Genomic DNA, 69,821 nt, shown 5'->3' on the forward strand with positions numbered 1-69,821 from the left:
GACACCTCAGGGACACCTCGGGGACACGCCAGGGACAGCTTGGGGACAGCGCGGGGATCACACCCTGAGGACATCCTGGGGACAGCTCCCAGTGATCACAGCCTGGGGACAGAGCGGGGACATCCCGGGGACACCCAGGGGACACCACGGGGATCACAGCTCGGGGACACCTCAGGGACACCCTGGGGACACCCCGGGGACAGTTCCCAGTGATCCCACCCCGGGGACAGCTCGGGCACAGCCAGGGGACAGCTCCCAGCGATCACAGCCTGGGGACAGAGCGGGGGCTCCTCGGGGACACCGCGGGGACAGCTCGGGGACACCGCAGGGACACCCCGGGGACACCGCGGCGATCACAGCGCTGTCACTTCTCCCCTCGCGGCCGCTCCTGATCAAGCCCCGCTGCCGGCGCTGCCCGCGGCTCCGGCAAAAAACGACAGAAAAGCTCGAAAATCATTAAAAATTAAATAAAGAAAAAAAAACCGGGGAAATCGCGGCCCTGCCGCGCTCCCCGAGCCCCACTTGGGATTGTCCCCAAATCCTTTGTGCCCCCCAATTCCAAATTCTTCCTTTTTTTCCCCCCTTGTCATTATTTTCCTGCCTTAAACCCTCGGGATTTGCTCCTTAATGGCTCCATTAAAAATGACAAAAATACGCTAAAAATTTAAAAATTATTAAAAATAGGAAATCGCCCCCACCCCCCCGATCCTGCTTTGGGATTTTCCCAATCCTTTGCCCCGATCCCAAATTTCTCCTTTTATTCTTCCCGTGTTTTTCTGGGATAAATCCTCGGGATCTGCTCCTTAATGGCTTCGTTGGAAATTAAAAAATACACAAAAAATACATTAAAAATTTAAAATTGTTAAAAAATAGGAAATCGCATGTCCCCAATCCCATTTTGGGATTTTTTTCCCCCAGTCCTTTCCTCCCCCACCCCCGATCCCAAATTTCCCCTTTTTTCCCTGCCCGTGTTTTCCTGGGAATAAACCCTCAGGATCTGCCCCTTAATGGCTTCATTAAAACATAAAAAAGGAATTTAAAAGAATAAAAAAGGGGAAATAACCCCATTTTGGGGTTATTCCCTCCAATTCTTTCTCCCCATCCCCGATCTCAAATCCCCCTTTTTTCCCTGCCCGTGTTTTCCTGGGAATAAACCCTCTGAATCTGCCCCTTAATGGCTTCATTAAAAAAATAATTTCAAAAAATTAAAACCCCCTAAAAATAAAACTTAAAAAAGGGGAAATCGCCCTCCCCCCGATCCCATTTTGGGATTTTTTTCTCCCCAATCCTTTCCTCCCCCACCCCCGATCCCAATTTCTCCCCTTTTTTCCCCGTCCGTGTTTTCCCGGCCTCTCTGGGAATAAATCCTCAGGATCTGCTCTTTAATGGCTTCATTAAAACACGAAAAAAACCATTAAAAATATAAAAATAAAATTTAAAAAGAGAGAAATCACCCTCTTTGATCCCCATTTGGGATCTTTCCCTGCAATCCTTTAACCCTCTCAATCCCAAATTTCCCTTTTTTTCCCCTGCCCGTGTTTTCCTGGGATAAATCCTCGGGATCCGCTCCTTAATGGCTTCATTAAAAAATAAAAAAGCACACTTAAAAAAAACCCCAAAAACCCCAAAAAAAGAGAGAAAATCGCGGCCCCCCGATCCCATTTTGGGATTTTTTTCCTCCCATCCCGATCCCGAATTTCCCCTTTTTCCCTGCCCGCGTTTCGCGGCCTCTCCCGAGCCTCTCCCGATGAATAATTTACAGCAGCACTTAACGATCGCGGGGGCGGATTTTTTCTGCAGCCTCTTCAAACATTTGTTCTCCTCCTCCTCCGAGCCTTCCTCCCCCCTCCCACCCCGCCTTCCCCCCTGACCCGCTGGGATTTGCGGCCCTGAGGGAAAAAAAATAAATAAAAATGATTTTTTTGAGGGGGGTTTAATTTATTTTTTTTTGGGGGGGGGTTTAATGTATTTTTTGGGGGTGTTTAAATTTATTTATTTGTTTAAATTTATTTATTTTTTCCCCTCCTGTCGCCGGTGTTTTGTTCCAGGCACGGCGGTGGATGAAAAGGAAAAGGGAGAGGGGCGAAAAGAGCCGGAAATCGGCCCAAAAATCGGCCCCGGGGAGAGGGATGAGGATGAGGATGAAGAGGAAGATGTGGATGAAGATGAGGATGAAGAGGAGGATGAGGAGGACGATGAAGATGAGGATGAGGGTGAGGATGAAGATGAGAATGAGGATGACGATGAAGGGTGAGGATAAAGATGAAGATGACGATGAAGGATGAGGATGAAGATGAAGAGGAAGATGAGGATGGGGATAAAGATGAAGATGACGATGAAGGATGAGGGTGAAGATGAAGATGATGATGAAGGATGAGGATGAAGATGAAGATGACGATGAAGGATGAGGATAAAGATGAAGAGGAAGATGAGGATGGGGATAAAGATGAAGATGACGATGAAGGATGAGAATAAAGATGAAGATGATGATGAAGGATGAGGATGAAGATGAAGATGACGATGAAGGATGAGGATAAAGATGAAGAGGAAGATGAGGATGGGGATAAAGATGAAGATGACGATGAAGGATGAGGGTGAAGATGAAGAGGAAGATGAGGATGGGGATGAAAATAAAGATGAGGACAGGGATGAAGATGAAGGAGGATGAAGGATGGAACACGGGGAGAAGGCGCGGGAAGGGGAGAGGGAAGAGTGAGGAGGAGGAGGAGGAGAAAGGAGGGAGTGGGGAGAGGGAGGGAGAGGGTGAGGATGAAGATGAGGATGAAGATGAGGAGGATGTGAATGAGGATGGGGATGAAGGTGAAGATGAAGATGAGGATGAAGATGAGGAGGATGTGAATGAGGATGGGGATGAACGTGAGGATGAGGATGGAGATGAAGGTGAGGATGAAGATGAGGATGAAGATGAGGAGGATGTGAATGAGGATGGGGATGAAGGTGAGGATGAAGATGAGGATGAAGAGGAGGAGGATGTGAATGAGGATGGGAATGAAGGTGAGGATGAAGATGAGGATGAAGATGACAATGAAGGATGAGGATGAAAAATGCAGGATGACAATGAAGGATGAGGGTGAAGATGAAGAGGATGGGGATGAAAATGAAGGATGACAATGAAGGATGAGGATGAAGATGAAGAGGAAGAGGATGGGGATGAAAATGAAGGAGGATGAGGATGAAGATGAGGATGAGGGGGGTTGGAGCACAGGGAAAAGGTGAGGGAAGGGGAGAGATTCTCTGAAGGGAGAGGAGAAGAGTGAGGAGGAGAAAGGAGAGAATGGGGGAGAGGGAGGATGAAGGTGAGGATGAAGATGAGGAGGATGAAGATGAGGATGGGGATGAAGGTGAGGATGAAGATGAGGATGAAGATGAGGAGGATGTGAATGAGGATAGGGATGAAGGTGAAGATAAGAATGAGGATGAAGATGAGAATGAAGATGACGATGAAGGATGAGGATAAAGATGAAGAGGAGCATGAGGATGCGGATGGGGATGAGAATGAAGATGAGGATGGGGATGAAGATGAGGATGAGGGGGATGGAGCACGGGGGGAAGCTGCGGGAAAGGGAGAAGGTTCCCTGAAGGGAGAGAGGAAGAGTGAGGAGGAGGATGAGGAGGAGAAAGGAGGGAGCACAGGGAGGGCGAGGGTGAGGAGGAAGATGAAGATGACCATGAAGGGTAAGGATAAAGATGAAGATGATGGGGATGAAAATAAAGGTGAGGATGGGGATGAAGATGAAGGAGGATGAGGATGAAGATGAAGATGAGTGTGAGGGTGAAGATGAGGATGAGGGGGGATGAAGCACGGGGGGAAGGTGCAGGAAGTGGAGAGGTTCCCGAAGGGAGAGGGGACGAGTGAGGAAGAGGACGGGAGAGGAAGGGAGAGGGTGAAGATGAGGAGGATGAAGATGAGGATGTGAATGAGAATGAGCATGAGGATGAAGATGAGGATGAGGATGAGGAGGATGAAGATGAGGATGTGAATGAGGATGAGCATGAGGATGAAGATGAGAATGAGGATGAAGATGAGAATGACGATGACGATGAAGGATGAGATTAAAGACGAAGAGGAAGATGAAGATGATGGGGATGAAGGATGAGGATAAGGACAAAGTTGAGGAGGAGGATGAAGATGAAGGAAGATGAGGGATGGAGCATGGGGAGAAGGTGTGGGAAGGGGAGAGGGTTCTCTGAAGGGAGAGAGGAAGAGTGAGGAGGAGGAGAAAGGAGGGTGAGGATGAGGGTGGGGATGAAGGTGAGGATGAGAATGAGGATGACAATGAAGATGAGGATGAAGATGAGGATGAGGATAAGGTTGAGGATGAAGAGGTCGATGAAGATGAGCATGGGGATGAAGATGAGGATGAGGATGGGATGAGGATGAGACAAAGATGAAGATGAAAGGTGAAGATGAAGATGAACATGAGGATGAAGATGAAGATGGGGATGAGGATGAAGGCTGAAGATGAGGATGGGGATGAAGGTGAGGATGAGGATGGGAATGAAGGATGAGGATGAAGACGAAGACGAAGATGAAGGGTGAAGATGAAGATGAAAGATAAGCACGAAGGTGAGGATGAAGATGAGGGTGAAGATGAGGATGGGAATGAAGGATGAGGATGAAGAGGAAGAGGAAGATGAAGATGAAGGGTGAAGATGAAGATGAAAGATAAGCACGAAGGTGATGATGAAGATGAGGGTGAAGATAAGGATGAGGCTGAGCCTCCAGCGCCATCTCGCGGCCGTGCGCGGCGGGAGCGGGAGCGGCGCTCTGGGGTGGGGATGCAGCCCCGGTTAATTAAAGGCTCCCGTTAATGAGCTGCCGTCACGCGGGGCTCACAGCACACCCCGGACCCACCCGCGGTGTCCCCGCTGTGGGACACCGGGAAATGCGGGGACAAGGCTGGGACAGGGGGACAGCGGGGCTGGGCACGGCCCCGGAGGGATCTGGGGTGACCCAGGAACCCCCATTTGATCCCAGCAGGGATTTGGGGTGATCCTCTCCTTAGGGGCTGTCGCTTTTTTCTCCTTTTTTTCTCCTTTCCTCTCTTTTCCTTTCCTTTCTTTTCTCCTTTCTCCTCCTTTCCTTTTATTTTCTTCTTATTTCCTTTTCCCCTCTTTCCTCTTTTTTCTTTCCTTTTTTCCCCTCTTGTTTTTCCTTCTTTCCTTCCTTTTCCCTTTTTTTTTTCCTTCCCTTTCCCTTCCTTTCCTTTTTTCTTTTCTCCCTTTCCTCTTTTTCCTTTCCCTTCCTTTTTTCCTTCCTTTTTTTCTCTCTCCTTTCCTTCCCTTTTTGTCTCTTTTCCTTTATTCTTTCTCCCCCTTTCCTCTCCTTTCTTTCCTTTTCCCCCCTCTTTTCCCCTTCTTTCCTTTCATTTCCATTTCCTCCCTCCCTTTTTTCTTTCTCCTTTTCTCTGATTTTTTTTTCTCCTTTCTTTTTTCTTTTTTCTTTTTTTTCTTTTTTTCTTTTTTCTTTTTTCTTTTTTCTTTTTTCTTTTTTCTTTTTTCTTTTTTCTTTTTTCTTTTTTCTTTTTTCGTTTTTCCTTTTTCTTTTTCCCTTTTTCCTTTTTCCTTTTTCTTTTTTCCTTTTTCCTTTTTCCTTTTTCCTTTTTCCTTTTTCCTTTTCTCTTTTCTTTTTTCCTTTTTTCCTTTTTTTCTCTTCTCTTTTTCCTTTTTCCTTTTCTCTTTTCTCTTTTCTCTTTTCTCTTTTCTCTTTTCTCTTTTCTCTTTTCCCTATTCCCTTCTTCTGTTCATTTCATCCCTCCTTTTTTTTTCCTTCTTCTTTCATTCCTTCCCTTTTTATTCCCTCCCTTTTTTTTCCCTCTCTCTTTTCCTTCCCTTTTTTCTCCTTTCCTTTAAATTTTTTTCTCCTTCCCTTCCCCTTTTTCCCATTTTCCCTTTCATTTTCCCCGCTTTCTTTGAGGCGAGCTCCTCCCGAGCCTTATCTCGGCCTGGCAGGCGGGACGGGGAGAATTCCAGCGCCTCTCAGATCCCACAAACCTCCGCTATCAGCAGCCCCAGCTCCGGGAACGCTCCCAATTAACCCCCGAGCCAATTAACTCCGGCCTGGAATTGGGATGAGCGAGTTCAGCCCGAGTTCCATCAGATAAACCCCAGGGCTGAGGGGAGAAACTGCAAAAAAATTCAAATTTCTCCCCCGGGGAATTGGGAAAGCGCCGGGATTTCAGGGGAAGGAGGGGAAAACAGCGTTTTCCCCACGGGATTTTGGTTTCCCCCTTGTTTTTCCTGGATTTTTCCCCGCATTTTTCCCCCTTTCCCCATCTTTCCCCTATTCCCACTCATTTTCCCCCTTTTCTCCACATTTCCCCGCTTTCCTCTTCCATTTCCCCTCATTTCCCCACTAATTTATCCTCCATTCCCTCCCCCTCATTTCTCCCACATTCTCCCCCCATTTTCCCGCACTCTTCCCATATTTCCCCCCTCATTTCTCCCATTTTCCCCAGTTCCCCCCATTTCCTCACATTCTCCACCAATTTCCCCCTCATTTCCCCCATTTCCCCCCATTCCTCCCCCATTTACCCCCAGATTTCTCCCCATTTTCTCTGCATTTTCCCCACATTCTCCCACATTTCTCCCCATTTCCCCCATTTTTCGCCTCATTTTCCCCCTAATTTCCCCCTCTCATTCCGTCCCTTTTTTCCCACTTTTTTCCCCCATTTTCCCCTCAGTTTTCCCCAGATTTCCCCCTTAATTCCCCCCCACACGTTCTCCCCCAATTTTCCCCACATTTCCCTCCTCATTTCCTTCTCATTCCTTCCCCATATTCCCCACATTTTTCCCAATTTCCCCTTCATTTTTCCTCATTTCCACCGCCAATTTTTCCCAGATTCCCCCCACCTCCATTTTCCCCTGAATTTCCCCACATTTCCCCCCTATTTTTCCCACATTTCCCGCCCGTTTTCCCAGATTTTTTCCGGATTTTCCCCACATTCCCCCTCCATTTTTTCCCACATTCCTCCCTATTTCCCCCTTAATTTTCCCCCCATTTCCTCCCCATTTTCCCCACATTTCCCCCTCAATTTTCCCCAGATTTTCTCCTTAATTTTCCCCCCACACATTTTCCCAGATTTTCCACCCATTTTCTCCAAATTCCCCCCCACACACTTTTTCCCACATTTTCCCAGATCTCCCTCCCATTTCCCTCTACATTTTCCCAGGATTTTCCCCATTTCCCCCCCCAATTTTCCCCAGATCTCCCTCCCATTTCCCTCTACATTTTCCCAGGATTTTCCCCATTTTCCCCCCCAATTTTCCCCAAATCCTCCCCCCCCCAGTTTTCCCAGATTTCTCACCCATTTCCCTCGGATTTTCCCCCCATTTTTATTCCCCATTTTTTCCCCCATTCCTGCCTTGCTTGGAATTCCTCTCTCCAGGGATCCCCGCCCCAAATCCCCGCTGGGATTTCCTGGCTCAGCGGGATAATCCCGGGATAATTCCGGGATAATCCCACGGGGGGAGTGGCGGCCCTAATTCCCCAATTGTTGGGAAGATGGGATAAACTTCCATTTACATATCTGAGGAAAAAAGGGGGGAAATGAGGATTAAAAGAGATCAGAGAAGGGGAAAAAAATCCATTTTTTTCCCTTTTATTTTCGCCTGTCACAGCTCGTGAGGCCCTGGGGAATTTGGGATGTCTTCATTTGCTCAGATATTCCCGTGGGATGGAGGGTGGATTCAAGGGGAAATAGGGAAAAAAATCTGGGAAAAAATGGGGGGAAAATCCGGGGAAAATGAGGGGAAAGTAGGGGGAAATGGAGGAGGAAAATGGGGGGAATATGCAGGGGGAATCTGGGAAAAATAGGGGGAAAATGTGGCAAAAATGGAGGAGGAAAATGGGGGGAAAATCAGGGGGAAAAGGGGGGGAATAAAGAGGGAATATGGGAAAAAATAGGGACAAAATGTGGGAAAATGGGGGGGAATTTGTGGGAAAATGTATGAGTAAATGGGGAAAAATGGGGGGAAATGTGGCAAAAGTGGGGGGGGGGAGAATGTGGGGAAAATGTGTGGAAAAATGTGGGGGGAAATGGGGGAAAAATGTGGGGAAAATGTCTGGGAAATGTGGGGGGAAAATAAGGAGGAAATGTAGAACAATGTGGGGGAAATGTGGGAAAAATAGGTGGAAAATGTGGAGAAAATCTGGGAAAAACAGGAGGGAAATGTGGGAAAATGGGGCAAAATTGGGCAAAAGTATGGGGAAGAAGTGGGGAAAATAGGAGGAAATCCAGGAAAAATGTGAGGGGAAATGGGAGGAAATCTGGAAAAATGGGGGAGATGTGGCAAAAATGAGGGAGGAGATGAATGTCAGGAAAAACATGGAGAAAATCCTGAAAAACAGGGGAAATGTGGGAAAAGTATGGGAAAAATGGGAGGGAAATGGGGGGAAATCTGGGAAAAAATGTGGAAAATGGGAAAATACTGCTTTCCCCCCTCTATCCCTAAAATACCCCCAAATCTTCCGGTTTTGGGGGCACTTTGGGGCCTTCTGGGGTGGTTTTGAGGTCGATTTCCCATCCCGCCTGCAGAGGGATCCACGGAAACCCCACGGAGCGATTTGTTAAACAAATATTAGGAAAAAAAAAACCTAAATAAAAAAAAAATAAACATTCGGGATGAGCAAATGTGGAAAGGAGCGGGAATGGATGAAAGGACCCCAGAGCTTCAGAGGCTCGGGAAAGATCAGGGAAAAAAAAGGAATAAATATTCAAAAGTGGAATTTCAAAGCGGCGTTCCCGGCCTTTCATCCCGGCCTCCCGCAGGAGGCGGCGGCGCCGAGAGATCCGAGGGGAATTCGGGGGAAAGATGGAGCGGAAAATGCCTGGAAAATCCCAAAAACTGCGGGGAAATCAACCCCAAAGCGGGCTGGGATGGGGAGGGATCGGGGTGGGGCTGGAATTTATCCTTGTAGGATATGGGGTCACCTGGAATTCATCTAGGTGGGGTTTGGGGTCACTTGGAATTTGTCCAGGTGGGTTTGGGGTCACCTGGAATTTATCCAGGTGGGATTTGGGGTCACTTGGAATTTATCCAGGTGGGTTTGGGGTCACTTGGAATTTGTCCAGTTGGGTTTGGGGGTCACCGGGAATTTATCCAGGTGGGTTTGGGGTCACCTGGAATTTATCCAGGTGGGGTTTGGGGTCGCTTGGAATTTGTCCTTGTGTTTTGGGGTCACTTTGATTTTATCCAGGTGGGGTTTGGGGTCACCTGGAATTTATCCAGGTGGGGTTTGGGGTCACCTGGAATTTATCCAGGTGGGTTTGGGGTGACTTGGAATTTATCCAGGTGGTTTTGGGGGTCACTTGGAGTTTATCCAGGTGAGTTTGGGGTCACCTGGAATTTGTCCAGGTGGGGTTTCGGATCATGGGGAATTTATCCAGTTGGGGTTTGGGGTCACTTGGAATTTACCCAGGTGGGTTTGGGGTCACCTGGAATTTATCCAGGTGGATTTGGGGTCACTTGGAATTTATCCAAGTGGGGTTAGGGGTCTCTTGGAATTTATCCAGGTGGGGTTTACAGTCACCTGGAATTTATCCAGGTGGGTTTGGGGTCACCTGCAATTTATCCAGGTGGGGTAAGGGTCACCTGGAATTTATCCAGGTGGGTTTGGGGTCACTTGGAATTTATCCAGGTGGGTTTGGGGTCACTTGGAATTTATCCAGGTGGATTTGGGGTCACTTGGAATTTATCCAGGTGGGATTTGGGGTCACTTGGAATTTGTCCAGGTGGGGTTTGGGGTCACTTGGAATTTATCCAGGTGTGTTTGGGGTCACTTGGAATTTGTCCTTGTGGGATTTGGCGTCACCTGGAATTTATCCAGGTGGGTTTGGGGTCACTTGGAATTTATCCAGGTGGGATTTGGGGTGACCTGGAATTTATCCAGGTGGGTTTGGGGTCACTTGGAATTTATCCAGGTGGGTTTGGGGGTCACCGGGAATTTGTCCAGGTGGGTTTGGGGTCACTTGGAATTTATCCAGGTGGGTTTGGGGGTCACTTGGAATTTATTCAGGTGGGATTTGGGGTCACTTGGAGTTTATCCAGGTGGGGTTTGGGGTCACTTGGAATTTGTCCAGGTGGGTTTCAGGTCACCTGGAATTTATCCAGTTGGGGTTTGGGATCATTGGGAATTTATCCAGGTGGGTTTAGAGTCACTTGGAATTTATCCAGGTGGGATTTGGGGTCACCTGGAATTTATCCAGGTGGGTTTGGGGTCACTTGGAATTTGTCCAGGTGGGGTTAGGGTCACCTGGAATATATCCAGGTGGGATTGGGGTCGCTTGGAATTTGTCCTTGTGGAATTTGGGGTCACTTGGAATTTATCCAGGTGGGATTTGGGGTCACTTGGAATTTATCCAGGTGGGGTTTAGGGGCACTTGGAATTTTTCCAGGTGGGATTTGGGGTGACCTGGAATTTATCCAGGTGGGGTTTAGGGTCACCTGGAATTTATCCAGGTGGTTTTGTGGTCACCTGGAATTTGTCCAGGTGGGTTCGGGGTCACTTGGAATTTATCCAGGTGGGTTTGGGGGTCACCTGGAATTTATCCAGGTGGGGTTTGGGGTCACTTGGAATTTGTCCAGGTGGGGTTTGGGGTCACCTGGAATTTATCCAGGTGGGTTTGGGGTCACTTGGAATTTTTCTAGGTGGGATTTGGGGTGACCTGGAATTTATCCAGGTGGTTTTGTGGTCACCTGGAATTTATCCAGGTGGGTTTGGGATCACTTGGAATTTATCCAGGTGGGGTTTGGGGTCACCTGGAATTTATCCAGGTGGGTTTGGGATCATTGGGAATTTGTCCTTGTGGGATTTGGGGTTACCTGGAATTTATCCAGGTGGGTTTGGGGGTCACCTGGAATTTATCCAGGTGGGGTTTGGGGTCACCTGGAATTTGTCCTTGTGGGATTTGGGGTAACTTGGAATTTATCCAGGTGGGGTTTGGGGTCACCTGGAATTTGTCCTTGTGGGATTTGGGGTAACTTGGAATTTATCCAGGTGGGTTTGGGGTCACTTGGAATTTGTCCAGGTGGGGTTTGGGGTCACCTGGAATTTATCCAGGTGGGTGTGGGGTCACTTGGAATTTTTCTAGGTGGGGTTTGGGGTCACCTGGAATTTATCCAGGTGTGGTTTAGGGTCACCTGGATTTTATCCAGGTGGGATTTGGGGTCACTTGGAATTTATCCAGGTGGATTTGGGGTCACTTGGAATTTGTCCTTGTGGAATTTGGGGTAACTTGGAATTTATCCAGGTGGGGTTTGGGGGGCACTTGGAATTTATCCAGGTGGGTTTGGGGTCACTTGGAATTTGTCCAGGTGGGTTTGGTGTCACTTGGAATTTGTCCAGGTGGGGTTTGGGGTCACTTGGAATTTATCCAGGTGGGATTTGGGGTGACCTGGAATTTTTGCAGGTGGGATTTGGGGTGACCTGGAATTTATCAAGGTGGGTTTGGGGTCACTTGGAATTTGTCCTTGTAGAATTTGGGGTCACCTGGAATTTATCCAGGTGGGTTTGGGGTCACTTGGAATTTGTCCAGGTGGGGTTTGGGGTCACTTGGAATTTATCCAGGTGGGGTTTGGGGTCACCTGGAAATTGTCCTTGTGGGATTTGGGGTCACTTGGAATTTATCCAGGTGGGTTTGAGGTTTCTTGGAATTTATCCAGGTGGGTTTGGGGTCACTTGGAATTTGTCCATGTGGGGTTTGGGGTCACTTGGAATTTATCCAGGTGGGTTTGGGGGTCACTTGGAGTTTATCCAGGTGGGGTTTGGGGTCACCTGGAATTTATCCAGGTGGGTTTGGGGTCACCTGGAATTCATCCAGGTGGGATTTGGGGTCACCTGGAATTTATCCAGGTGGGGTTTAGGGGCACCTGGAATTTATCCAGGTGGGTTTGGGGTCACTTGGAATTTGTCCAGGTGGGTTTGGGGGTCACCTGGAATTTATCCAGGTGGGTTTGGGGTCACCTGGAATTTGTCCTTGTGGGGTTTGGGTCACTTGGAATTTATCCAGGTGGGACTTGGTGTCACTTGGAATTTATCCAGGTGGGTTTGGGGTCGCTTGGAATTTGTCCTTGTGGAATTTGGGGTCACTTGGAATTTATCCAGGTGGGGTTTGGGGGGCACCTGGAATTTATCCAGGTGGGTTTGGGGTCACTTGGAATTTGTCCAGGTGGGGTTTGGGGTCACCTGGAATTTATCCAGGTGGGTTTGGGGTCACTTGGAATTTGTCCATGTGGGGTTTGGGGTCACTTGGAATTTATCCAGGTGGGGTTTAGTGGCACCTGGAATTTTTCCAGGTGGGATTTGGGGTCACCTGGAATTTATCCAGGTGGTTTTGGGGGTCACTTGGAGTTTATCCAGGTGGGTTTGGGGTCACCTGGAATTTGTCCAGGTGGGGTTTCGGATCATGGGGAATTTATCCAGTTGGGGTTTGGGGTCACTTGGAATTTATCCAGGTGGGTTTGGGGTCACCTGGAATTTATCCAGGTGGATTTGGGGTCACTTGGAATTTATCCAAGTGGGGTTAGGGGTCTCTTGGAATTTATCCAGGTGGGGTTTACAGTCACCTGGAATTTATCCAGGTGGGTTTGGGGTCACCTGCAATTTATCCAGGTGGGTTTGGGGTCACTTGGAATTTATCCAGGTGGGTTTGGGGTCACTTGGAATTTACCCAGGTGGGGTTTGGGGTCACCTGGAATTTATCCAGGTGAGATTGGGGTCAGTTGGAATTTGTCCTTGTGGAATTTGGGGTCACTTGGAATTTATCCAGGTGGGATTTGTGGTCACTTGGAATTTATCCAGGTGGGTTTGGGGTAACTTGGAATTTGTCCAGGTGGGTTTGGGGTCACTTGGAATTTATCCAGGTGGGGTTTAGGGGCACCGGGAATTTTTCCAGGTGGGATTTGGGGTGACCTGGAATTTATCCAGGTGGGGTTTAGGGTCACCTGGAATTTATCCAGGTGGTTTTGTGGTCACCTGGAATTTATCCAGGTGGGTTTGGGATCACTTGGAATTTGTCCTTGTGGTTTTGGGGTCACCTGGAATTTATCCAGGTGGGTTTGGGGTCACTTGGAATTTGTCCAGGTGGGGTTTGGGGTCACCTGGAATTTATCCAGGTGGGTGTGGGGTCACTTGGAATTTTTCTAGGTGGGATTTGGGGTGACCTGGAATTTATCCAGGTGGTTTTGTGGTCACCTGGAATTTATCCAGGTGGGGTTTGGGGTCACCTGGAATTTATCCAGGTGAGATTGGGGTCAGTTGGAATATATCCAGGTGGGATTGGGGTCGCTTGGAATTTGTCCTTGTGGAATTTGGGGTCACTTGGAATTTATCCAGGTGGGATTTGTGGTCACTTGGAATTTATCCAGGTGGGTTTGGGGTAACTTGGAATTTGTCCAGGTGGGTTTGGGGTCACTTGGAATTTGTCCTTGTGGTTTTGGGGTCACTTGGAATTTATCCAGGTGGGTTTGGGGTCACTTGGAATTTTTCTAGGTGGGATTTGGGTTGACCTGGAATTTATCAAGGTGGGTTTTGGGTCACTTAGAATTTTTTCAGGTGGGGTTTGGGGTCACCTGGAATTTATCCAAGTGGGTTTGGGGTCACCTGGAATATATCAAGGTGGGTTTGGGATCATTGGGAATTTATCCAGGTGGGGTTTGGGGTCACCTGGAATTTATCCAGGTGGGTTTGGGATCATTGGGAATTTGTCCTTGTGGGATTTGGGGTGACCTGGAATTTATCCAGGTGGGTTTGGGGGTCACCTGGAATTTATCCAGGTGGGGTTTGGGGTCACCTGGAATTTATCCAGGTGGGTGTGGGGTCACTTGGAATTTTTCTAGGTGGGATTTGGGGTGACCTGGAATTTATCCAGGTGGTTTTGTGGTCACCTGGAATTTATCCAGGTGGGTTTGGGATCACTTGGAATTTGTCCTTGTGGTTTTGGGGTCACCTGGAATTTATCCAGGTGGGTTTGGGGTCACTTGGAATTTGTCCAGGTGGGGTTAGGGTCACCTGGAATATATCCAGGTGGGATTGGGGTCGCTTGGAATTTGTCCTTGTGGAATTTGGGGTCACTTGGAATTTATCCAGGTGGGATTTGGGGTCACTTGGAATTTATCCAGGTGGGGTTTAGGGGCACTTGGAATTTTTCCAGGTGGGATTTGGGGTGACCTGGAATTTATCCAGGTGGGGTTTAGGGTCACCTGGAATTTATCCAGGTGGTTTTGTGGTCACCTGGAATTTGTCCAGGTGGGTTCGGGGTCACTTGGAATTTATCCAGGTGGGTTTGGGGGTCACCTGGAATTTATCCAGGTGGGGTTTGGGGTCACTTGGAATTTGTCCAGGTGGGGTTTGGGGTCACCTGGAATTTATCCAGGTGGGTTTGGGGTCACTTGGAATTTTTCTAGGTGGGATTTGGGGTGACCTGGAATTTATCCAGGTGGTTTTGTGGTCACCTGGAATTTATCCAGGTGGGTTTGGGATCACTTGGAATTTATCCAGGTGGGGTTTGGGGTCACCTGGAATTTATCCAGGTGGGTTTGGGATCATTGGGAATTTGTCCTTGTGGGATTTGGGGTTACCTGGAATTTATCCAGGTGGGTTTGGGGGTCACCTGGAATTTATCCAGGTGGGGTTTGGGGTCACCTGGAATTTGTCCTTGTGGGATTTGGGGTAACTTGGAATTTATCCAGGTGGGGTTTGGGGTCACCTGGAATTTGTCCTTGTGGGATTTGGGGTAACTTGGAATTTATCCAGGTGGGTTTGGGGTCACTTGGAATTTGTCCAGGTGGGGTTTGGGGTCACCTGGAATTTATCCAGGTGGGTGTGGGGTCACTTGGAATTTTTCTAGGTGGGGTTTGGGGTCACCTGGAATTTATCCAGGTGTGGTTTAGGGTCACCTGGATTTTATCCAGGTGGGATTTGGGGTCACTTGGAATTTATCCAGGTGGATTTGGGGTCACTTGGAATTTGTCCTTGTGGAATTTGGGGTAACTTGGAATTTATCCAGGTGGGGTTTGGGGGGCACTTGGAATTTATCCAGGTGGGTTTGGGGTCACTTGGAATTTGTCCAGGTGGGTTTGGTGTCACTTGGAATTTGTCCAGGTGGGGTTTGGGGTCACTTGGAATTTATCCAGGTGGGATTTGGGGTGACCTGGAATTTTTGCAGGTGGGATTTGGGGTGACCTGGAATTTATCAAGGTGGGTTTGGGGTCACTTGGAATTTGTCCTTGTAGAATTTGGGGTCACCTGGAATTTATCCAGGTGGGTTTGGGGTCACTTGGAATTTGTCCAGGTGGGGTTTGGGGTCACTTGGAATTTATCCAGGTGGGGTTTGGGGTCACCTGGAAATTGTCCTTGTGGGATTTGGGGTCACTTGGAATTTATCCAGGTGGGTTTGAGGTTTCTTGGAATTTATCCAGGTGGGTTTGGGGTCACTTGGAATTTGTCCATGTGGGGTTTGGGGTCACTTGGAATTTATCCAGGTGGGTTTGGGGGTCACTTGGAGTTTATCCAGGTGGGGTTTGGGGTCACCTGGAATTTATCCAGGTGGGTTTGGGGTCACCTGGAATTCATCCAGGTGGGATTTGGGGTCACCTGGAATTTATCCAGGTGGGGTTTAGGGGCACCTGGAATTTATCCAGGTGGGTTTGGGGTCACTTGGAATTTGTCCAGGTGGGTTTGGGGGTCACCTGGAATTTATCCAGGTGGGTTTGGGGTCACCTGGAATTTGTCCTTGTGGGGTTTGGGTCACTTGGAATTTATCCAGGTGGGACTTGGTGTCACTTGGAATTTATCCAGGTGGGTTTGGGGTCGCTTGGAATTTGTCCTTGTGGAATTTGGGGTCACTTGGAATTTATCCAGGTGGGGTTTGGGGGGCACCTGGAATTTATCCAGGTGGGTTTGGGGTCACTTGGAATTTGTCCAGGTGGGGTTTGGGGTCACCTGGAATTTATCCAGGTGGGTTTGGGGTCACTTGGAATTTGTCCATGTGGGGTTTGGGGTCACTTGGAATTTATCCAGGTGGGGTTTAGTGGCACCTGGAATTTTTCCAGGTGGGATTTGGGGTCACCTGGAATTTATCCAGGTGGTTTTGGGGGTCACTTGGAGTTTATCCAGGTGGGTTTGGGGTCACCTGGAATTTGTCCAGGTGGGGTTTCGGATCATGGGGAATTTATCCAGTTGGGGTTTGGGGTCACTTGGAATTTATCCAGGTGGGTTTGGGGTCACCTGGAATTTATCCAGGTGGATTTGGGGTCACTTGGAATTTATCCAAGTGGGGTTAGGGGTCTCTTGGAATTTATCCAGGTGGGGTTTACAGTCACCTGGAATTTATCCAGGTGGGTTTGGGGTCACCTGCAATTTATCCAGGTGGGTTTGGGGTCACTTGGAATTTATCCAGGTGGGTTTGGGGTCACTTGGAATTTACCCAGGTGGGGTTTGGGGTCACCTGGAATTTATCCAGGTGAGATTGGGGTCAGTTGGAATTTGTCCTTGTGGAATTTGGGGTCACTTGGAATTTATCCAGGTGGGATTTGTGGTCACTTGGAATTTATCCAGGTGGGTTTGGGGTAACTTGGAATTTGTCCAGGTGGGTTTGGGGTCACTTGGAATTTATCCAGGTGGGGTTTAGGGGCACCGGGAATTTTTCCAGGTGGGATTTGGGGTGACCTGGAATTTATCCAGGTGGGGTTTAGGGTCACCTGGAATTTATCCAGGTGGTTTTGTGGTCACCTGGAATTTATCCAGGTGGGTTTGGGATCACTTGGAATTTGTCCTTGTGGTTTTGGGGTCACCTGGAATTTATCCAGGTGGGTTTGGGGTCACTTGGAATTTGTCCAGGTGGGGTTTGGGGTCACCTGGAATTTATCCAGGTGGGTGTGGGGTCACTTGGAATTTTTCTAGGTGGGATTTGGGGTGACCTGGAATTTATCCAGGTGGTTTTGTGGTCACCTGGAATTTATCCAGGTGGGGTTTGGGGTCACCTGGAATTTATCCAGGTGAGATTGGGGTCAGTTGGAATATATCCAGGTGGGATTGGGGTCGCTTGGAATTTGTCCTTGTGGAATTTGGGTCACTTGGAATTTATCCAGGTGGGATTTGTGGTCACTTGGAATTTATCCAGGTGGGTTTGGGGTAACTTGGAATTTGTCCAGGTGGGTTTGGGGTCACTTGGAATTTGTCCTTGTGGTTTTGGGGTCACTTGGAATTTATCCAGGTGGGTTTGGGGTCACTTGGAATTTTTCTAGGTGGGATTTGGGTTGACCTGGAATTTATCAAGGTGGGTTTTGGGTCACTTAGAATTTTTTCAGGTGGGGTTTGGGGTCACCTGGAATTTATCCAAGTGGGTTTGGGGTCACCTGGAATATATCAAGGTGGGTTTGGGATCATTGGGAATTTATCCAGGTGGGGTTTGGGGTCACCTGGAATTTATCCAGGTGGGTTTGGGATCATTGGGAATTTGTCCTTGTGGGATTTGGGGTGACCTGGAATTTATCCAGGTGGGTTTGGGGGTCACCTGGAATTTATCCAGGTGGGTTTGGGGTCACCTGGAATTTATCCAGGTGGGTGTGGGGTCACTTGGAATTTTTCTAGGTGGGATTTGGGGTGACCTGGAATTTATCCAGGTGGTTTTGTGGTCACCTGGAATTTATCCAGGTGGGTTTGGGATCACTTGGAATTTGTCCTTGTGGTTTTGGGGTCACCTGGAATTTATCCAGGTGGGTTTGGGGTCACTTGGAATTTATCAAGGTGGGTTTGGGGTCACTTGGAATTTTTCCAGGTGGGGTTTGGGGTCACCTGGAATTTATCCAAGTGGGTTTGGGGTCACCTGGAATATATCAAGGTGGGTTTTGGATCATTGGGAATTTATCCAGGTGGGGTTTGGGGTCACCTGGAATTTATCCAGGTGGGTTTGGGATCATTGGGAATTTGTCCTTGTGGGATTTGGGGTGACCTGGAATTTATCCAGGTGGGTTTGGGGGTCACCTGGAATTTATCCAGGTGGGGTTTGGGGTCACCTGGAATTTGTCCTTGTGGGATTTGGGGTAACTTGGAATTTATCCAGGTGGGGTTTGGGGTCACCTGGAAATTGTCCTTGTGGGATTTGGGGTCACTTAGAATTTATCCAGGTGGGTTTGAGGTTTCTTGGAATTTATCCAGGTGGGTTTGGGGTCACTTGGAATTTGTCCATGTGGGGTTTGGGGTCACTTGGAATTTATCCAGGTGGGTTTGGGGGTCACTTGGAGTTTATCCAGGTGGGGTTTGGGGTCGCTTGGAATTGGAATTTATCCAGGTGGGTTTGGGGTCACTGGAATTCATCCAGGTGGGATTTGGGGTCACTGGAATTTATCCAGGTGGAATTTGGGGTAACTTGAAATTTTTCCAGGTGGCATTTGGGGTCACCTGGGAATTTATCCAGGTGGGTTTGGGGTCACTTGGAATTTGTCCATGTGGGGTTTGGGGTCACTTGGAATTTATCCAGGTGGGTTTGGGGTCACTTGGAATTTATCCAGGTGGGGTTTAGGGGCACCTGGAATTTTTCCAGGTGGGTTTGGGGGTCACCTGGAATTTATCCAAATGGGTTTGGGGTCACCTGGAATTTGTCCTTGTGGGATTTGGGGTCACTTTGAATTTATCCAGGTGGGACTTGGGGTCACTTGGAATTTATCCAGGTGGGTGTGGGGTCACTTGGAATTTATCCAGGTGGGTTTGGGGTCACTTGGAATTTATCCAGGTGGGTTTTGGGGTCACTTGGAATTTATCCAGGTGGATTTGGGGTCACTTGGAATTTATCCAGGTGGGTTTTGGGGTCACTTGGAATTTATCCAGGTGGGGTTTAGGGGCACCGGGAATTTTTCAGGTGGGATTTGGGGTGACCTGGAATTTATCCAGGTGGGGTTTAGGGTCACCTGGAATTTATCCAGGTGGTTTTGTGGTCACCTGGAATTTATCCAGGTGGGTTTGGGATCACTTGGAATTTGTCCTTGTGGTTTTGGGGTCACCTGGAATTTATCAGGTGGGTTTGGGGTCACTTGGAATTTATCCAGGTGGGTTTGGGGGTCACCTGGAATTTATCCAGGTGGGTTTGGGGTCACTTGGAATTTGTCCAGGTGGGGTTTGGGGTCACTGGAATTTATCCAGGTGGGTGTGGGGTCACTTGGAATTTTTCTAGGTGGGGTTTGGGGTCACCTGGAATTTATCCAGGTGTGGTTTAGGGTCACCTGGATTTTATCCAGGTGGGATTTGGGGTCACTTGGAATTTATCCAGGTGGGGTTTGGGGTCACCTGGAATTTGTCCTTGTGGAATTGGGGGTAAATTGGAATTTATCCAGGTGGGATTTGGGGTAACTTGAATTTATCCAGGTGGGTTTGGTGTCACTTGGAATTTATCCAGGTGGGTTTGGGGGTCACTTGGAATTTATCCAGGTGGGTTTGGGGTCGCTTGGAATTTATCCAGGTGGGATTTGGGGTCACCTGGAATTCATCCAGGTGGGATTTGGGGTCACCTGGAATTTATCCAGGTGGGGTTTAGGGGCACTGGAATTTTTCCAGGTGGGGTTTGGGGTTCCTGGAATTTATCCAGGTGGGGTTTGGGGTCACCTGGAATTTGTCCTTGTGGGGTTTGGGTCACTTGGAATTTATCCAGGGTGGGACTTGGTGTCACTTGGAATTTATCCAGGTGGGTTTAGGGTCACTTGGAATTTATCCAGGTGGGTTTGGTGTCACTTGGAATTTGTCCAGATGGGGTTTGGGGTCACTTCGAATTTATCCAGGTGGAATTTGGGGTAACTTGGAATTTATCCAGGTGGGTTTGGAGTCACTGGAATTTATCCAGGTGGGGTTTAGGGTCACCTGGACTTTATCCAGGTTGGGTTTGGGATCATTGGGAATTTATCCAGGTTGGGTTTGGGACATTGGGAATTTATCGAGGTGGGTTTGGGGTCACTTGGAATTTATCCAGGTGGGTTTAGGGGCACCTGGAATTTTTTGCAGGTGGAATTTGGTGTCACTGGAATTTATCCAGGTGGGATTTGGGGTCACCAGGAATTTATCCAGGTGGGTTTGGGGTCACTTGGAATTTGTCCTTGTGGAATTTGGGGTAACTTGGAATTTATCCAGGTGGGTTTGGGGGTCACCTGGAATTTGTCCTTGTGGTATTTGGGGTCACTTGGAATTTATCCAGGTGGGACTTGGGGTCACTTGGAATTTATCCAGGTGGGTTTGGGGGTCACCTGGAATTTATCCAGGTGGGTTTGGGGTCACCTGGAATTTGTCCAGGTGGGTTTGGGTCACTTGGAATTTATCCAGGTGGGTTTGGGGTCACTTGGAATTTGTCCTTGTGGAATTTGGGGTCACCTGGAATTTATCCAGGTGGGGTTTGGGGTCACCTGGAATTTATCCAGGTGGGGTTTGGGGTCACCTGGAATTTGTCCCGGTGGGTTTGGCGTCACCTGGAATTTATCCTTGTGGGATTTTGGTGTCACCTGGAATTTGTCCTTGTGGAATTTGGGGTCACTTGGAATTTATCCAGGTGGGTTTGGGGTCACTTGGAATTTATCGAGGTGGGTTTGGGGTCACCTGGAATTTATCCAGGTGGGTTTGGGTGTCACCTGGAATTTGTCCAGGTGGATTTGGTGTCACTTGGAATTTATCCAGGTGGGTTTGGGGTTACTTGGAATTTTTCCAGGTGGGATTTGGGGTCACTTGGAATTTATCCAGGTGGGATTTGGGGTCACTTGGAATTTATCCAGGTGGGTTTGGGGTTACTTGGAATTTATCCAGGTGGGTTTAGGGGCACCTGGAATTTTTCCAGGTGGGATTTGGGGTGACCTGGAATTTATCCAGGTGGGTTTGGGGTTACTTGGAATTTATCCAGGTGGGTTTGGGGGTCACCTGGAATTTATCCAGGTGGGGTTTAGGGTCCCTTGGAATTTGTCCTTGTGGTTTTGGGGTCACCTGGGATTTATCCAGGTGAGTTTGGGGTCACTTGGTATTTGTCCTTGTGGGGTTTGGGGTCACTTGGAATTTATCCAGGTGGGTTTGGGGTCGCTTGGAATTTATCCAGGTGGGTTTGGGGTCACTTGGAATTTATCCAGGTGGGATTTGGGGTCACCTGGAATTCATCCAGGTGGGATTTGGGGTTACCTGGAATTTATCCAGGTGGGTTTGGGGTCACTTGGAATTTGTCCAGGTGGGTTTGGGGGTCACCTGGAATTTATCCAGGTGGGGTTTGGGGTCCCTTGGAATTTGTCCTTGTGGTTTTGGGGTCACCTGGGATTTATCCAGGTGAGTTTGGGGTCACTTGGAATTTATCCAGGTGGGATTTGGGGTCACCTGGAATTCATCCAGGTGGGATTTGGGGTCACCTGGAATTTATCCAGGTGGGGTTTAGGGGCACCTGGAATTTTTCCAGGTGGGGTTTGGGGTCACCTGGAATTTGTCCAGGTGGGGTTTACAGTCACCTGGAATTTATCCAGGTGGGTTTGGGGTCACCTGGAATTTGTCCAGGTGGGGTTTACAGTCACCTGGAATTTATCCTGGTGGGGTTTGGGGTCACCTGGAATTTGTCCTTGTGGGGTTTGGGTCACTTGGAATTTATCCAGGTGGGACTTGGTGTCACTTGGAATTTATCCAGGTGGGTTTAGGGTCACTTGGAATTTATCCAGGTGGGTTTGGTGTCACTTGGAATTTATCCAGGTGGGTTTAGGGTCACTTGGAATTTGTCCAGATGGGGTTTGGGGTCACTTCGAATTTATCCAGGTGGAATTTGGGGTAACTTGGAATTTATCCAGGTGGGTTTGGAGTCACCTGGAATTTATCCAGGTGGGGTTTAGGGTCACCTGGACTTTATCCAGGTTGGGTTTGGGATCATTGGGAATTTATCCAGGTTGGGTTTGGGAACATTGGGAATTTATCGAGGTGGGTTTGGGGTCACTTGGAATTTATCCAGGTGGGGTTTAGGGGCACCTGGAATTTTTGCAGGTGGAATTTGGTGTCACCTGGAATTTATCCAGGTGGGATTTGGGGTCACCAGGAATTTATCCAGGTGGGTTTGGGGTCACTTGGAATTTGTCCTTGTGGAATTTGGGGTAACTTGGAATTTATCCAGGTGGGTTTGGGGGTCACCTGGAATTTATCCAGGTGGGTTTGGGGTCACCTGGAATTTATCCAGGTGGGGTTTGGGGTCACTTGGAATTTGTCCTTGTGGTATTTGGGGTCACCTGGAATTTGTCCAGGTGGGTTTGGGGGTCACCTGGAATTTGTCCAGGTGGGATTTGGGGTCACTTGGAATTTATCCAGGTGGGACTTGGGGTCACTTGGAATTTATCCAGGTGGGTTTGGGGGTCACCTGGAATTTATCCAGGTGGGTTTGGGGTCACCTGGAATTTGTCCAGGTGGGTTTGGGTCACTTGGAATTTATCCAGGTGGGTTTGGGGTCACTTGGAATTTGTCCTTGTGGAATTTGGGGTCACCTGGAATTTATCCAGGTGCGGTTTGGGGTCACCTGGAATTTGTCCCGGTGGGTTTGGGGTCACCTGGAATTTCTCCAGGTGGGTTTGGGGGTCACCTGGAATTTGTCCAGGGGGGTTTGGGGTCACTTGGAATTTATCCTTGTGGGATTTTGGGTCACCTGGAATTTGTCCTTGTGGAATTTGGGGTCACTTGGAATTTATCCAGGTGGGTTTGGGGTCACTTGGAATTTATCGAGGTGGGTTTGGGGTCACCTGGAATTTATCCAGGTGGGTTTGGGTGTCACCTGGAATTTGTCCAGGTGGATTTGGTGTCACTTGGAATTTATCCAGGTGGGTTTGGGGTTACTTGGAATTTTTCCAGGTGGGATTTGGGGTCACTTGGAATTTATCCAGGTGGGATTTGGGGTCACTTGGAATTTATCCAGGTGGGTTTGGGGTTACTTGGAATTTATCCAGGTGGGTTTGGGGGTCACCTGGAATTTATCCAGGTGGGGTTTGGGGTCACTTGGAATTTGTCCTTGTGGTTTTGGGGTCACCTGGGATTTATCCAGGTGAGTTTGGGGTCACTTGGAATTTGTCCTTGTGGGGTTTGGGGTCACTTGGAATTTATCCAGGTGGGTGTGGGGGTCACTTGGACTTTATCCAGGTGGGATTTGGGGTCACTTGGAATTTTTCCAGGTGGGATTTGGGATGACCTGGAATTTATCCAGGTGGGGTTTGGAGGTGACCTGGAATTTGTCCACGTGGGTTTGGGGTCACTTGGAATTTATCCAGGTGGGGTTTGGGGTCGCTTGGAATTTGTCGTTGCGGGATTTAGGGTCACCTGGAATTTATCCAGGTGGGGTTTGGGGTCACCTGGAATTTGTCCAGGTGGGTTTGGGGGTCACCTGGAATTTGTCCAGGTGGGATTTGGGGTCACTTGGAATTTATCCAGGTGGGATTTGGGGTCACTTGGAATTTGTCCAGGTGGGTTTGGAGTCGCTTGGAATTTGTCCAGGTGGGGTTTTGGGTCACTTGGAATTTATCCAGGTGGGATTTGGGGTTACCTGGAATTTATCCAGGTGGGTTTGGGGTCACTTGGAATTTATCCAGGTGGGTTTGGGGTCACTTGGAATTTTTCCAGGTGGGATTTGGGGTGACCTGGAATTTATCCAGGTGGGATTTGGGGTCACTTGGAATTTATCCAGGTGGGGTTTGGGGTCACTTGGAATTTATCCAGGTGGGGTTTGGGGTCACCTGGATTTTATCCAGGTGGTTTTGGGGTCACTTCGAATTTATCCAGGTGGGGTTTAGGGGCACCTGGAATTTTTCCAGGTGGGATTTGGGGTGACATGGAATTTATCCAGGTGGGTTTGGGGGTCACCTGGAATTTATCCAGGTGGGGTTTGGGATCACTGGGAATTTGTCCTTGTGGTTTTGGGGTCACCTGGAATTTATCCAGGTGGGGTTTGGGGTCACTTGGAATTTGTCCTTGTGGTTTTGGGGTCACCTGGAATTTATCCAGGTGGGTTTGGGGTCACTTGGAATTTGTCCAGGTGGGACTTGGGGTCACTTGGAATTTATCCAGGTGGGTTTGGGATCATTGGGAATTTATCCAGGTGGGTTTGGAGTCACGTGGAATTTATCCAGGTGGGTTTGGGGTCACTTGGAATTTGTCCTTGTGGAATTTGGGGTCACTTGGAATTTATCCAGGTGGGTTTGGGGTTACTTGGAATTTTTCCAGGTGGGATTTGGGGTGACCTGGAATTTATCCAGGTGGGGTTTGGAGGTGACCTGGTATTTGTCCAGGTGGGATTTGGGGTGACCTGGAATTTATCCAGGTGGTATTTAGGGTCACTTGGTATTTATCCAGGTGGGTTTGGGGTCACTTGGAATTTATCCAGGTGGGTTTGGGGTCACTTGGAATTTATCCAGGTGGGTTTGGGGGTCACTTGGAATTTGTCCAGGTGGGGTTTGGGGTCACCTGGAATTTATCCTGGTGGGTGTGGGGTCACTTGGAATTTATCCAGGTGGGTTTGGGGTCGCTTGGAATTTGTCCTTGTGGGATTTGGGGTCACCTGGAATTTATCCAGGTGGGATTTGGGGTCACTTGGAATTTATCCAGGTGGGATTTGGGGTCACCTGAAATTTATCCAGGTGGGTTTGGGGTCGCTTGGAATTTGTCCTTGTGGGATTTGGGGTCACCTGGAATTTATCCAGGTGGGGTTTGGGATCATTGGGAATTTATCGAGGTGGGTTTTGGGGTCACCTGGAATTTGTCCAGGTAGGTTGGGGTTACTTGGAATTTTTCCACGTGGAATTTGGGGTGATCTGGAATTTATCCAGGTGGGTTTGGGGGTGACCTGGAATTTGTCCAGGTGGGTTTGGGGGTCACCTGGAATTTATCCAGGTGGGTTTGGGGTCACTTGGAATTTATCCAGGTGGGTTTGGGGTCACTTGGAATTTTTCCAGGTGGGATTTGGGGTCACCTGGAATTTGTCCTTGTGTTTGGGGGTCTCCTGGAATTTATCCAGGTGGGATTTGGGGTCACTTTGAATTTGTCCTTGTGGGATTTGGGGTCACCTGGGATTTATCCAGGTGGGTTTGGGGTCACTTGGAATTTGTCCTTGTGGAATTTGGGGTAACTTGGACTTTATCCAGGTGGGGTTTGGGGTCACCTGGATTTTATCCAGGTGGGTTTGGGATCATTGGGAATTTGTCCAGGTGGGTTTGGGGGTCACCTGGAATTTATCGAGGTGGGGTTTGGGGTCACCTGGAATTTATCCAGGTGGGTTTGGGGTCACTTGGAATTTTTCCAGGTGGGATTTGGGGTGACCTGGAATTTATCCAGGTGGGATTTAGGGTCACTTGGTATTTATCCAGGTGGGTTTGGGGTCACTTGGAATTTATCCAGGTGGGTTTGGGGTCGCTTGGAATTTATCCAGGTGGGGTTTGGGGTCGCTTGGAATTTGTCGTTGTGGGATTTGTGGTCACCTTGTATTTATCCAGGTGGGTTTGGTGTCACCTGGAATTTGTCCTTGTGGAATTTGGGGTCACTTTGAATTTATCCAGGTGGGGTTTGGGATCAGTGGGAATTTATCCAGTTGGGGTTTGGGGTCACTTGGAATTTATCCAGGTGGGATTTGGGGTCGCTTGGAATTTATCCAGGTGGGGTTTGGGGTCGCTTGGAATTTGTCGTTGTGGGATTTGTGGTCACCTTGTATTTATCCAGTGGGTTTGGGGTCACCTGGAATTTGTCCTTGTGGAATTTGGGGTCACTTGGAATTTTTCCAGGTGGGATTTGGGGTGACCTGGAATTTATCCAGGTGGGTTTGGGGGTGACCTGGAATTTGTCCAGGTGGGTTTGGGGGTGACCTGGAATTTATCCAGGTGGGTTTGGGGTCACTTGGAATTTGTCCTTGTGGGGTTTAGGGGCACCTGGAATTTATCCAGGTGGGATTTGGGGTGACCTGGAATTTATCCAGGTGGGTTTGGGGGTCGCTGGGAATTTGTCCTTGTGGTTTTGTGGTCACCTGGAATTTATCCAGATGGGGTTTGGGGTCACTGGGATTTTATCCTTGTGGGTTTGGGGATCACCCCTGGAATCACCCAGTGTGGATTTTGGGGCCACCTGCAATTACCTCGTGTGCATTTTGGGATCCCTGGGGTGTCCCTGGGATTCATCCATGTGGATTTGGGGATCACCCCTGGAATTGCCCTGTGTGGATTTTGGGATCACCTGGGTGTCCCTAGAATTCATCCATATGAATTTTGGGATCACATGGAATTCCCTCATGCAGGTTTTGGGATCACCCCTGGAATTACTCCGTGTGGATTTTGGAATCCCCGAGGTGTCCTTGGAATTTATCCATATGGATTTTGGGATCACCTGGAATTGCCCCGGGTGGATTTCGGGATCACCCCTGGAGTTCCCTCGTTGGAATTTGGGATCCCCGCGGGGTTTTGGGACCGGAGCCGCTCCGGGCGGGGTTTTCCCAAGGGCCGGTTCCGCTCTGTTGTGGCAACGGAGCCGGGAGCAGCGTGAGCCCCGGGAGCGGCGGCTCCTGCTCCGGGAAAACTGCCCGGGAACGGCGGCTCCTGCTCTGGGAAAACATCCCGGGAACGGCGGCTCCTGCTCTGGGAAAACATCCCGGGAACGGCGGCTCCTGCTCCGGGAACGGCGGCTCCTGCTCCGGGAAAACATCCCGGGAACGGCGGCTCCTGCTCCGGGAAAACATCCCGGGAACGGCGGCTCCTGCTCCGGGAGAACATCCCGGGAACGGCGGCTCCTGCAAAAACTGCCCGGGAACGGCGGCTCCTGCAGAAACATCCCGGGAACGGCGGCTCCTGCTCCCGCTGTATTCCCGGCACCGCCCCGTGAGTGCCCGCGATCCCCGCGGTCCCCGGGATTCCAGGGATTCCTGGGAATTGTTTGGGAAGGGTTTGGGTTCGAGAATGGGAATGGGAATGGGAATGGGATTGGGAATGGGAATGGGAATGGGAATGGGAATGGGAATGGGAATGGGAATGGGAATGGAATAGGGATGGGGATGGGAATGGAACAGGGATGGGGATGGGAAAGGGGCATGGGGGTGGGAATGGGAACAGGAATGCAATGAGAATGGGACACGGTGGGATCAGGGATTGGATTTGGAATGGGGATATGATTGTGACAGGGAATGGGAATGGGAATGGGAATGGGAATGGGAATGGGAATGGGAATGGGAATGGGAATGGGACACAGTGGGACTGGGAATGAGAATGAAATGGGAAGGGGAACAGGAACAGGATCAGGAATGGGAATGGCGACGGGAATGGGGATGGGACAGGGTGGGAATGGGGTGGGGTTGTGAATGGGAATGAGAACAGGGATGAGGATGGGAAATGGGCATGGGCATGGGATTGGGAATGGGAACAGGAATGCAACAGGAATGCAGTTGGGACACGGTGGGATCAGGGATGGCATTTGGTATGGGGATATGATTGGGACAGGGAATGGGAATGGGAATGGGGATGGGAGAGGATGGGAATAGAGGAGGGATTGGGAATTAGGATGGGATTGGGAATGGGGATGGGAAATGGGCATGGGGATGGGATTGGGAATGGGAACAGGAATGCAACAGGAATGCAGTTGGGACACAGAGGGATCAGGGATGGGATTTGGAATGGGGATATGATTGGGACAGGGAATGGGGAATGGGAATGGGAATGGGAATGGGAATGGGAATGGGACACAATGTAATCAGGGATGGGATTGGGAATGGGAACAGGATTGGGACAGGGAATGGGATTGGGACAGGGAATGGGAATGGGAATGGGAATGGGAATAGGAATGGGAATGGGAATGGGAATAGGAATGGGAATAGGAATGGGAATAGGACACGGCAGGATCAGGAATGGGACAGCGTGGAAATGGGAATGGGAGACTGGATCAGCAATGAGACACACTGGGATTGGGAAGGGGACAGGGTGGTATCAGGAATGAGACATGGCAGGAATGGGACTGAGCAGGATCGGGAATGGGAGAACCAGGAACAGGACTGGGACACCCTCACCCAGCTCATCCCCATCCTCACCCCCATCCCCGTCCCCACCGTGTCCCCGCTGTCCCTGCTGTCCCTGCCAGCTGTGTCCCCCCCAGGGATGTCCCTGCCAGCCCCGGGCCGGGCCCTGCCCGCGCAGGAGCCGCTCCGGAGGCACGGGAACATCCCGAGCCTGGAATCGCCCTCGGAGCGCCGGCCTGCCCCAGCCTGCCCGGCTGTCCCTGCCCGCTGCCAGGAGAGCACGGTGAGTGACACGGGGACACACGGGGAGGGGACAGCCCCAGGCTTGGCTGCTGTTCATCTCGGCAATGAAGCAATTCCTGGATTTCCCTACTCCCGGCAGATGTGAAGGAAGAATTGGAGCCTCTGGCTGCTCCTGCCACCCTTTCCCTGTCCCCAAGGTCCCCCAGGGCTGTCACCCCCTGCCAGGCTGGTGGCCAAGGCCATTCCTGAGGTCATTCCCAAGGCACGTGGCTCCCCTGCAGCCACCGAGATCCTTCCCGAGGGGATCCAGGGTAATTCCTCAGGAATTCTTCCCCCTGTCCCCAGCATCTCCAGCCACACACGAGCCAAAAAAAATCCAGGAGAATCTTTGGGAATGTTCATCCCTCTGTTGTTCTTCACCCCATCCCTCTGTTAAAGAGCTGGAAAGCCCCAAAAAGCTCCGAGTTTGGGGGTCCCTGGTCCAACCCCACATTCCACAGGGGGCGGGTGGGAAAAAAGGGAAAAGAGGGAGATGGGGAAGTGAGAGGAGAGGAGAAGGTTGGAAAGGACAGAAGGATGGATGGATGGATGGATGGATGGATGGATGGATGGATGGATGGATGGATGGATGGATGGATGGATGATGGATGGATGGATGATGGATGGATGGATGGATCCATGGATGGATGGATGATGGATGGATGGATGGATGGATGGATGGATGGATGGATGGATGGATGGATCCATGGATGGAGGGATGGATGATGGATGGATGGATGGATGGATGGATGGATGGATGGATGGATGGATGGATGGATGGAATGGATGGATGATGGATGGATGGAATGGATGGATGGATGGAATGGATGGATGGATGGATGATGGATGGATGGATGGATGGATGGATGGATGGATGGATGATGGATGGATGGATGGATGGATGGATGGATGGATGGATGGATGATGGATGGATGGATGATGGATGGATGGATGGATCCATGGATGGATGGATGATGGATGGATGGATGGATGGATGGATGGATGGATCCATGGATGGAGGGATGGATGATGGATGGATGGATGGATGGATGGATGGATGGATGGATGGATGATGGATGGATGGATCCATGGATGGATGATGGATGGATGGATGGATGGATGGATGGATGGATGGATGATGGATGGATGGATCCATGGATGGATGATGGATGGATGGATGGATGGATGGATGGATGGATGGATGGATGATGGATGGTTGGATGGATCCATGGATGGATCCATGGATGGAGGGATGGATGATGGATGGAGGGATGGATGATAGACAGATGGATGATGGATGGATGGATGGATGGATGGATCCATGGATGGATGGATGGATGGATGATGGATGGATGGATGATGGATGGATGGATGGATGGATGGATGGATGGATGGATGGATGGATGATGGATGGATGGATGGATGATGGATGGATCCATGGATGGATGGATGGATGGATGGATCCATGGATGGAGGGATGGATGGATGGATGGATGGATGGATGGATGGATGGATGGATGGATGATGGATGATGGATGGATGGATGATGATGGATGATGGATGGATCCATGGATGGATGGATCCATGGATCCATGGATGGTGACAAGAGCAGGGGACAATCTGCACATCTCTCAGCTCTCCCATGGTGTGTCTGACCCTCATCCCGAGCCAATCCCTGGGACCAGGGGGGACGTCCCTGTCTGTCCAGCAGTGCCAGCCGTGCTCTGGTCCCCAGGGGGGTGGCAGCCTCCGCCTGGCACTGCAGAGGATGGCCGGGGACCTGCTGTCCCTGCGCCGCCGTGTCGCCAGCCTGGAGGCGGAGAACGGGCACCTGCGGCACAGCCTGGCCCGGCTGCGGGAGCCAGCCCAGCTCCGCGGCACTGACACCGACGTGCTGACCCGGGACGAGCTGCTGGACAGGCTGGGTGCGTGCTGGGCACACTGGGCACTGCCAGGGACATGGTGTGTCACCCTGGGGATGGGCAGGACACGCAGGGCGCTGCCACCCTATGTGGGTGACAAGGATGTGGCATGTCAACCTGGGGACATGCAGGGTAGGCCGGGCACAGCCACCCTGCCTGGGTGATGGGGACATGGCACATTATCCTGGGGACGGGCAGGAAATGCTGGGCACTGCCACCCCAAGTGGGTGACAAGGATGTGGCATGTCACCATGGGGGTTGGCAAGGCATGCTGGGCACTGCCACCCTGCCTGGGCGACAGTGACAGGGTGACCGGGACGTGGTGCTTCCTTACAGCCACCCTGGGCTGTGAGTTGGGCACTGCCACCCTGGGTGGGCAACAGGGACATCGTGTATCACCATGGGGACAGGCAGGACACGCTGGGCACTGCCACCGTGGGTGGTGACAGCCCTGTCCCCACAGCCACCCTGTCCCATGAGCTGGCGGCGGGCGCGCTGGAGCTGCGGGCGCTGCGGGACCGGGTGCAGCGGCTGCAGAACGAGCTGATCCGGGTACGGCCCCGCGGGCACGGCGGGCACCCGGGGCTGTCCCGGGGCTGTCCCGGGGCCGTGCCCGGCACTCCCGGGGCTTCTCCCGCAGAAGAACGACCGCGAGAAGGAGCTGGTGCTGCTCCAGCGGCGGCAGTGGCAGCAGCTGGCACGGCGGCGCTGCCAGGACAGGGCGGCCGAGGCCGGGGCGCTGCAGCGGGCACTGCGACAGCAGGACAAGGTGACACGGCCCGCGTGACAAGGACGGGTTTGGGGACCCCGCCAGCGCCCCCCGGCCCTGCACGGGCTGGGCACGGAGCCCTGGGGACGTGGGGACAGCGGTGCCCTGTGCCCAGGTGATCGAGGCCATGGAGCGGCTGCTGCTGCGGGACAGGAGCGCCGAGAGAGCCGCGGGTGCGTGCGGGGGACAGCGACACTCGGGAGTGTCCCCAGCTGTCCCTGGGATGGCCCGGGGTGGGTGCGGGGGGACAGCCACATTCGGGGGGTCCCCAACTGTTCCCGGGATGGTCCGAGGTGGGCAGGAGGGGACAGGGACACTCGGGGATGTCCCCAGCCCTTCCTGGGATGTCCCCAACCCTCCAGGGACCTGGACGGTCCAGGGTGGGCACGAGAGAACCGCGGGTGGTGTGAAGGGGACAGAGACACTCAGGAATGTCCCCAGTTGTCTTCTGGGATGGTCCAGGGTGGGCAGGAGGGACCCATGGATGGGGACACAGGGACAGGGACACTCAGGGATGTCCCCAATTGTCCCTGTGATGGCCCCGGGGTGGGCAGGAGGGGACAGAAACACTCAGGGATGTGGGATGTCCCCAACCCTCAGAGATGTCCCCAGCCCTCCCTGAGATATCACCAACTCTCCTTGGGGACTGGGATGGTCCAGGGTGGGCAGGAAGGGACAAGGACACTCAGGGATGTCCCCAACCCTCCCTGTCCCCCCCCTCATTCCCGAGCCCCCGGGCAGAAGCCAGGGCTGGCTGTCCCCCCTGTCCCCGCCCGGGGAGGGACACGAGACACGGGACAATGTCCTCAGTGTGCCCCCAGAGGTGCCACCTCACCGGTGCCACCCCGCAGGTGCCACCCTGGCGGCGCTGCTGGCCCAGAAGCGACTGCGGGAGGAGCCGGCGGGACCCGCCCGGGCCGCGGTGAGAGCGGGAGGGGACACGGGGGTGGCACCGGGGACAGAGGGGACAGAGGGGTGACACCGGGACAGAGGGGAGACGGCTCCGGGGGTGGCAGCGGGGACAGAGGGGACACGGGGGTGACACCGGGACAGAGGGGACACGTCCCGGGGGTGGCACCGAGACAGAGGGGACACGGGGGTGGCACCGGGGACAGAGGGGACAGAGGGGACACGGCTCCGGGGGTGGCACCGGGGACAGAGGGAACACAGCACTAGGGGTGGCAGTGGGGACAGAGGGGACGTGGAGGTGACACCGGGGACAGAGGGCACTAGGCCCGGGGACGGTACTGGGGATAGAGGGGACACGGCACCGGGGGTGGCACCGGGACAGAGGGGACACAGAAGTGGCAGCGGGGACAGAGGGGACAGAGGGGACATGGCACCGTGTGTGACACTGGGCACAGAGGGGACTCGGTCCCAGGGTGGCAGCGGGTACAGAGGGGACACGGGGCTGGCACCGGGACAGAGGGAACAGAGGGGACACGGCACCGGGGGTGGCAGCGGGGACAGAGGGGACAGCCGGACCCGTCCCGGGGTGACATGGGGGTGACACTGGGGACAGAGGGGACCCGGGGGTGGCCGCGGGCGCGGGGCCGATCCCGACCCGCCGTTCCCGTGCCCGCAGCGGCTCCTGGGGCCCGGGGAGAAGCTGGAGCTGCTGGCGCGGCTGGAGCGGGAGCGGGGCCGGGCCCGGGCGCTGGAGAGGCAGGTGGGCACCGCGGGGCGGGGTGGGGCCACCCACGGGGGTTTGGGGTCACCCAGGGTGGTTTGGGGTCACCCAGGGTGGTTTGGGGTCACCCTGCCCGTTTTGGGGTCACCCAGTGTCTTTGGAGTCACCCAGCACGTTTTGGGTCATCCTGCGTGTTTTAGGGTTACCCAGTGTGGTTTTGGGGTCACCTGGCGTGGTTTGGGGTCACCCAATGTGTTTTAGGGTCACCTGGCGCGGTTTGGGGTTACCCAGCTTGGTTTGGGGTCACTCAGAGCCTTTTGGGGTCATCCATCATGTTTTGGGGTCTCGCAGGGCAGGTTGGGTCTCCCAGTGAGGTTTGGGGTTACCCAGTGCGATTTCGGGTCCCCAGTCCATTTGGGCTCCCCAGCCCGTTTGGGGTCTGTCCCAGCCCGGTTTGGGTCAGTCCCAGCCCGTTTGGGGTCAGTACCAGTCCATTTGGGGTCCCAAGCCCATGTGGGGTCAGTCCCAGCCTGTGTGGGGTCAGTCCCAGCCTGTTTGGGGTCAGTCCCAGCCCGTTTGGGGTCTGTCCCAGCCCATTTGGGGTCAGTCCCAGCCCGTTTGGGGTCAGTCCCAGCCCATTTTGGGTCAGTCCCAGCCCATTTGGGGTCAGTCCCAGCCCGTTTGGGGTCAGTCCCAGCCCATTTTGGGGTCCCCAGCCCATTTTGGGTCAGTCCCAGCCCATTTTGGGATCCCCAGCCCGTTTGGGGTCCCCAGCCCGGTTTGGGTCAGTCCCAGCCCGGTTGGGGTCTGTCCCAGCCCATTTGGGGTCAGTCCCAGCCCATTTTGGGGTCCCCAGCCCGTTTGGGGTCAGTCCCAGCCCGTTTGGGTCAGTCCCAGCCCAGTTGGGGTCAATCCCAGCCCAGTTTGGGTCTGTCCCGGCCCATTTTGGGGTCCCCAGCCCGTTTTGGGGTCTGTCCAGCTGCAGGAGGCCGCCCGGAGCTGGGCTCGGGGCCAGCAGGAGTTGGGGACGCGCCTGCAGGAGTGGGAGCACGGCCTGGGCCTCGTGAGCGGGGACAGGGGACACTGGGGACACCAGTGACCCTACAGTGACCCTACAGTGACCTACAGTGACACCGGTGACCTACAGTGACCTACAGTGATCCTACAGTGACACCAGTGTCCTACAGTGATCTTGACACCAATGTCCCCAGTGACCCCAGTGATCCCCAGTGTCCCCACTGACCCCAATGTCCCCAATGTCCCCAGTGTCCTCCAGTGTCCTCCAGTGTCTCTAGTTTCCTTCAGGATCCGCAGTGTCCCCAGTGTCCCCCAATGTCCTCAGTGTCCCCATTGTCCTACAGTGACCCTACAGTGTCCCCAGTGTCATTCAGTAACCACAATGTCCCCATTGTCCCCAGTGTCCCTCTGAGCACCCCAGAGCCCTCCCCTAGGAGTGTCCCCCAGTGTCCCCAGTGTCCCCAGTGTCCCCAGTTATTGAGATAAGATCCCAATATTGCCAAATGGAACATGCCTGGGCTCATCTGGCCTTGCTGCTGGACCAGAGGTGGCAACTGAAATGGTTTTCACCTCAGAGACACCTTTGGCTGGCTGGAAGTTGCAGCTGGGCACTTGGAACAGGTCCAGGCAAGCAGGAACTCAGTTTTACATCTGATGGAAAGGCTTCAGGCGATGGTGAAGGGAAAAGGAGTCGGGTCCTGCTGGAGGGTTTTCATCCAGAGCTTTATTCCAGGGTCACGGATCTCTGAATCTTGTAACAGCTCCAACAGAACCCTGAACCGGGTGGTTGTGGTGTCTTTTAAGCCCGGGGAGAGGGGGAGGGAAGGGGTAGGTGTGCCACCAACCAGGTGGGAGGGGGGAAGGCTCAGGGGACAAGTGACACCTGGACTTGGACACATAGCCCGATGACCCCAGGGCTGAGAACCATCTTTTGAACTTTTGCCAATCAGACGAGGCCCCTGCTGGAATAAGATTGATGGACAGCACTTAGCAAGGGGACAGGGAGGAGGGAAAGGGAGAGGTTGTTGGCACACCTGAGGGAGGAGCTGGGATAGCTGAAACAAGGTATTACATCACACTGCAACGCCCAGTGTCCCCAATGACCCCCAATGTCCCTGGTGTCCCCAGTGTCTCTCAGTGTCCCTAGTTTCCCTCAGGGTCCCCAGCATCCCCAATGTCCCCACTGACCCCAGTGTCCCCAATGTCCCCAGTGTCCCCAATGTCCCCAATGTCCCCAGTGTCCCCAGTGTCCCCACTGTCCCCAGTGTCCCCTGCCCACCCCAGAGAGGGCTGGTTCCCTCCATGAGTCCCCCTCTATGCCCCCAGACCCTTTGGGTGGGGACAGGGGGACAGCGAGCACCGGCCTCTGCCATGCCTGGGGACTCGGAAATGAAGGAACATTTGCTGGAGGGGGACAGGGAGAGCTGGGGACATCTCTGAGGGTTGAGGACATCTCTGAGTGTCTCTGTCCCCTACTGCCCACTCGTGGGTCCCTCCTGCCCACCCCAGACAATCCCAGTCCCCAGGGAGGGTTGGGGACATCCCTGAGTGTCCCTGTCCCCTCCTGCTTAACCATGGGTCCCTCCTGTCCATCCTGGACAATCCCAACGACAATTGGGGACATCCCCAAGTGTCACTGTCCCCTCCTGCCCACCCTAGACCATCCCAGGGACAGTTGGGGACAGGGGTGTGGCGTGTCTCCATGGGGATGGGCAAGGCATGCCGGGCACTGCCACCCTGCCTTGGTGACTGGTGAAAATAAAAGGTAAAAATGGAATTTTCCCCCTCTCTGATCTCCTCTAATCCTCATTTTCCCCCTTTTTTCCTCAGATATGTAAATGGCAGTTTATCCCATCTTCCCAACAATTGGGGAATTAGGGCCGCCACTCCCCCCATGGGATTATCCCGGAATTATCCCGGGATTATCCCGCTGAGCCAGGAAATCCCAGCGGGGATTTGGGGCGGGGATCCCTGGAGAGAGAGATTCCAAGCAAGGCAGGAATGGGGGAAAAAATGGGAAATAAAAATGGGGGAAGATCCGGGGAAAAACCTGGGGGAAATCTGGGAAAAATCTGGGGGGGAAATGTGAGGAAAAGGGTGGGGAAAATGGGGGGCAAATGGGGGGGAAATGTGGGAAAATTGTGGGGGAAATGGGGAAAACCCGGGAAAAATTGAGAGGGAAATGGGGGGCAAATCTGGGAAAAGTAGGGGGGAATTTGGGGAAAATGGGGGGAAAAGGGAGAGGGAAATGGGGGGGGGAATGTGGGGAAATGGGGAGAAATGTGGGAGAATGTGGGGGAAATACAGATAAAATCAGATAAAATGGGGAGAAATCTGGCAGGAAATGGGGGAGTAATGGGGGGAAATGGGTGGGAAAATGGGGGCAAAATTGGTGGAGGAGTGAGGGGGAAATGGGGGAAAATGAGGGAAATTGGGAGGAAATGAGTTAGAAAATATCGAGAAATGGGGGAGAAAGGTGGAATAAAGGAGGGAGGAATGAGGGAGAAATGTGGGGGAAATTAGGAGAAAATAGGGGAGGAATATGGGGGAAATGGGGAGGAAATGAGGAGAAATGAGGGAGGGGAATGGGGGGGGAATGGGGTGGGAAATGTGGGGGAAATAGGGGGGGAAGGGGAGAAATGTGGAATTAATGTGGTAGAAATGAGGGGAAAATGAGTGGAAAATGGGGGGATGAGGGGGAAATTGGGGGGGAATTCAGCAAAATGGGGGAAATGGGGGAAAATGTGGGGAAAATACTGAAAAAATGGGAAGGAATCTGGGGGTAAGTAGGGGAGGAATGGGTGGAAAATGGGGGAGAAATGTGGAATGAATGAGGGGAAAATGGGGGGAAAATATGGGGGGAAATGGGGAGAAAATGGAAGGAAAAGAGAGGGGAAAAGGGAGAAAATAAAATAAAAGGAAGGAATGGAAAGAAGAAAAAAAAGGAGGGAAAAAAGGAAAGAAAAAGAGGAAAAGGGGGAAAAAGAAAAAAGGAAAAAATCAAAGGAAAGGAGAAAGAAAAAAGGGAGGGAGAAAATGGAAATGAAAGGAAAGAAGGGGAACAGGGGGAAAGGAAAGAAAAGAGAGGGAAGTGGGGAAAAGAAAAAAGGAAAGGAGGGGAAAAGGAAAGAAAAAAAAAGGAAAAAGGAAGGAAAGAAGGGGGAAAAAAGAGGGGCAAAAAGAAAGAAAAAAGAGGAAAGGAGAAAAAAGGAGAAAAAAGCCCCTAAGGAGAGGATCACCCCAAATCCCTGCTGGGATCAAATGGGGGTTCCTGGGTCACCCCAAATCCCTCCGGGGCCGTGCCCAGCCCCGCTGTCCCCCTGTCCCAGCCTTGTCCCCGCATTTCCCGGTGTCCCACAGCGGGGACACCGCGGGTGGGTCCGGGGTGTGCTGTCAGCCCCGCGTGACGGCAGCTCATTAACGGGAGCCTTTAATTAATCGGGGCTGTATCCCCACCCCAGAGCGCCGCTCCCGCTCCCGCCGCGCACGGCCGCGAGATGGCGCTGGAGGCTCAGCCTCATCTTCATCCTCATCCTCCTCATCTTCATCCTCACCTTCGTCTTTATCCTTCATCATCATCTTGTCTTCATCCTCATCCTTCATCCCCATCCTTATCTTCATGCTCACCTTCATCTTCATGCTCACTTTCATGCTCATCTTTCATCTCCATCCTCATCCTTATCTTCATCCTCACCTTCATCCTTATCCTTCATCTTCATCTTCATCTTTGTCCTCATCCTCATCTTCATCCCCATCCTCATCTTTATTCTCATCCTCATTCTCATCTGCACCTTCATCCCCATCCTCATGCCCCTCATCTTCATCCTCATCTTTATCCTCACCTTCATCCCCATCCCTACCCTCTCCCTCCCTCTCCCCTGCTCCCTCCTTTCTCCTCCTCCTCTTCCTCACTCTTCCCCTCACCCTTCAGAGAACCCTCTCCCCTTCCGCACCTTCTCCCTGTGCTCCATCCCCCCTCATCCTCACCCTCATCTTCATCCTCATCCTCTGTCACAGACAGCTTTTATGGAAGATCCTTTCCTTAGGATTTTTCCTCTTGAGAAGCTGAGAGGCCTCAGGAACAAAATGTAAACATTGATTATCTGCTGCTGTGGAATGCAACAGGTGCATCTGTAATTGGTCTCATGTGGTTGTTTCTGATTAATGGCCAATCACAATCAGCCTCAGACTCTCTGTCTGAGCCACAAGCCTTTGTTATCATTCTTTCCAATTCTATTCTTAGCCAACCTTCTGATGAGATCCTTTCTTCTATTCTTTTAGTATAGTTTTAATATAATATATATTATAAAAAAATAAATCAGCCTTCTGAAACATGGAGTCAGATCCTCATCTCTTCCCTCATCCTCGGATCCCTGTGAACACAGTCACACATGACCCTTCCCAATCTGGCCAAGTTTAGGTTTGGGAATATTCTTGGGTTTGGTCTGGAGGCAAAGGTCACACTGTCGAATCACTTGGGCGATAGTGGCTCCTAAACGTCTAGCTATGATCTTTTCATTTAGATATTTATATAGGGCATCAATTCCCCTATGTGTTTTCTGGTGTTCCTCCCTTATTAGGGACCATAATAAATAGGAGGGTATAACTACTTTTCTCTCTATGGTGGCCCATCCCTCCTGGCTATAGTTTCCTTTTTGCTCATTGATGAATTTTTTGTCTAATTTGTTGTATTTCTTATTTTAAGGGAAATTTGGCCACCAGGAATCTGGGCTGCTTCAGTTATTACCTCAATTTTTGCCGCTTCTTGTGCTTCCCTATCCGCCAGCTCATTCCCTTCTTCCAATTCTGAGTTTATCTTCTGATGTGCCTTAGTATGTGTGATTGCTACTTTCTCTGGCAACTGGATTGCTTCTAGAAGTCACAGTATTTCTGATGCATGTTTAATGTTTTCCCCTTGAGAGTTCAGCAGTCCTCTCTCTTTCTAAATGGCTCTATGAGCATGCACTACTCCAAATGCATACTTTGAGTCCGTATATGTTTTTATTTCTTTCTTTATGTTTTATTTCTTTCTTTATTTTATTTCTTTCCTTTTTGCCAAGGCCCGAGTTATAGCAATTATCTCGGCCTTTTGTGCAGAGGTGTTTGTTGGCAGGGGCCCAGATTCTTCTTGCAGGTAGTAATTCCGCACCTGGCGTGTCGTTTTCCACTGATGACATAACTGCTTCTATCAGTGAACCAGATTTCTGCATTCTCAAGAGGAGTGTCTGACCTGGTTTAGGACAAATTAGGGGAAATCTCCAAAAGGGAGCCCCCAAAAAAACAAACCTCCAACCACCCCTCCCCCAATACCGAGTTCGGGAAAGAATTTCTCGGAGGAGCAAAGTGGAAAACAAAACCTATTTATTGACAAGTAACAAAAGAACACTCCCCAACACAAGAAAAGAAAAGAAACCAGGCAGTGTTGTGGAGAGCGATGAGCTTCTCTCACAGACTCCAGGGGGGTCCTGGACGTCTCAGGTCAGGTCCGGAGCCGGTCCAGTATCTTCAGGGGAGGGTAAGAAAGAGGGAACAAAAGAAAAGAAAAAAACAGCGCAGAAAGCAGAAAGCAGAAAAAAAAAAAACCCCAAAAAACTATCAGCTAGGGGCCGAGGCAGGAGCAAGCAAGCAAGCAAGCAAGCGGCAAGCCAAGCCAAGCAGCCGAAAGCCCAAAGCGAAAGTGCCCAGTCACACTCACTCCTCCCTCCCCGCCCCGCTGCGGCAAGACAGCCGGGGCAGGGGGGAAGAGAGAAAAGGCACAGCTGCCAGACACAACACACGATATTGGGATAAAGGCTGTCACCCCACGACAGTGTCCTTCAAGTCGGGGTGGCTGGAATAGGTCGCCTCTATGGTCTCCAGGCAGTCATGTTCCACTGGCTCCCCTTGGTTTCCACTGAAGAGGGAAGCTGGGTTAGGTGACAATGTTAGTCACCACTATCTCCACATCATCTTGCTCTACTACAATAGCTTGGTATCTCAGGAGCCGTTGTGGGGAAAGCCAATGCCTGCCTTTCACTTCTAGCACTGCAGACACTGTGTGAGACACTAGCACAGTCATTTTCTGGCCCAGGGTGAAGTTATGTGCCTTTTGGATGCTCAGCACAACTGCTGCAACTGCTCTGAGGCATCCAGGCCATCCTTTAGCTGCTGCATCCTATTGCTTAGAGAAGTAAGCAACTGCTCTACAGTACGGGTCAAGGTCCTGTGCTAATATTCCCAAGGCGATTCTTTGCTTCTCATAGGAGAACAAAAGGAAAGGCTTACTCACATCTGGCAATCCCAGAGCTGGAGCTGATATGAGGGCTTTTTTCAGTTGGTTGAAAGCCTGTGTAGCTTCCTTTGTCCATTGGATGTCCCTGCTTTCAGTTGCAATAAGTTCATATAAGGGCCCAACAAACAGTGCATAGTTATAGATCCATAACCTGCACTACCCCGCCATCCCCAGGAAAGTCCATAATTCTTTTGCAGTCTGAGGTTTTGGGGTCTGTCTTATTGCCTCCTTCTGGCTTTGGCCTAGGGTACACTGTCCAGCACTGACTTTGTAACCTAGATACGTTACTTTCTGTTTTACTACTTGGGCCTTTTTCTTAGATACCCGGTACCCTTGGAGCCCCAAAAAGTTCAAGAGGCTTCCTGTCCAGGCTACGCATGCTTCTCTTGTCCGTGTGGCTATCAGGATGTCATCTACGTACTGTAACAGCTTTCCTTCTTCTGGGGGGGCTTCCCAGGTCTCTAATTCTTTTGCAAGTTGTTCTCCAAACAAAGTGGGTGAGTTTTCAAATCCTTGTGGGAGTCTGGTCCATGTAAGTTGAGTTCTTCACCCACTTTTAGGACTTCCCCATTCAAATGCAAAAATTTTCTGGCTGGCTTTGTGGATAGGGCGGCAAAAGAAAGCATCTTTTAAATCTAAAACAGTAAACCAAGTTAGTTCAGGTGTTAAGCAAGTTAATAATATGTAGGGATTGGCCACCACAGGATACAGATCCTCAGTTATCCTGTTCATGGCTCGCAGATCGTTTACCTAACCATTATGACCCATCAGGTATGCAGACTCTTAGGATAGGGGTATTAAAATCAGATTGACATTCTTTTAATAATCTTAGATGTAAAAAGATCTCAATTACTGGGCTTATTCCTTCCTTATCCTCCCTCCTCGAGGGATACTGTTTAACCCTGACAGGGAACCACCCCTTCCAGACCCCACCTCAAGGGGTTCCTAAGCGCTCGTTCAACTGGTGGTTGCTCCCAGTCAAAGGCTAGATAGCAACTTGTGGAACTTCGGTATATTTCCCCCAAGAACATCCGGTCTCTCCCTCCCTCCTCCCGCTCTATGACTACCCAGTCCCCTACTGGATGAAGGAACTGACTTGGTTCAAACTGAAACCACCTGTGTAAAGCCTCTCTGGGAGGCTAGGCTCTCTCAGCCTGGCCTTGAAGTTCTGCAGCCACTGTGGGAAATCACTTCTCACTGGTAGAAAGAACCAAGCAACAAACCCTGTAACGCAAAGGATCTCGCAGTAATAACGTTGAACACTGAAGAGCAGTGTTATTGCTCAACACTTAACCCTCACCGCAGTAATAAACTTTAACACTGAAGAGCAGTGTTATTGCTCAACAAACACTTAACCCTTACCGCAGCTGGGCTTGGCTGGCTACCTTTAACCAATTCCTGCCCCTTACCAACCAGTGATGCAGAGCTTGCGAATCCTAACTTGTACTACACTCCTGATAGCTGCGCTGTCAGCTAGCAGAGTTCAAAGCAACTTCGCAAAACTACAATTTGTGCTACCAGCTACCAGCCGGTTTCTGCCCTTTACCACCGGCACCTGCGAATCCTAACTTGTACTACATTCCTGCCAGCTGTGCTATCAGATAGCAGAGTTCAAAGCAACTTCGCAAAACGACAACTTCTGTTGCCAGCTACCACCTGGTTCCTGCCCTTTAAGGCCCGGTTTAAGCCCACCTGCACTGCGCTGATGCTGCTGCCCGGCGCTGCAGGCTGGGGTCGCCGGGGGCCATGCACCCGCTCTCCGGCACTGCCTCTGCCTCTCTTCTGCTGCTTTTCTCTTTAAAGCAGCGATCTCTGAGCAGCGATCAGCGCGCTTCACCGTTTCACTCACACCCGCACACACATACAAGGACTCACGTCTGGACATAAGAGGCACACCAAACCGAAATCGGGATTTCTCCCTCCCTGAGCTGCGCTATCAGCTGGGGACCCCCACTGCCGCTGGCCTCACCCCCGGCAAGTGGTTTGCTTGCAAGCCCCCTGAGCAAAACTGCGCGCAAAAACGTCTCAGTGCGACTTACTAGATGCCAACCTTAAAAAAGGAAATTAACACATACCGTTTCTGTCCGCAGTCGCAATGGACTGTGGTCTGCTCCCTGCAGCGTAAAGCCAAGGCGCAGAGACCCTTCTCGGGAAAAAGCCCCGCGGTGCCTTAGGGCATCTGTCCCCAGCTGGACCCGCGGGTGAGCAGAGTTGATCCTTCGTGGTCGCCAAAGTGAAGCGATACGCAGAATAAATAAACTCCACAACCAGATATAGTTATGAAGTGGGTATGTATGTAAGCGCTCGGCACAAGCGAGATAGCTCTCATGAAAAATTGTGCCCTGAGCCTCGGGCTGTCCCCCATCTTTATTCACAAAGGTATTCTATATGCACAACTTTGCCATGCACGTTCAACCCCTGGCCCAACCTGTCCTTGCCCACCATGGTAATCAGCACAGGAGGAAGTGACAAGGACAAGCCAGGGGAGTGGAGCAGCGAGTGAGGACATTGTCCCCTGATGTCACTGGGGCGGGAGGAGCAGGGTTTCATTTTGGGGTGCCTGTGGCCAATGGGGCAGGAGGAGGTGACAAGGACAGGGCAGCCAGCAAGGACATTGTCCCCTGATGTCCTGGGGCAGGAGGAGGTGACAAGGACAGCCAGGGCAGTGGGGCAGTCAGCAAGGACATTGGCCAACCTGTGGCCTCTGTGTCACCCCTGGGGGTGGCCTCAGGTGCCAAGGCTGTGCAGCAGCAGGACAGGAGAAGCTGAAGGACTGGGGCACGTCCTGGGTGCCAGCTAAGCTTTGAGGGTTCCTTTTGGGGTGCTCTAGGCTGGAGGAGGTGACAAGGACAGGGCAGCCAGCAAGGACATTGTCCCCTGATGTCACAGGAGCAGGAGGAGCTGAGTTTCATTTTGGGGTGGCTGTGGCCACTGGGTCAGGAGGAGGTGACAAGGACAGCCAGGGCAGAGGGGCAGTCAGCAAAGACATTGTCCCCTGATGTCGCAGGAGCAGGAGGAGCTGAGTTTCATTTTGGGGTGTCTGTGGCAACTGGGGCATGAGGAGGTGATAATGACAGGGCAGCCAGGAAGATCATTGTCCCCTGATGTTGCAGGAGGAGCCAGCCCAGCAGGTCCCAGCATTTTCCTGCATGGTGCTGGATTAAAGTTCTGGAATGTTCTGCCCAGGGAGGTGCTGGAGTCCCCATCCCTGGGTGTGTTTAACAAAGCCTGGATGTGGCACTGGGTTTAACTGAGGTGTTGAGGCTTCATGACCTTGAAGGTCCCTTCCAGCCTGGCCATTCAGTGATTCTGTGAGTTCTGTGGATGTGTGTGCTGTTCCTGGGGAGGGAAGCAGTGCTGGCCCCTCAGGGTCCCTTTGTGGGGTTTTTCTGGCTGCCCTGAAGCTCTGAGCCTGGAGGATTCTCACTTACACGTCATTTAATCACCTCAGCTCCTGCCAGCTGCTGTCTGCTCAGATGAGATCCCAGCTGTTTTAATGCCTTGTGAAGGCTGACCTAGAGCAGAGGCCAGACAGAGCTCAGGAATAAAGCAGGGATTTATTAAAAGGCCTCCATGGATCCCCCTTGGGCAGCACAAGAGCCCAGCCAGGGCTGCACCCGAAATGAACCCAAAATGGTCACAAAAATGGACAGCTGGTAATGGGGTCTCTCACTTTTATAAGTTCTGCTCCATTTGCATATTGGAGTTCATTGTCCAGTTACACTCCAGCCCATGCAGCCCCACCCTGCTTGTTTTTCTCTCTCCAGCCCACGTTGTTTGTGCCCTTGGGACTGAGGTTTGGGTCATTTGTCCTTGGTCCCCAGCTAGAGCAGGAATTGTTTTCTCTCCCTGCTCTGTGCACAGGGCTCACCATCCCCTAACATGAACCCAGACCCACACAAAAAATATGAAAAACAGAAAAGCTAAACCTGAGGCATCAGCTTTGTTCTCCCCCCACCCCATTCCTCGTGCCCATTTTCCTCCCTGAGCTGATCCCTGTCCCAAAGGGGCCCTGTGGGAGTGGGCTGGCCCCACAGCAGGTGACAGGCAGCACCAGGAGGGACAGATGGGACATGGCAAGAAAGGAAAGCTCTTCTCTGCCCAGCCCAGTGCACAAACGAGCCAAAGGATGTCTGGGGACATGCTGCTGGAAGAGATGGAGAGCTCCCCACATGTGTGCTGGTCCCTGTGTCACCGCAGCCACCGTCCCTCTGCGTCACCAGCCCCGCGTGGCTCTCAGGGGTCACACTGGAAGGAGAAGCAGGACAGGACCCTTTTCCCTCCCTTTTTTCCTTGTCTCTCCCTTCCTGTCGAGACAGACCCTGCTGCTGGAAGAGCTCCAAGGTCACAGCCAAGGAGTTTGCTTTTCCTGAGCTTGAGTTGATGAGGCCTGAGAGGGCTCTGGCACTTGGCCCAGCAGCCTCTCCAGAGCCAGGTGAGTTTGTTTGGACTCCCTGCAGAAAAATGCAGGCTGGAATTCCAGGCAGATTGCAGAGGGGTCACACCTTAACCAGCTGTGTGCAGGAGGATTTTATGTCTCTTCTAGGGCTGATAAGGGGGGTTATCATCTTGGTATGGGGATGGTGGTGCTGAAGCCTCCCTGGGCATTCCAGAGCTGCTAAGCTAAAAATAGAAAAAGAATGAATAAAAAGAATGAATAACAAAGTTCTGTGTCTCAGCACAGAGTGAGACCCAGCTCTGCTGTGAGTAGTCAGTAAATCTAAACATCTACCTGAGACCAATCACAGATGCACCTGTTACATTCCACAGCAGCAGATAACCTTTGTTTACACTTTGTTGCTGAAGCCACAGCTTTTCAGAAGAGGGGAAAATCCTAAGAAAGGATTTTCCACCAAAGACGTCTGTGACAGGGCAGGAAGGCTCAGGAACTGCAGAGCACCTGCTGGAACCTGCTGGAGCTCTCATGGTGGGAGTGTGGTGAGCAGAGCCACCCATTCCTGTTCTTTTTGTTGTTCTAACCTTCTTTCACTGGCTGAGACTCCACACTGGATTTTGTTTACTCTGCCTTTCAGGCACCCCTGCCTCATTTCATGCCCCACCAATGAGTCCCCTCTTGTGGGAAATGAATTTGTAGCAATTTCTCCAAGTTTGATGTTTGTTTACAAATACATACTATGTAAACATATTATTTTTGTTTACATAGTATGTAAACATACACACTTTGTAAACTTACTATTTGTATGTAAACAAATATCAAACTTGGAGAATTTTCCACAAATTCATTTCCCACGCCCTCTAAGGATGTGACACCTTCAGATGTGATGCTCCAGAGGGGGTTTGGTGACAAGGGTGGGCTGTGGCTGTGACCAGTAAAACAGATTGTGACACTGGTCTGGGAAAGCCCCTGGGCTTTCCTTTGGAGGCAAAGGAGGAAGGGGACTCCCAGCTAAGGTTTTATGCTGCTCTCAAAATCACTGAGTGCAAATCAGATGTCACAAGTTCCCTTCTGGCCAAATCTCTTGGGAAATCTTTTCTGGGGGGCGACATCTTCTGGGAAATCACATCTTGGGGCCACATGGCTTTCCTGAGTGGTTTGTAAAGCCCTGGGGGTGGCTCTGAGCTCATTTGGGCACCTTTGGTGGCACTTGTGCTGTTCTTTGCCATGGGGGAACTTGTGCCAACTGCTCAGAGCTCCCAGCCTCAATCCAGCTTGAAGAGGTGAGCCTGGAGAGCTGGGCAGTTCCCAAACTCTGCAGGGCTGTGGCCTTGGGGAGGGATGGTTGAGGTTTTTTGGTTGCTGCCTGCCAGGAACGTGAGCTGGGAGGGAGAATTTGGGTGTGGGGAGCAGAAACTGCAGCAGCTGATGAAGGATCTGCTCTGCTCACTTCCCTCCTCACTCTGTCAGCTGGGAAATGAAGGGTCTGTCAGCACCACGAGGAGCTGTGAGGGGATTTCACTGATTGCTGCTGCAAAGCCAGCCTGTTCCAAAATGAGGACTGGGAGCTCTGATCTTCCAAAGTTCTGTCCCAACCTCCTGGGCTGTCAGTCCTTCCCACAGGATTTCCCAGGTGCAGCATCCCAGTCTTTTTCTGGGAAGGGTGATGGAAAGGGGGATGAGGAACAATCTCATCCTTTGTCCAGCTGATCCCAGTGGAAAAGGGGATGAGGAACATCCTCATCCTGTGTCCAGCTGATCCCAACCTTGTCTGGGAAGTGCTGATGGAAAAGGGGCAATGAGGAACATCCTCATGCTTTGTCCTGCTCATCCTAATGGAAAAGAGGGATGAGGAACATCCTCATCCTGTGTCCAGCTGATCCCAACCTTGTCTGGGAAGTGCTGATGAAAAAGGGGATGAGGAACATCCTCATCCTTTGTCCAGCTGATCCCAGTGGAAAAGGGGATGAGGAACATCCTCATCCTTTGTCCAGCTGATCCCAACCTTGTCTAGGAAGGGATGATGGAAAAGGAGGATGAGGAACATTCTCATCCTTTGTCCAGTTGATCCCGGTCTAATCTGGGAAGTGCTGATGGAAAAGGGGACGAGGAACATCCTCATCCTTTGTCCAGCTCAGCAGGGTCCCTCTGGCAGTGTCACACCTGCTTTGTGCACAGCAAAGGTCCTGCCTGGCTTAGCCAGAACTGAGATTTCTCTTGTTGTTCCTTTTTTCCGTGCAAGATCTGCCCTGTTGGTGCTTCCAAGGGTCACATTCCTGGCCGAGGGAAGGTAACAGATCTGTTTTTGTGGATAAAACCACCACGAGCCTGCTCGGGTGCCAAGTGCAATCTGAGCTCTTTGGGTTGCCTGGGCCACAAACATGATGAATAAAACTGTTCCTCTTGGGGAAAAAAAAAATCTGTGCTTCTGACAAGATTCCTGGGGGAGGCTGCCTCCTGATCCATGCTGGAAGCGAGGCGCATGATCTGGGAGAGAGCTGCTCACGAGTTGTGCTGGGGAAGTTCTGATCCCAGAGTGGAGCAGATGGAAATTTCTGCAGGAAAGGGCTGAGCTGCTGCCTAGAATCTGATGCTGCCTGCTCTTGAGCTACCCAACTCAATCTGGGAGCTCCTTGCCTGCTTTGGGAAGGGTGGTTTTCATTCCAGCACCTCCTGCACACCGGGCCAGCCTGGAAATGGGGGCTCTGGGGAGCTGTGCTGCTCGGCAGGGGTGGGTTTTCCTGGGGGCTGCGCTCTCCACATCCTGCCCATCTCCTGGAATGGCTTTCCCAGGCAATGATCTCATGGTTCTGGGAGCCAGGCTCCCCCCTGGCTGCCCTCACCCTTCCCTCTGAGGCTGTCTGGAGCAGCTGGAAGTGCTCCAGGACGGGCTTGGAGCAGCACCCTGGGGCCGTGGGAGGTGTTGGGCACCAAGGTCCTTCCACCCCAAACACTCCTAAAATCCTGGGGGGAGCTTGAGCCCTGAAAACTCCTTTTCCAGGAGTGGTTTTGGGGGAAAAAAACTCCTTTTTGGGGGTATTTTTGGGGGAAAAAACTCCTTTTTTGGGGGGTGTTTTTGGGGAAGAAAACTACTTTTTCAGTAAGAAAACTCCTGTTTTTGCTGCTGGAAACCAAGTGTTACCGGGGTCTGGCAGCTCAGGGAGCAAACAGGGACCTTAACTCTAATTGCAGTTCTGCTGTCTCTGAGCCCTGCCTTTTGCAGCTTTCCCAAAACCCTCAGATTTTGGGAATCCAGAAAAACTCAGCCTCGGTGGGATGTGGTGCTGTCAGCAGAGGGCACGGCCACCACGAGGTGACAGTGACAAAGAAATGACAAGGGCTGAGTGGGAGCTGGAGAAATGCCCGGTGTGGGTTCCTCCACGTGCAAAGCCAATTAACGGCGTTTGCCTTTAATTGCAATCAGTGGGGGCAGCAAAAAGCCCGGCCTGGAGCCCGGCCCGGCATCGCAGAGACAGGACAGGTGACACATCCCTGTGACCTGTGTCCTGTGGGGTTTGCTCCCTTCCCTCCACGAATCACCATTTTCCTGTTCAAGTGACAAAAAGGGAGCTCTGATTTCAAGCCCTCAAAGTTCCCTTTTAAGGTTACAGAGTTGAGGCCCCACATCATCCACAATAAAAACCACACAAGTATTTTAATTTGTGAAAGCAGAAATGGGCTGAAAATGTCACCCTGTGAGAATATTTCTATTTCCTTATGTTCCCTTTTATATTTATAGTGTTCTAATATTCATAAACGTGTCCCAAAATCCCTTGGAGAGGGTTTCCCCCCCTGCCTCTATCTCTGAAATAAATGCTGATTTAAGAGCAGGGTCTGCTGGTTCAGCAGGGATGAATTAATTCAGGGCTTGAGTTGGAGCTGTGGGGTTCCACTCCAGGAGTCATAAAAGTATCAGAGGGGATCCAGAATTCGTTTTTTTCCTCAGAGGTTTGTAAAGCCCTGGGGGTGGCTCTGAGCTCATTTGGGCGCCTTTGGTGGCACTTGTGCTGTCCTTTGCCATGGGGGAACTTGTGCCAACTGCTCAAAGCTCCCAGCCTCAATCCAGCTTGAAGAGGTGAGCCTGGAGAGCTGGGCAGTTCCCAAACTCTGCAGGGCTGTGGCCTTGGGGAAGGAAGGTTGAGGTTTTGTGGTTGCTGCTTGTCAGGAACGCGAGCTGAGAGGGAGAATTTGGGTATGGAGAGTAGAAACTGCAGCAGCTGATGAAGGATCTGCTCTGCTCACTTCCCTCCTCACTCTGTCAGCTGGGAAATGAAGGGTCTGTCAGCACCACGAGGAGCTGTGAGGGGATTTCACTGATGGCTGCTGCAAAGCCAGCCTGTTCCAAAATGAGGACTGGGAGCTCTGATCTTCCAAAGTTCTGTCCCAACCTCCTGGGCTGACAGTCCCTCCCACAGCTTCAGCACAGGATTTCCAAGTGCAGCATCCCAGTCAGTCTTGTCTGGGAAGGGGATAGGGAAGGGAATGAGGAACATCCTCATCCTGTGTCCAGCTGATCCCAATGGAAAAGGGGGGTGAGGAACATCCTCATCCTGCGTCCAGTTGATCCCAGTCTTCTCTGGGAAGAGCTGATGGAAAAGGGGATGAGAAACATTACCCCGGTAGCTGCGTGGCCAAAGAGAGGTGAACCCACACACACAAAGAAGCGCCGGGAAATCCCTGTGGCTCCTTCAAATCCACCATTAGCCGGCTCATTAATTTATTTTTTGCTCCTTTCAGCGTGCCCCCCTTGCCCTGGCCCTGCTCGTCCCTCCAGGAGCGGAGCGGGGCCGGGGCCGAGCTTCAATCGCCGCTTTAAAGGGCGCAGCTGCGGCTCCTTCCCGGTGGGCTTCTCCCATTCCGGTCACGTCCCGGCTCGCTCTCCGTGCTCGGAATGCCCCGCTCCTCTCATTAACCAGAGCCACAAAGGCTCCCGGGCCTCCCCGGGGGCACCTTTGCGACATAAAGGTGACCGTGCCACCCGCGGGGTGTCCTTTGGGGGAGCCGCCAAGGTTCGGGATGCTCGGGCAGGGCTCGCCTTCCTGCCGGTGACATCCACTCGGGGATGTCGTTCCCCGCCACGTGTGCTCGGGAGAGGGGGTGTGACAGCGCGGTGGCACTCGGGTGTCCCTAGGAGTGGCCCTTTGGTGCTGGCCCTGCTGCATCCCGCTCCTCCTGGATCCAGCTGTGCCGCTCCCCTGGATCCAGCTGTTCCCCTCATGCCACCGCACCCGGCTCAGAGTACACCCCCGTGTCACACCACCCGCTCTCTGCCCCTATTCTCGGCCCTATTTCCGTTCCCCTCTCACTCGTCCCAACCTCGATTTTCCCTCCGCAGCTCCCGCGGGAAGTTCTTGGCAAACCCCGGCCCAGCTGCGACTTTTCCTCGGGGTACAAAGCCACCGACCCCCGCACCTTCCCCTCACCGCGGAGAAGGATGAAAACCCCAAAAAAAGACCCCAAACACCCCCAGTGGAAGCTGTGCCGGAGCTCAGGTGCGTTAAGCGAGCGGCTGAGGGTGTTACTCCATCTTCCCTGCGCAAGGCCCGCCCTTGCCTCACCATTGGCTGCGCCCGGCTCCTCGCAGCCTTTTGTACGCGGGGAGATGCACCTGTCAGCCCGCCCGGCTGCCGATCCCCGCTCGCTCCCGGACTAGGAATGGGCAGCAGCAAGTCGCCTGTTGCCCTCCTGGTGGCCCTGTGGCTCTGCCAGCTGGGCGCGTGGGCAGCGGGGCGCCCCAAGGTGAACCCCAGGATCATCGCGGCTCCCCAAGGTGAGTCCCGGCTGCGCCCTCGGCGTGCGGCTGCTCCCCGGCCGGCTCCTTGCTACCTGCGGCTCGTCCTTTGAGCACTCGGGTTATTTCTATTTCTTTTGTGTCCTCGGGGAGGCTTTTGGCTCTCGTTAAATGCCTGTGGGCTGAGGCTGTTGGCTTTTCATTGGGTTTTTAGACCGTTCTTTCTTTTTTCTTTTTTATGTTTTAAAAGCATTTTCCTGTGAGCTGGGTATATTAAAGGCTGTCAAAAAGCTCTGACACATTTCCTAACTTGCAGCTCTCCAGAAAGCAGAAGTATATATTTACATAGCTAATGCACTTATTTATCTGCTTGAACTCGCCCTACTCGCTGCAGACGAGTTTGGGGAGTAAATATTTGCCGAGGACCGCTGCTCTCAGGGGAAAAAATTTACAAACGGCACGTAAGGACTTTGTAACCAGATCGGATCTGGGCGAACCCGAACAAAGAAATGTTTTCAAGGCTCCGAGCCTGGTGTGTCGGCGCTGGTTTCATCCCGAGTTTTGGGATGAATCCCCTCCGGGCTGGCTGGAACAAAGACCCCGTTGGCTTTGCCGGGCGGGCTCTGCAGCACAAGGGCTCCTCTGTTGCTCCCCATTCCCTGGCAACTTCCGAGAACGCCCATTTCCCCCGCTTCGTTCCGTGCCATCTGTTCTCCTCCGCTGGCATTTGCGTGCCCTTCCCCGGGCTGGCGGAGCGGGGAGGGGGGTGCTGGCCGTGTGCGCGGCTCGGGGGTGGCCTCTGCTGTCACCTTGTCGCACAAAGGGGAGCGGCACCGGCGCGCAGGGCAGGGGAGGCTGCTCCGCTATGGCGTCACCGGCGCTGGCTGCGGGTGAAGGGGACGGGAGCGGGGACATTCCCCCCGTTCCTACAGCGGTGTGGCTGGACATCGAGGGACAGGGAGGGCCGATCCCCACCTGCGTCCCTGCACAATGCTGTCACCCGTGTCTGGGCGGCACTGAAGGCTGCTAGCACCTGTCACCGAAACCAATCAGGACGTTTCACCTGGAGGAGGGTGAGGAAATGGGCCGGGGGCTGCTATGACCACGAACCCCGGCTGAACTTCCCGGTGGCCCGGGCGCACTGAAAGCTCAGCATGTTCGGCGTTCCGGGCTCAGCACGTGGCTGCCGTAGCTGCAGCCCGCTCCGAGCCCGGCCCTCGCCAGCCGAGCGGGGGGGATGGAGCCGCAGGGCTGACTTTGAGCTCGCAGTGCTGCTTTTTAGCTGCCAGGCAGGAAATGGGGCATAGCCGCAGCTGCTTCTCCTCCCTCGGCGTCGCTCCCCTCACCAGCACCATGCACAATGAGTCTGTGACACCAGAAGGCTCATTTCTACCGGTTTGGTGACATCTGGAGCTTCCCAGGATCCACCAAACCCTGCCCTCCCTGCAGCTCCCGCTGCTTTGGCCCCCAGTTCCCTGTGAGAAATATCTGAGGAGATGTGGGACAAAACATCCCCAGGCTGAGCTGGCACAACCCTGGGCTCACCCCTGCAGACAAAGGAGCACCATGGACCTGTCCTGCTGCTCGGGGCTCCTGCATTGACAATTCCCAGCACTTTGGAGCTCCGTGGCCCCTGCAGCCCGCACAGGTGGCCGTGGGCAAGTGGTCACTGCCGGGCACTGCTGCTTCTGCAGGGCTCCCTCCTGTCACAGAGCAAATGGCAGCTCTACTTCACTGCTCCAGTCGGTTCTGCTGGCAGGGCCTCTGCCCCGTTCCCTTTGGAGGCTGACCCGGGAGTGTCCCCGGACGCTGCCCTTCCCCGTGTCCTGCAAAGAGCTCACAGAATGTTCCCATCATCTCTTCCCTCCTCATCCTCCCCTGCCTCCCTGGATTTTCCTCTGCACTTTGCCAAAGGCGCAGCCGCATCCCACACGGAGCTTTCGCTGCTTGGCGTGTCGTGTCCCAGGACCGAGGGAGGGTGACAGCCCAGCCCAGCCCAGCCCGGCTGTCTCCTGACCGGAAAGTCACCGAGCATCGCAAAACGCTGAGCGTGGCACGGAGCCTGGGGCGGGCTCGGGCTGCTGCAGCCCGCGGCCTTTGCAGCCAGGCTGGGCCGGAGCTGCTGCCACGCTCAGCAATTCGTCCCTGCTCAGCCACACGTGCACAGAGAGCGCCGAGGAAAGCTCATCCCACCGCGGGGTGGGCTGGGCTCCGGCTGTTTAATTATTCCCGGCTCATTAACAGGTGAGCTGCCAGCCGCAGGCAGCAGAGATAAGCAGGTCCCCGAGGGAAAGGCAGGATTATACACTTGACCCTCGGCGGGGTGAGCTGGCTCCAGCCCGCCCCGGGCTGCAGCGGGCTCTTGGATTGGCATTTCTGGGAATCTGCCTGCCTGGAACAGCTCCTGGGCTTTGCTAGGCTTGGCTGCCTCCCTGGCTGCGAGAGCTGTGTCAGCAGGGCCGGCGGGGAGCGCTCCGTGCCCTGGCACGGCACGGCTGGGGCCCCCCAGAACCTTCTGGAAAGAGCTGCACAGGGGCTTGGGATCAGGGATGGAGGGGCAGGATGCAGGGAATGCTCCCACTGCCAGAGGGCAGGGATGGATGGGATGTTAGGAAGGAATTCCTGGCTGGGATGGAATTCCCAGAGAAGCTGTGCCTGCCCCTGCATCCCTGGCAGTGCCCAAAGCCGGGCTTGGAGCACCCTGTATGCTCCTGGCCATAGCAGGGCATGGGATGAGATGATCCTTGAGGTCCTCATCTCCTCCTGTTGCGGCAAACGAGGGATTTCTGGTGCCAGCAGCAGCTTTTCTCCTCGGTGACAGCAACTCTGGGGTTTTTTTGTGGTCCCATTATTATTAATGATCATTCGAAAGCCAAATTATCAAAAATGTGAAAAGATTTATTTGTCTTTCTCCACGACCGAAATACAGTCTTCGAAACCACCACAGCCAAAAAGACAGTGTCAAGCCCATGATGGGCACTGGGTGAACCTGGATCCGACCTCTACCACATCGAATTCCCCCTCGTTCATGAGAGCTGCTTCTAGCGATGAAGTTTTATACTGTTTATTGTGCCTGAGGCAGAGGAGTCCCAATATCTTTTGTAACTCTTCACATTCATAGTTGGTTTTTTCAGTGTGCAGAGCTGGACAAAGGCCGTCTCCTGATTGATAGCCAGTGTTGATTGAGTTTGGGGAAGTCATGTATTCACATGTATGTTCCTGGCTCCCTGGCTATCTTGATTGATGTTATCCACAGGATGATGATCGCTATAAGGATTTCTAAGGACTCGAGATACCGGTGATCATCCGTGCTAGGAGCGTCCATTCTTATGCTAAAGTATCAATCCTTATCTTAGCTGTGTCCAGGAATGTCAGAATCTGAATAGACATCCACTCTCAGGCTGTGTGTGGTCAGAGACACATTTGGATTTTTCAACCTTTATAAAATACATTCTTTGATAGCATGAATTATTTCTAACATATATTACAGCATGGTGTGAAGCATCTTTGTAGGACACTTTCCCACCAAGCTCTCAGAGCATCACCATTTCCAGGAGAAAGCTGCTCGCTTTCCCAGCAGTGCTATTTTCTCCTTTTTCACAGGGTTGGGGGATGCTGGGAACTGAAAATGTTGGTTGGGGAAGGAAAAAAAAAAAAAAAGGAAAAAAAGAAATATGTTTTGTGTGCGCAGATTGAAGAAGAAGAAAAGCAAACCAAACAAATGGAGTGAATCACAGGCACCTCCTGTTGCAAGAGCACGACACAAAAACAACAGGCAGGGCACAACTGATGGAAGTTGTGGCTGGAAAAAGGAGCCATATGCCAATTCCTGACCAAGCTCCCAGCTCTGCACCAGCCAATTTGGGGACACAACTGCTGAAAAGCGGCCTGGGAAGGTGTTCTGTGGGTGATGCAGTCGGTGTCTTAAATGGGACAGACTAAATTTAGACCCGAGTGCTTGAGTGCAAACTAAATCTAAGCTTGAGCACAGAATAAATCTAAGCCCAAGGTGCTTTTTCGGGAAAATCTCGCATCCTAAAAAGGGCTGGGAGGTGAGCGAGGAGGGGAAATGGGTTCCAGCCAGCTCCGTGGCTATTCCAGGCTGCTCCAGAAATAGGCCTGGTTCCTCCTGCTGGGAACCCTTTTTGTAATATATGTTAGAAATAATTCATGCTGTTAAAGAATGTATGTTATAAAGACTGTAAAATCTGAACGTGTCTCTGACCACATACGGCCGGAGAGTGGATGTCTATTCAGATTCCAAAGAATTCCCAGACATGGCTAAGATAAGGATCAACACTTTAGCATAAGAATAGACACTTCCAGGATGACAATCACTGTATCTTGAGTTAATGGAAACCCTGCCTAAGAACGATCATCACCCTGCAGATTACATCAATTAAGATAGCCAGGGCCACCAGAACTATACATTTGAGTACATGGCTTCCCTAGAAGCTGGCTATCCACCTGTAGCTGATCTTTGTCCAGCTCTGCACACTGAAAGAACCAACTATGAATGTGAAGTTACGAAAGAAATTGGGACTCCTTCACCTTGGGCACAATAAACTGTATAAAACCTCACCGCAAGAAGTGGTTTTCGTGCATGGGGGCAGTGCTGGTCCCAGGCTCGACACTGCCTCTTTGGCTGTGGTGGTTTCGAAGACAGTAATTCAGTCATGCAGAAAGATAAATAAATCTTTTCACATTTCTTATAATTTGGCTTTTGATTGATCATTTATATCACTTTTGCTGCCAGCCCCACCCATGTAGCACACCGTGTGGCAGTGCCAGGGGAGCAGGATGTGGAGGTGTAATTGAGGTGTGAGGTTTGGGTGACAGAGCCCTTAATGACAGCTCTGCCTCTGTCACCTGTCCCCTCCCCGCCTTGGGTCCCTGGGTCAGGCAGCCATGATTGTGATGATTCCCTGTCTCGTTATGCACTGGGAGCAAATATTCCCGTCCGGCAGGTGGGAGGGACGGGCACGGCGAGTTTCGGGAGTTGCCTTGAGGAATTCGCGGCCGGTCCCAGCCAGAGATCTGCCCTCGCACTGCCCCCGGCCGGGCTGTGCTGGGATCTCAGAGCTTTGGCAAGTCTGGTTTCACATTCCTGTCCCCGGGGCTTTCCGGGTCTGGGGAATGCGGAGCTGCAGCCGGGGCTGGACGTGAGGGGAATGGGAAATCTGTGAGGGGAATGGGAAATCCGTGTGTGGCTCAGTGGGCGCACAGAGGGTGCTGGGAGGGCACAAACCCGGAATGGCCCGGGGCTGGCACCCACCTGGAGCATAGGGCAGGTGTGGGAAGTGTCCAGCAGCAGGAGGGGGCTGGAAGGGCATGGTGGGACCATTCCTGATCCCACTGGGATCCTTCTCAATCCCTCTGGGAAGGGCACAGCAGGGCCATTCCTGACCCCCCTGGGATCCTTCCTGACCCCAATGGGAAGGGCACAGTGGGGCCATTCCTGATCCCACTGGGAAGGGCATGGCAGGGCCATTCCTGACCCCACTGGGATCCTTCCGAATCCCAATGGGAAGGGCATGGTTGGGCCATTCCTGATCCCATTGGGAAGGGCTTGGTGGGGCCATTTCTGACCCCACTGGGTTCCTTCCCAATCCCCCTGGAAAGGGCATGGCAGGGGCATTCCCAATTCTGTTGAAGTCCTTCCTGACCCCAATGGAAAGGGCACAGTGGGGCCATTCCTGATCCCACTGGGATCCTTCCCAATCCCATTGGGATGGGCATGGTAGAGCCATTCCCCACCTCACTGGGATCCTTCCCATTCCCACTGAGAGGGGCACAGTGAGGAAATTCCCAAACCCACTGGGAAAGGCATGGCAGGGTCATTCCCAATCCCTTTGGGATCCTTCCCAATGCTTCTGGGAAGGGCATGGCAGGGCCATTCAAAATCCCAATGGGATTCTTCCTGATCCCACTGGGAAGGGCTTGGTGGGGCTGTTCCCAACCCCACTGGAATCCTTCCCAATCCCACTGGGAAGGGCATGGCAAGGTCATTCCTGATCCCTTTGGGAAGGGCCTCACCTGCATTCCACTGGGATAAAACCTCTGGATCTCCCCACTCAGAACCTCCCTGGGGACACCAAGGTGGCCGTGCCCTGTGCCCACCCTTGCCCTGAAAGGCTTCTTGCTGGAGCTCGGGGAGGAGGGAGGCGGCAGTGTGGTGAATCCAGCCCTGCTCTGGGGACAGAGGGGACCCTGGGGTGTCCCTGTGCCCCTGGGAAGGTGGGAAATGCAGGGATTATGCTCCTGGCCTGAGGGAATGATGAAACTCCAGCCGCAGTGCGGAGTTTGGGAGCTGGGATGGAGTCCTGAGTGACTCAGGGAGAGGCCCTGAATCACAGTCCTGGGAAAAGGGGACCTGGGCTGCTGTCACACATCCTGTGGGAAGAGGGAGTGGGACACGGACAGGTGTCACCACATCCAGATTAGCAATGGGACAGGGATTGGTGTCACCACATCCAGACTGGCAATGGGACAGGAAGTGGTGTCACCATATCCAGACTGCCAATGGGACACGGAGTGGTGTCACCACATCCAGATTGGCAATGGGACAGGGATTGGTGTCACCACATCCAGATTGGCAATGGGACAGGAAGTGGTGTCACCTTATCCAGACTGCCAATGGGACACGGAGTGGTGTCACCACATCCAGATTGGCAATGGGACAGGGATCGGTGTCACCATATAGGGAGTGGGGCAGGGATGAGTGTCACTACATCAGGAGTGGGACAGTGATCGGTGTCACTGCATCCAGACTGGCAATGGGACAGGGACCGGTGTCACCACATCAGGAGTGGGACAGGGACCGGTGTCACTGCATAAGGAACGGGACAGGGATTGATGTCACCATATCCAAACTGGCAGTGGGACAGGGAGCGGTGTCACTGCATCCAGACCAGGAGAGGGACAGGGTCTGGTGTCACCACACTGGGAGTGGGAGCAGGACAGGGATCAGTGTCACTGCATCCAGACTGGCAATGGGTCAGGGATCGGTGTCACCACATCAGGAGTGGGACAGGGATCTTGGTGTCACTGTATCCAGACTGGCAATGGGACAGGGACTGGTGTCACTGCATCCAAGGCTGGCACTGGGACAGGGATTTGTGTCACCACATCCAGACTGGCAGTGGGACAGGGATCGGTGTCACTGCATTGGGAGTGGGACGCAGATCGGTGTCACCACATCTCAACTGGCAATGGGACAAGGATTGGTGTCACCACATTGGGAGCAGGGCGAGGACTGCTGTCATTGCATCGGGAGTGGGACAGGGATCGGTGTCACTGCATCAGGAGCGGGACAGGGATCGATGTCACTGCATCCAGACTGGCAATGGGACAGGGATCGCTGTCACCACATTGGGAGTGGGATAGGGATCTCGGTGTCACCACATGCAGACTGGCAGTGGGACAGGGATCGCTGTCACCGCATCCAGGCAGCTCCCGGCGCTATCCCAGCAGCGGGATCCATGTGGAGCTCCGGGATTGCTCGCCCTTGACTCAGAGCCGGGATGAGAGCGTCCCAGGTGACATCCAGGGACACTCCCACATTCCCAGCCCTCCAGTCAGCGTTTCCTGCTGCCTCCCGCGCCGATCCCAGCCGGACGCGCTGTCACCGAGGTGGGAACGTGTCACGGCGCTGGGGAGAGGAATCCGAGCCGGGGAATGCGCGGGCAGCGGAGCAGGTGGCAGTGCCATCGGGGCCACCGCGAGTGACAGCGCTGCCACCCGTCACGGCGACACTTCCCGGGGCCGCCTGGGCGGCGGGGCTCGGCTGCCAGCGCTCGGCACCGCGCCCGTGCCAATCCCGGCTCCCCGTGCCAATCCTGGCTTGCCCCGTGCCAATCCTGGCTTGCCCCGTGCCAATCCTGGTTTGCCCCGTGCCAGTCCCGGTTTGCCCCGTGCCAGTCCCGGTTTGCCGCGTGCTGGCGGCTCGGCCGCGTGTCCCCGGCCTGTGACAGCGACCGGAGAGCTCGGGGTGGCACAGCTCGGCCGAGGGGCTGGGTGGGAACGGGCAGTGCCAGGGGAGGGCAATTCCAGGGGCAGGGAATACCAGGAGGGGGAATTACAGAGAGAAGGACAATTCCAGGGAGAGGGCAATTCCAGGGAGAGGGCAATTCCAGGAGGGGACAATTCCAGGGGCAGGGAATTTCAGGGAGAGGGCAATTCCAGGAGTGGACAATTCCAGGAGGGGGCAATTCCAGGGAGGGGGCAATTTGAGGAGGGGACAATTCCAGGGGAGGGAAATTCCAGGAGGGGACAATTCCAGGAGTGGCAATTCCAGGGAAATGGCAATTTCAGGAGGGGACAGTTCCAGGAGAGGGCAATTCCAGGAGAACACAATTCCAGGAAAAGGGCAATTCCAGGGAAAGGGTAATACCAGGAATGGACAATTCCAGAAGGGGGCAATTCCAGGAGAGGGCAATTTAATTTCAGGAGACAGCAATTCTGGGGGGGGGGGGGGCAATTCCAGGAGTGGACAATTCCAGAAAAGGGCAATTCCAGGAGAACGCAATTCCAGGAATGGACAATTCCAGGGCCAGACAGACTCCCTTCCCTGCTCTCCCACCTCACAGTCCAAGGTTTTTCCCACTTTGAAGGGATTTAAGGGCAGGAAATGAAGGAAGTGCCTCATGCCCGTCCCAGAACCCAGCAGGTTCTGCTCCCATCCCACTTCTACTTCCATTTATTTCAGAAAAATATTTCAGATAAATGCTGTACTTCAGATCCTGATTTTATCCATCAGTACCATCCCCTCCACCCTGCTCCGCATCCCCACAGAATTCCTGTCGGATTTAACCCTTTCCTGACCCAGCCATGGGACAACTGAGAGGCGTTTTAAAACCTTTTATTCCATTTTCAGTCTCGTGTGAAGGGTGAGGCAGCACAGATTTATAAATCACGCCATAGCAATCAGAAGAAGTCAGAAAAGGGCTTAATCCCAGAAATTCCTTTTTTTTCTGGAGCCGGGAGTGGTGAGAGCCGGTGACTCAGGAGCGTCTGGGCTGCGGGAGGCGCTGCCAGCCGGGAATGCTGGAGAGAGGAGAGAGGAGAGGGAGAGGGAGAGGCAGCGCTGACTCAGCCCCAGGCGGGCCGGGAGATGGGGTTTGCCGGGAGAGGCTGCAGCCCACGCTGCCCCTCTGCTCCGGGGGTGGGGACAGCCGGCTCCGCGATGCTCCAGGATGCTGCTGGATGCTTTGGGATGTTCTGGGCTGCTCCAGGATGCTTTGGGATGCTCCAGGATGCTTTGGAATGCTTCAGGATGTTCTGGGATGCTTTGGGATGCTCTAGAATATTATGGAATGTTCCAGGATTCTCTGAGATGGTCTAGAATGCTCCAGGATACTCCCAGATGCTTTGGGATGCTCTGCTGCTTCTCAAGGGGCTCTTGGTCCCTCAGGGCGCTGCTTGCTCTGTCACCAAAGGCTGGATGGAAAGCGAGATTGTTCCCCTCTCTCTGTGAGAAACACGTTCACTCTCCTGTGAAAATGTAAAAAGTTTAATAAGGGACAGTAGGAGACAAGGAGCATAGAGCAAAGGTTATTGTGGCATCAGCTGAGCCCCCTGTTATCTTTGGGGATATGTCCTGGTTTAGGGCAAATTTAACCAACCCTAACGCCTTAAATACCTTTAATTACATCATCCCTTTGCATATTCACAGACCCTTGTGCTCAGTAAACTTTTCCCCAAACTGGTTTACATGTTCTGAGAATAATTTAGCACATCTCTGCTTTGGATCTGCTTTTTTAGAACACGTGCATTCCTGGATTGTGGTTTTAGTCTATTTTTATCCCCTCCAGTCCTGGGCCCTGGCCCACTGTCTTGGTTTGGAAAGACAGGAGTCTGCTAAGGAAGACAGGAGCCTCCCCTGAAATGGAGAACGTAAACCCTCCCCACCCCTCTGAATTGCTGTAAATTTTAAATTAAGGGTCTCTCAGGCAAAAATATGGGAGCAGGAAATAACAGTTCTTTAATAGGGAAGAAAAAAAAGGACAAATTGAACAGTGCAGTACACTAGAACAACACTGACAGAGTCAGAACCCAGCCTGACACCCTGTGGGTCAGGGTGTTGGTGGCAGTCCCTTTGGAATTGTGGCTCAGCCCTCCTGCAGTGTCAGGGGTGGTTCTGGTGGAGCAGGGATCTGTAGAGAAGGATGCATTCTTCCTCTGAAGATCCAGTGGAAGGAGAGGCAGCTGCTGCTCCTCTGGGGAATCCAGTGGAGAAGCCGTGCTGGTGTCTCAAAACCTCTGGATTATATCTGGGTAGCAATGCTTGGCTCCTCCCCCTGGGTGAAGCATCTCACACTGGGATGTTCTAGTTCTTATCAGCCATGCAGGGACATTCAATAGCTGTTATCAGCAATGTCCCCTCCCTCGGGAGGTGTGAGTGTGGCCACTCAAAGAGAGAGATAAGGCAAACTGCCCACTTGACAAAGATAATCTGCCATACAGATGGTAATGGAAAACAACTTGCATTGCAATCTTCAACAGATCCAAACCCTGTCCATCCCTTCTGGGATCCAAACTCTATTGATCCTCCTGGGATCCAAACCCTGTCCATCCTCCTGAAGATCCAAACCCTGTCCATCCTCCAAGGGCACAGGAAGGGATGGGCTCAGCGGGTGCCCCCAGAGCAGCTCCCTGAGGTGTGTGCCCTTCCCAGGTGCCAAGGAATATGTGTTCCCACGGAGGGAGAGGTTCCCAGTGTTCTTCCACCAGGAAAACACCTCCTCCATCTACGTCGGGGGCGAGGGCAGGCTCTACTACTACGACTTTGCAACGCGTGAGAACTACACGGTGAGGGGCGCCGCTAACGGGCTTGGAGCAAAACCCCATCAAAAAGGGTCTGGGATCCATCTCCCAACCCACATTCCAGGCCTGGAGGAGCCTGGTCTCTGCCCAGCCGGCTCCATCCTGCCAGGAAACAAAATCCCAGCAGGAAAGAATGGTTGGGGTTGGGGTTGGGGTTAGGGTTCAGTCTACCCTGTTGGCCATGGGCGGGTTCTACCTTGGGTAGGATCCCCCCTGGTTAGGGTTAGATTTAGGGTTAGGCTTAGGCGTAGGTTTAGGCTTAAATATCCCCTGCTGGCCATGGGCAGGTTCTTCCCAGGGTGGGATCCCTCTGGGTTAGGGTTAGGTTTAGGATTAGAGTTAGGGTTAGGATTTGGATTAGTGTTAAATTTTCTGTGTTGTCCATGGGCGGGTTCTACCTTGGGTGGGATCCCTTTGAGGTTCTCACTGTCCAATAGGGCAGATGTTTCCAGCCTGGGATCCTTTCTGGATCCATCCTAGATATTTCCAGGCGGGGATCCTTTCTGGTTCCATCCTGGATATTCCCATCCAGGGATCCATTTCTGGATCCATCCTGGATGTTTCCAGCCAGGGATCCTTTCTGACTTGGGAGCAGCAATGCTCAGATTTTGTCACTGGCATCCAGCCTGGCCTTCATGCTGGATTTCAAGTGCCAGGGGTGGGGGACAAGGACACCTCGTGGGTTTTGGTGACCTTGTGGCAGGCTGACCCCATGCCTGGTGGCCTTGGGAGAGCAGGAATGGAAACGTTTCCCTCTCCTTTATCCTAGGAAGAGTTCCCGGTGAGAAATGAAGGCCAGTGCGTGTCCTCTGGGAATTTGGTAGGTCCCACCTGTGAGGGAGCAATGGGATGGGGAGGATTTGGGTTGAAGGAATAACAGGATGGGAAGGATTTGGTTTGAAGGAATAATGGGATGGAGAGGATTTGGGTTGAAGGAATAATGGGATGGGGAGGATTTGAGTGGTTCAAGGAATAATGGAATGGGGAGGATTTGGGTTCAAGGAACAACGGGATGGGGAGGATTTGATTTGAAGGAATAACAGGATGGGGAGGATTTGGGTTGAAGGAATAACGGGATGGGGAGGATTTGGGTTGCAGGAGGAATAACAGGATGCAGAGGATTTGGGTTGAAGAGAGAATAACGGGATGGGGAGGATTTGGGTTGAAGAGGGAACAGCGGGATGGGCAGGGCTGGAGTATTTGGTTGAAGGAGCTGTGTGTGCTCCTCATGAGCTCCCTCTGGATGAGGGGATCTGGGAAAACCCAGGGAGGATGTGGGAATCCGTGAGGTGCTGGGGGCTCTGTGCCATGGCCAGGCTCCTCTCCCCCTGCAGGAGGACAGCCGGAATTACCTGACCCTGGTGGAGCAGTACGGGGACGGGCTCCTGGTGTGCGGCACCGGCGCCTGCGCTCCCACCTGCTGGAACGTGGTACGGATCCTTCCCCCGTCCTGGGTGGGGAAAACCCGGCCTGACCCCACTCAGGATCCCCTTCTGTCCTTCCGCAGACACACAGGAAGGAGAGCCAGCCCTGGGATGGGAGAGGGATCGCTCCCTTCACCCCTGACTCCAACACCCTCGTCGTGGTCGATGGTAAGAGGGATATTTTCCCATTTTCCTGTTTTCCTGTGGTTTTGTTGTGCCCAAAGCCTCCCTGGGACAAACAGCAACCCCCTGAGGCCGCTCTGAGGGCTTTGTCTCCTTGGCTCTCCTCATTTTGTCCCCATAGAAATGCACATCCCATTGGGACAGAGGTTGGAGATTCCCACTGGGGCGTTGGATGGGGGCTCTGTGTGGGAGGAGCGTTGGGAATCAGGAGTTCTTTGGGTCAGGAGGGACCTGGGAAGGACCTGAATCAGGAATGTTTTGGGTGGGGAGGGACCTCAGAAGGTGGAACCTGAATTAGGAATGCTTTGGGTCAAGAGGGATCTTGGGAGGACTTGAATCAGGAATTTTTTGGATTAGCAGGGACATAAGAAGGACTTGAATCAGGAATGTTTTGGGTCAAGAGGGACCTTAGGAAGAGGGACCTGAATTGGGAATTCTCAGGGTTAGGAGGGACATGAGAAGGAGGGACTTGAATCAGGAATGTTTTGGGTTAGGATGGACTTGGGAAGGACCTGAATCAGGAATTCTTTGGGTTGGGAGGGACCCGGGAAGGAGGGCCTGCAGTGATTCCACTGCTCCAGGCCTGGTGTGGGGACAGGTGAGGATCCTTCCAAGAACGTGTCCCTGCCACCCTTCAAGGACTGGGATTCCTGTTCCACACCCACCATCCCTGTCATGCCCAGGAAGTCCTGGCTGCTTTCACTCCTCCTCATCCTCTCCCCACAGGCCAGGACATCTACTCTACCATCAAGAAGAGCCAGCAGAATGGGAAGATCCCTCGGTTCCGCCGCGTGAGGGGCGGGGGAGAGCTCTACACCAGTGACACCGTGATGCAGAGTGAGTGGGGACATTCCCACTGGGGGGACATTCCCACGGGGAGGACATTCCCTGGGGCAGGGGCAGGAGAAGCTCCAGAGCCTCTTGTGGGGGCTGATTGGTGTCAGATTAAGCAAAACTCATTAGTTTTGCTTTGCTGGCTTTTGCAGTGCAGATATGGCTGTAGATCCACCAAAAAATGAATGTTTGGGTTGCTTTAGCCAAGTCAGCAGGTTCAGACACCAAATGTTTGACCAGTTCAAGCCCAAACAAACCCTTTGTGACCTGTTTGGAGTGCCAGTGCCAGCCAAGGAGTGGCCAATACCCAGTGGTGACAAATATTGGTGTGAAGCTACCAATGAGATAAATCCCATAACCAGTTAACATCATTGATTGGATCCCTGATCTTGTGAATATCAAGAACTGGAAATTCCTGGTTCTTTAACAATGGAATTTTGTGCTGAGGGAGATCCACAGTTAAATGTTGATTCCCCACTAGAGAAACTCCAGTTTATGGTGCAGCTGTACTGCCCCAGTGCCCCCTAAACTCAATCTGACAGATCAGGTGCCCTTGGTGCCAGCCAGCAGGGAGCCAGCTTCCCCTGAGCCCTGCCCCAAACCAGCACAAAAGTGACTTCCCTGTCCTTGAGGCATGGGGAAGTGAGGCTGGCAAGTCCCTCCTGTGGGGTGGAAGGAAATTGGGTTGTGTAAAATGCAAAATGTGGCAGCTGCCCCCCAGCATTGAGCAACTTCCAGTGCGGGCAGTGGTCCAGGGCAAACCCCAGTCAGGCCAAACCCAGGGAGGGGACATGGGGAAAGGACCCTGCTCCACTTCCCTGGGCTTGTGGTGGCTGCTGTGGTGGCTTCCCGGGGGGGAAATGGGGGATTAATGAGATAAAAATGGAATTAAAGTGACAGGGGGATAAAACAGGGAGGGGGAAACCAAGGCAGGCCTGAGAGCCCCAGGGCTGCCAGACTGATCCCTGCTGTGGGAACGGCAGGGTTCTGATCCCTGGAGATTCCCTGCTATGGAAACAGCAGCTCAGGATGCTCAGAGGGACCCAGGGGTGCATTAATAGGAATGGTGTTATGGGGTTTTCCCAACGCACAGCACGGATTGCTCCTCCTGAGGGATCCGTCCTTCCCTCCTTCCCACAACAGCTCCCAGAGTCAGGAGGGACTCAGGTTTCCGTGGCTGCCAGGGCTTCATAAGCTAAAGTTGTAACTGGACACTTAACTCCAATATGCAAATGGAGCAGAACTCATAAAAGTGTGACACCTTGGTTGTCCATTTTTGTGACCATTTTGGCTCATCTTGGTTGGCTCTTGTGCTGCCCAAGGTGGATCCATTGGAGAAATCCTTTTAATAAATCCCTGTTTTATTATTTAATTCTATCTTGTCTCAGTTCTAGCTAAGCCTTCCCAAGGATCAGCAGGGCCAGCCTGGGCTTGGAGCTGTCATTCCCTGGGCCACAGCCATGTCCCACTCCCTGCCCTGTCCCCACCAGATGAAACCAGGTCCAAGCTCTGTCCCTTGCTTCCCCAGACCCTCAGTTTGTCAAGGCCACCACGCTGAGGCACGAGGAGCCTCACCAGGACAAGATTTATTACTTCTTCCGCGAGGACAACCCCGACAAGAGCCCCGAGGCGCCCCGCAACATCTCGCGGGTGGCCCAGCTGTGTAAGGTACCTTGGGGACAGGCTGGGGCGGCAGCCAGGACAGCTCTGGGGGGGACAGGGCACGTGTCAGCTTCTCTGGGCTGACCCAGGCTTGGTTTGGCCCCTCTGAGTCCTTTGGCCTGGTAAGGGAGAGAATTCCCTGCTCCATCTCACCGGGATGGCAGGAACGGGATTGTGGCAGCATCCCGCAGTTCCCCATCAGGACGGGCATTTTGGGGTGTTCTCCCCCAAACCCTGACTCCCTCCCTGCTGTCCCTGTCCCCCAGGAGGACAGGGGAGGAACCAGCTCCCTCTCAGCCTCCAAGTGGACCACATTCCTCAAGGCCACCCTGAACTGCATGGACCCCGTCACCAAGGGCAACTTCAACTGGCTCCAGGACGTCTTCTTCGTCCCTGCCGGTGACTGGCGGCACTCCAAGGTCTACGGGCTCTTCACCAACACCTGGTGAGGGGCCCTGGCCCAAATCCAGGGCTGGAACGCAGCTGGAGCAGGCACGGTGGCGGGCACAGCCCGATGTCCCCCCTGACCCTGTCGTTGTCCCCTCAGGGGGAGCTCTGCCGTCTGCGTTTACTCCTTCGGGGACATCGACAACGTGTTCAGGACATCGCGGCTCAAAGGCTACAACGGCCCCACCCCCGAGGTCAAACCCGGCCAGGTGAGGGAGGCCCGGGGGACCCCGGGAAGGGGACACGGAGGGAGGGACCAGCTGGGAATGGAGGGAGGCTGGAAAAGGTCTGATCCCTTCGTGGGAAGCACGGGGAGAGAGGATCTCAGAGGGCACCTGGCACGGGCACAGTGACAACACCCGTGGGGCAGAGCTGTCCCTTCCACTGGTATCCTCAGTGCCCCGCCCGCCTCTGACTCCGGTCTCTCTTGTCCCCTTTTGTCCTCTCTGCTTGTAGTGCATCCCCTCGGGGCAGCACCCTCTGAGTGTCCCCTTTGTCCCCTCCTGTCCCTCAGTGTGTCCCCTCGGGGCAGCACCCTCTGAGTGTCCCCTTTGTCCCCTCCTGTCCCTCAGTGTGTCCCCTCGGGGCAGCACCCTCTGAGTGTCCCTCTGAGTGTCCCCTCCTGTCCCGCAGTGTGTCCCCTCGGGGCAGCACCCTCTGAGTGTCCCCTTTGTCCCCTCCTGTCCCCGCAGTGCGTCCCCTCGGGGCAGCACACGCCGAGCGAGACCTTCAAGATCGCGGACAGCCACCCGGAGGTGGAGGAGCGGGTGGAGCCGCTGCCCCCGTCGCGCAGCCCCCTGTTCCACAACAAGCACCGCTACCAGAAAATCGGCGTGCACGAGGTGCCCGCGGCCGACGGGCACCGCTACAACGTCCTCTACCTGGCCACAGGTGCGGGGACACCGCGCAGGGGACATTCCCCGCGGGCAGGGCTGCGTGCCCAGCCTGGCATATGTTCGTCAGGCAGCGGCGAGCCGCCAAATTTCGGGAACAGCAGAACGCTGCCAGGCTGGCTGTGTGGGCACAGGCGGGCTGCGGGCAGCGTCCCAGGCACGGGGGAGGCGGGCACGCTTCGTGCTGGGGGGCAGAAATCGTTCCCCAAGAGCAGCTCTGTTGGGTTTTGGTGCTGCCCGAGCTGTCCTGGTGCCTCCCATCTGTGGGATGTGTTCCCTGGCACTCTGAGGGACCTGCAGGGGTTTAAATTGCTGGTTTTGTGATGGAGACAGTGCAGCCGGCTCTCGGTGGGTGGCTGGGGTTGGATTGGGGCCCACGAGTGATGGATTTGGGATTTTACAGCTAGGGAGAAACAGAGAAATTGAGAGAAATTGGGAAACAGAACAAGAGAGGTAGAAACATGTTGTATTCTTGTTGTTTTTATCTTCTTTAAAGTGTCCATACCTTCTCGCTGCTCTTCTCTGTTTTCTATAGTGCAGTTCTTCATGTCTTCTCAGGGGCTCCTCCTGGGCTCTCGACCCACCCCTTTTATCGCAGTTATCTTTACAAGCCACAGCTGCTGCCCAACTAAGGACTTTTCACCTGTGACTCATTTACAATTGCTAGGACCCACTTATCTAATACATAGGACTCTCACTACATTTCAGTTGTTGTACTCTTATTGCTGTTATAACAATACATATATTCAGGCCCCCACATTTCCCCCATTTTCTTTTAACAATTATACAATTACAATACACATACAGTCCCAGCTCTCAAGCTGCCACAGCTCTCGGCTGTCTTTGAACACATACAAATCCCTAGATGTTCCAAGGCTCTTTTCCTTAAAGGCCACATTCTTTTGATTCAAAGGCCATATTATATTCTAAAGTCCCAGCTCTCTGGCTGCCACAGCTCTCGGCTGTCCTATCTTCTATGATGTCAAGGGGCTCCATACCTTCTTTTGATGTTTGGCTGCGTGTTCTTCATCACGTCGGGGTCACCAATTGTTGTATTCTTGTTGGTTTTATCTTCTTTAAAGCGTCCATACCTTCTCGCTGCTCTTCTCTGTTCTCTGTAGTGCATTTCTTCATGTCTTCTCAGGGGCTCCTCCTGGGCTCTCGACCCACCCCTTTTATCGCAGCTATCTTTATGAGCCACAACTGCTGCCCAACTAAGGACTTTGCAGCTGTGACTCATTTAGAATAGCTAGGACCCACTTATCTAATACATAGGACTCTCACTACATTTCAATTGTTGTATTCTTATTGCTGTTATAACAATACATATATTCAGGCCCCCACAGAAACAGAGAAATGGAGACAAATAGAAAAAGAGAGAAATAGAAAATAGAGCAGCAGAGTTAAAGAGAAACAGAGAAAGGGAAATAGAAAAGTAGAGCAATAAATAAACAAAGAAATTGAGAAACAGAAGTACAAGAACAGAGAAACAGAAATAAATACAGGAACAGGGAAAGAGAGAAAGAGACAAATAGAGAAATAGAGTTGAAATAGAGAGAAACAGAAGGACAGAGCAAGGAGAATTTGCAGAATCCTGGATCTAAACACAGCCAGTGCCCTGCAGAGTCCCCCTGGGCAGCTTGATCCCACAGGAAGGGCTGTGGGATGGGCACAGAGTCACCTGGGGGTCCTGCCCGAGCTGGGCTTCCCCTTCCCCTGGCTGAGGGGAGAAGGGATCCCACTGGGAAGGGGGAATCCCAAGGATTCCCAGCCCTGTTCCCTCGGGGTGCTGCTCCTGCCCTCGCTGGGTGTCAGGTCCAGGGGGCACCTCCTGGCACCGTCACCCCCTCACCAGGGCTGTGCCCTCTCTCTCCCCAGACAAGGGGTCCATCCACAAGGTGGTGGAGCTGCCAGACGGGGTGCAGAACATCGTGGAGATCCAGGTGTTCCCCAACAAGGATCCCATCCAGTCCATGATCCTGGACCACGCCAGAGTGGGTGCCTGCTCCGGGGGTGGGAGAATGGGGTGGGTCAGGCATGGGAGGGTCAGGGCCAGCCCCGGGGCCTGGGAGTGAAATCATGGAACTATTTGGGTTGGAAGGGACGTTTAGTGATACACCCTATGGCAACTTTTAATGATCACCCTGTGACCTTTAATTATCATCCAGCCCCACCTTCCACTATCCCAGTGTGCACCAAGTCCCAGTGTCCACCCTGGCCTTGAGCACTTCCAGGGATCCAGGGGCAGCCACAAGGAATTCCATCCCAGCCCCTCCCCACCTTCCCAGGGAACAATTCCTTCTCAATATCCCATCCATCCCTGCCCTCTGGCAGTGGAAGCCATTCCCTGTGTCCTGTCCCTCCAAATTCCCTCTCCAGCTCTCCTGGAGCCCCTTCAGGCCTTGCAAGGGGCTCTGAGCTCTCCCTGGAGCCTTCTTCTCTCCAGGTGAACATTCCAGGCTCTCCCAGCCTGGCTCCAGAGAGGCTCCACCCTCAGAGCATCTCCTTGGCCTCCTTCCAGCAGCTCCAGCTCCCTCCTGACCTCCCCTGGGACACGGAATGACCATTGCTGTGCTCTCCTCCCGCAGGCCGTGCTCTACGTGGGCTCCAATAGCCGCGTCCTGGAGCTGCCCATGGACATGTGCGGGGCCTACCGCAACAACTGCCACAGCTGCGTGCTGGCCAGGGACCCCTACTGCGGCTGGGCCAACGGCTCCTGCCTCTCGCTGGCCCTCAGCAGGTGTGGGGGGCCATCCCCACCCCAATCCCACCGGGCAAACACCCACACCCCCAGTTTGGGGTGGATGCATTGTCCCCAAAGGTTTGGGTGCTCTGTGTGGATCCATCACTCCCTTTGAAAGGTTTGGGCACCCAAACGCCTTTTCTCAAAACTTTGGAGTGTTTTGTGTGGATCCATCCTTCCCTTGAAGGGTTTTGGGCACCCAACCCCTCTCCCCAAGAGTTTGGGGTGCTCTGTGCAGATCCATCCCTCCCTTGATGGGTTTTGGGCTCCCAAACACCTCTCCTTGATGCTGGGTCTCACGTTGGTCATCTCCAACCTTCTGAAATTGGGATGGGAGGGGGAGATTCCCACTCATCATGGGGGATTCCGATCTCTGAACTGCCGCTTCCCAAAGTTCTGTTGGGGCTTATTTCCGTTCTCGTCACCCAGGGACGTGCTCCAGAACCTGAACTTGGACTCATGGCAAGGAAGCTGCCAGAGGGGTGACGTCAAGGATGGTACGTTGAGATGTTGTGGTTGGGGAAGGAATTATTGGGCTCTCCAGGCTTTGGATGGGTTTGGACAGGTTTGGATGAGTTTGGATGGGTTTGGGTGCGTTTGGATGGATTTGGGTAGGTTTGGTTGGGTTTGGACAGATTTGGATGGGTTTGGGTGGGTTTGAATGAGTTTGAATGGGTTTGGGTGGGTTTCTATGGATTTGGATGAGTTTGGATAGATTGGGGTGGGTTTGGATGGATTTGGATAGGTTAGGATGGATTTGGATGAGTTTGGACGGGTTTGGTTGAGTTTGGATGGGTTTCGGTGGGTTTGGTAGAG

General features: G+C 52.8%; 2 protein-coding genes across 2 annotated transcripts in view; both read left to right on the top strand.

Annotated features, from left to right (window-relative positions):
* Positions 1-4,674: 4,674 nt before the first annotated feature.
* On the top strand, positions 4,675-33,679 carry CCDC33 (coiled-coil domain containing 33). Its single transcript, XM_063170131.1, has 8 exons — positions 4,675-4,794; positions 29,995-30,184; positions 30,645-30,733; positions 30,822-30,950; positions 31,066-31,123; positions 31,802-31,872; positions 32,572-32,619; positions 33,560-33,679. Exons 1-8 carry the CDS (start codon positions 4,675-4,677, stop codon positions 33,677-33,679), a joined length of 825 nt encoding a protein of 274 aa, XP_063026201.1.
* A 16,183-nt stretch (positions 33,680-49,862) lies between these two features.
* The window catches only part of LOC134425121 (semaphorin-7A-like), a 20,882-nt gene continuing 923 nt past the window's right edge, over positions 49,863-69,821 (top strand). Inside the window, exons 1-13 of the mRNA XM_063169411.1 lie at positions 49,863-50,034; positions 60,671-60,804; positions 61,589-61,639; positions 62,154-62,249; positions 62,327-62,411; positions 63,153-63,263; positions 64,789-64,928; positions 65,189-65,367; positions 65,470-65,578; positions 66,062-66,260; positions 68,141-68,256; positions 68,851-69,002; positions 69,435-69,502. Of these exons, the coding sequence (XP_063025481.1) occupies positions 49,920-50,034; positions 60,671-60,804; positions 61,589-61,639; positions 62,154-62,249; positions 62,327-62,411; positions 63,153-63,263; positions 64,789-64,928; positions 65,189-65,367; positions 65,470-65,578; positions 66,062-66,260; positions 68,141-68,256; positions 68,851-69,002; positions 69,435-69,502 (1,555 nt within the window). The 5' untranslated portion in view covers positions 49,863-49,919. The remainder of the gene's footprint in view (positions 50,035-60,670; positions 60,805-61,588; positions 61,640-62,153; positions 62,250-62,326; positions 62,412-63,152; positions 63,264-64,788; positions 64,929-65,188; positions 65,368-65,469; positions 65,579-66,061; positions 66,261-68,140; positions 68,257-68,850; positions 69,003-69,434; positions 69,503-69,821) is intronic.

This window comes from Melospiza melodia, chromosome 15, assembly GCF_035770615.1.
Source record: "Melospiza melodia melodia isolate bMelMel2 chromosome 15, bMelMel2.pri, whole genome shotgun sequence".
NCBI classification, from domain to species: Eukaryota; Metazoa; Chordata; class Aves; order Passeriformes; family Passerellidae; genus Melospiza; species Melospiza melodia.

What these genes read in the sequence shown, in the direction of transcription:
- CCDC33 (XM_063170131.1), top strand. Translation starts at nt 4,675, where the DNA reads ATGAAGATGAAAGATAAGCACGAAGGTGATGATGAAGATGAGGGTGAA. An exon ending in CGGGACCCGCCCGGGCCGCG is followed by an intron (nt 31,873 to 32,571) that starts GTGAGAGCGGGA and finishes CTGGAGCTGCTG; the next exon opens with GCGCGGCTGGAGCGGGAGCG. An exon ending in CCCGGGCGCTGGAGAGGCAG is followed by an intron (nt 32,620 to 33,559) that starts GTGGGCACCGCG and finishes GGGTCTGTCCAG; the next exon opens with CTGCAGGAGGCCGCCCGGAG.